This window comes from Rosa rugosa, chromosome 2, assembly GCF_958449725.1.
Source record: "Rosa rugosa chromosome 2, drRosRugo1.1, whole genome shotgun sequence".
In the NCBI taxonomy this organism is placed as follows: domain Eukaryota; kingdom Viridiplantae; phylum Streptophyta; class Magnoliopsida; order Rosales; family Rosaceae; genus Rosa; species Rosa rugosa.
Window position 1 is genome coordinate 61056456 of NC_084821.1, and position 69881 is coordinate 61126336.

General features: G+C 38.6%; 7 protein-coding genes and 1 long non-coding RNA gene across 12 annotated transcripts; 5 read left to right on the forward strand and 3 right to left on the reverse strand.

Annotated features, from left to right (window-relative positions):
- The first annotated feature begins 17263 nt into the window (after positions 1-17263).
- LOC133729042 (protein LSD1) lies at positions 17264-22444 on the forward strand. The gene is made up of 8 exons (XM_062156519.1): positions 17264-17326; positions 17412-17490; positions 19790-19903; positions 20625-20735; positions 21082-21194; positions 21701-21751; positions 21856-21927; positions 22034-22444. Exons 3-8 carry the CDS (start codon positions 19792-19794, stop codon positions 22073-22075), a joined length of 501 nt encoding a protein of 166 aa, XP_062012503.1. The 5' UTR covers positions 17264-17326; positions 17412-17490; positions 19790-19791; the 3' UTR covers positions 22076-22444.
- Positions 17409-19783, forward strand: LOC133729040 (protein ROOT PRIMORDIUM DEFECTIVE 1). Its single transcript, XM_062156517.1, has 2 exons — positions 17409-17490; positions 17706-19783. The coding sequence occupies exon 2, from the start codon at positions 17810-17812 to the stop codon at positions 19016-19018; it is 1209 nt and encodes a 402-aa protein (XP_062012501.1). The 5' UTR covers positions 17409-17490; positions 17706-17809; the 3' UTR covers positions 19019-19783.
- A 2007-nt stretch (positions 22445-24451) lies between the features above and the next one.
- Positions 24452-25540, forward strand: LOC133729041 (CASP-like protein 1B1). The gene is made up of 3 exons (XM_062156518.1): positions 24452-24717; positions 24826-24949; positions 25076-25540. Exons 1-3 carry the CDS (start codon positions 24491-24493, stop codon positions 25292-25294), a joined length of 570 nt encoding a protein of 189 aa, XP_062012502.1. The 5' UTR covers positions 24452-24490; the 3' UTR covers positions 25295-25540.
- A 798-nt stretch (positions 25541-26338) lies between these two features.
- Positions 26339-28758, forward strand: LOC133729044 (coatomer subunit epsilon-1). Its single transcript, XM_062156524.1, has 6 exons — positions 26339-26714; positions 26807-26961; positions 27532-27667; positions 27755-27910; positions 28227-28306; positions 28430-28758. The coding sequence occupies exons 1-6, from the start codon at positions 26451-26453 to the stop codon at positions 28521-28523; spliced, it is 885 nt and encodes a 294-aa protein (XP_062012508.1). The 5' UTR covers positions 26339-26450; the 3' UTR covers positions 28524-28758.
- Positions 28759-29254: 496 nt separating this feature from the next.
- LOC133729043 (UDP-arabinose 4-epimerase 1) lies at positions 29255-34991 on the reverse strand. Of its 4 annotated transcripts, XM_062156521.1 has the most exons (12): positions 34834-34979; positions 34513-34563; positions 33893-34028; positions 33462-33586; positions 32791-32904; positions 32558-32665; positions 32376-32467; positions 31602-31743; positions 31403-31497; positions 30368-30497; positions 29917-30061; positions 29255-29807 (listed from the first exon to the last, which is right to left on the reverse strand). In XM_062156521.1, the coding sequence occupies exons 3-12, from the start codon at positions 33951-33953 to the stop codon at positions 29566-29568; spliced, it is 1254 nt and encodes a 417-aa protein (XP_062012505.1). In that variant the 5' UTR covers positions 33954-34028; positions 34513-34563; positions 34834-34979; the 3' UTR covers positions 29255-29565. The 4 variants fall into 4 exon arrangements, with proteins under 4 accessions (XP_062012505.1, XP_062012504.1, XP_062012507.1 ...); XM_062156520.1 differs by lacking the exon at positions 34513-34563 and having other exon boundaries at positions 34834-34991; XM_062156523.1 differs by lacking the exon at positions 34513-34563 and having other exon boundaries at positions 34806-34977.
- A 4130-nt stretch (positions 34992-39121) lies between these two features.
- Positions 39122-43157, reverse strand: LOC133733206 (uncharacterized). Of its 2 annotated transcripts, none has more exons than XR_009857551.1 (3): positions 42789-43157; positions 41037-41126; positions 39122-40636 (listed from the first exon to the last, which is right to left on the reverse strand). It is a non-coding gene; the product is annotated as an uncharacterized LOC133733206 (long non-coding RNA). The 2 variants fall into 2 exon arrangements; XR_009857550.1 differs by having other exon boundaries at positions 39122-40640.
- A 1059-nt stretch (positions 43158-44216) lies between these two features.
- LOC133729045 (large ribosomal subunit protein uL2x) lies at positions 44217-45873 on the forward strand. The gene is made up of 2 exons (XM_062156525.1): positions 44217-44699; positions 45391-45873. Exons 1-2 carry the CDS (start codon positions 44260-44262, stop codon positions 45728-45730), a joined length of 780 nt encoding a protein of 259 aa, XP_062012509.1. The 5' UTR covers positions 44217-44259; the 3' UTR covers positions 45731-45873.
- Positions 45874-49426: 3553 nt separating this feature from the next.
- Positions 49427-55318, reverse strand: LOC133729046 (pentatricopeptide repeat-containing protein At1g30610, chloroplastic). The gene is made up of 9 exons (XM_062156526.1): positions 53958-55318; positions 53031-53222; positions 52643-52724; positions 52329-52520; positions 51690-51803; positions 51098-51188; positions 50865-51022; positions 50109-50540; positions 49427-49851 (listed from the first exon to the last, which is right to left on the reverse strand). The coding sequence occupies exons 1-9, from the start codon at positions 54953-54955 to the stop codon at positions 49456-49458; spliced, it is 2655 nt and encodes an 884-aa protein (XP_062012510.1). The 5' UTR covers positions 54956-55318; the 3' UTR covers positions 49427-49455.
- Between the last annotated feature and the right edge of the window lie 14563 nt (positions 55319-69881).

Consider the following 69881-nt stretch of genomic DNA (forward strand, 5'->3'; position numbering starts at 1 on the left):
TTCTAAGCATGTCTATCACTGCAAAAACACAAAACTTGTAAGGAAATTGAGCAAATAAGTAGAATAGCAAGCCCATATCTAAAATATTAGTTGTATATTACGATTACTATGCTTTCATTCGAATTTTGAATGACTTATTTGAATAATCAATTTAAGGATCAATGAGAGATGTCACATTCTCTAAGACTTCTTCTTCATAGCAGTTGCACAAAGATGGGGAACCTATTCTCTTTCATAGGGATAAACAAGCTCCACACGTACTCCACAAATAACACGAAGTTGTACCTATCTCTCTTCCACCCAACTAGGCAATACACAATTAAGGCTTAGCACTTAATATCAATTCAAGGATTAATTCCACATCCCCAACCTCAAGTTGATGAAAATGTGGGTATGTTAGTTTCTTCCAGTGTCTCGAATATACTAAACCAGCAAATATGAATCTAATAATAGCATAGACTCCAAGAATTCATCTCCCTCACTATCGATATGTAAATCCGTAACTAGCTTAAATTAGTTTTGCATGCCTCCAATTTCTATATTACATTTGATGAGTTTATACTTTATAGACACAAGTGGGGTTATAGAAAGGGGTTATGTGTATTGTTTCAACTGTCTCTTCATAAATGTTACAGTAGGATTGCATGATAAAATTTAAAGTTTGAAGGTGATGGTAGATCATGACTTATTGACCGAATTTTCGAGTTAATAGAATCTAAAGTATAAATTTTTCGTTTTACTAGCTGGAGTCGATCACCATACATGGTAAATGATCAGAACCACCACAGTGCCCCCGACATATAAGATAACATATGGATGAAAAAATTAGCATATATAATACGTGCGTAGATGAAATCATCAACTGGTCTAATAGAACTTGTAAGCATTTTAAGCCATTGATTTCATACATTCTAAAATTAAAATTGAATAGGTCACTAATTTTTTTTATTGGGGGCAATAATAGTCTCTGGCATCATATTCGGTGACTCATGAGATCTCTGACGATTTTTTGGGGGACATCCGGAAACTTCCGGTGAGGTTTCCGGCGAAATCCGGTGATCAGAGTCTCGCAACCGGTAGCTAAAGTCCGGCAACCTCCAGTTAAGTCTCCGATGACTTCTCTCTCTCTATGTGACAAATGGTCCCAAAAATAAATAAAAAACAACAAATTTATTTGGTTATTAGGAAACAAAATCATTTATCTTATGGGTAATTGGAAATCCATAAGTTGGGTTGAGCAAAAGTGGGAAAAAATTTCCCAAAATTTGAGTATTTGGACAATTTTGCAAGCTTGATACCCAACCATACATCTACCCATCAATTACCACCAAGTGTGCACTAATGTACTCTCTTAAATATTTCAATCATAATTTGTAATTAGTTTCCTCCTATAGTTTTTTTTTTTTTTCTTGAAGTAAGGGTTGGTGCGGCTGTCCTCAAGTTTTGATTAATGAAATGCAGAATACATGGGAGGGGACATGGTGCCTAAATCCCGGATTACAATAAGCATTAAGAGAACTTCTTGAGATAATAACAAGAGTCTTAACTAAAAAGTAATATATTCTAGCAAGCACCAACTAGCGAAAAATGTTCTACTGGCTACTCCATTCATTTTACAATTGAGGTGACATACTGGAAAGATTAACTCTATCACGAAGAAGCATCATGACAAATAGCACAGCTTTCCCACTATATTGCCACCGGAATATAAGTTCGATGACACATAGTTTCGCCTTGCCACTAAGAGGCTGCGACCATTTAACCAAGCAAGGAACTCGTTGCCTACATAGAGCAGACACATTACTGCCACTAGGAGATTGCAACCATTTGCAATTTCAAAGAACTCACCGCCTACCTAGAGCAAACAAGACACACTAAGTGCACAGATTGGGACGACCCCCATATCTCCAAACCATAAGGTGGTTGGGACTTATTGAAAACGATAAATAAGTTACATCTAAAATAGTAAAGTAAAAGAATACTAAAAACAGAGCAGCCCAGATTGGGTCAAATCCTGAACCCAAGCCCAAGATCCGTCCAAAAAAGAAGGTCACCCTAGGCCCAAAACCATTCTATCCTCATCCCCACCATCTCACCACCACCCACACCAGGCTACAGACGTCGTCGGTTCCTCATGATCACTGCCATCGCAGCACCACCAACAAACCCAAACCTCCTGTCTGAACTAAGCTGACGACAACGCCTGCAATCAACCAATCTACACATATCAAATCAACCACCCTGCCTGCAATCAACCAAGATCTGTCTCTGATCCCAATCTCACCCCACCTATCCCATGGCCGAGACCTCGAGCCCCCTCCCGCGCTGCTAAACCATCGATCCCGAAACTAGTCCTAGCCCACCGCACGACCTCCCTTCCCCATTCTTCAGACGGACTTCAGACACTAAGTCCCACCACAGTCCAATGGAGCAGCCAAGAGACACTGACAAACACGTCCCATCTGACGACGACACCACTAGGATGTGCCGCCAGACGGAAAAGAAAAATTCGGCTAAGGCTACAAGCGCGTGGATTTTTGATCCAGTTTTCTCCTATATCTAATTTGATTTAGTTTAACAAATATGGATCTAGAACAGTTCATCAATTCATCTCCTTCACCAAAACATGTATGGATTTAACTAAAACAATGCTGCAATCAAAAGCCATTAGTCTATCTTTTTGAATAGCTGATATCGAATTTTTAATGAGTTATGAACTTATGATTGCTTATTGCCCATACTAACTATATGCCCACACTTAATCACGCAGAGTATGCCAAGCCTCACACTAATTCTCACAGAACTGATATGAGGTTTGCATGGTTCGAATTTCTAACTAACATCTATGGCAATGTTCAATTTGGGTGATGTGTGCGTGGTATGGACCAATGAACATATATAGTGTGGATCATAAAAGGACGATGATTCATGGAATGCAAAATCACACTAAGAAAATGACCTCAAACTCTGAATGAGTTATATGTAAAATGACATCTATGAAAATAAAAAAAGTTGCACATCCTAACATTGCAACACTTGATTAAGCAAGTCGTAACTCGACCACTCGTAGAGACTTGGACGACAAAATTTAATTAGTTTATTAATCAATGGAACATATTAACAAGCTCAAATAAATAAAATCTATTATGAAAGTAAAGTTTTAACTGATAGCTATGTATAATTAAGTTGTATACCTAATTTTTATTAGCCGGGTGACAGTGGCATGAAGAAGTCATTGAAATGAAAACCTATTAAAGATTCCAAAGTTGGGGATATTGTGTGGAGGTGAAAAATTTTAAACGAGTCAAATGCAAAAATGATCCACTACTAATTAACAATAGGTGATATCATGTGGGATTCCAAAGTTAATTGTGTGGATGCGTGACAATTGTATAACATTAATTACTACTATAGCTATTTTACGATTGAGAGAATGATCGGGTTTCTAACTTTCTAAAGATTTTGACAACTCGCATTAGAAGTCAACTTAGCCAAGTGCTTCTCTAACTCCACATGATGTAGTGATTTTCACAAGTATTACAAACATTCTATTATTATGATAATAGCCTGATTTTCACAAGTTTTACAAACATTCTATTATTTCTACTAATTAGTAGAAATAAAAGGTGTAGCAATTGGTATGTTGATAATAAAGCCTCTCAACTTGATGTGTCAATAAATCGTAAGGCATATGATCAGTCTAACCTTGTTTGATTTTGAATGACTTCTTTGCATTCAAAACAATCTATATAGTTCTTAAGGTAGTAGTTTATTCCAATATCTCATATGATATTTTACTTTAATTGTAATCTAAATATCATAATTCTAATACGCAGAATGATTCATCTTCTTCACCGAAATGCATAATTTTATAGCTAACGAAATAAACAACTTTGCATTCCCTTGATTTCTTTAAGTGGTAGAAACCTATATGTTAGTGATGATACTAGCCTGTTGTCATTTCATCTGTATGTTTACAATTATTCATGCAGAGCATGACCCATAATAATTTTCACAAAGGCATTATGAACATACGAGCTTGTAGCTCGTATTGCCCATATTCGACGTACTAATCTAGATTTGATTTTGCAACCGTACTCAAATTGCAGGGGTACAATTTAGAGAAATATTTCACCACTAGTCGAACTCGATCAGATTGTAGAGGTCTGATTTCAGAAACAATACAACGCTTCAAGCAAACACCATTAGCCCGTCTTTAATTTTTAAATTGCTGAAATTGAACTAGTCCATGCATATCACACACGTACAGCATGCCCACCTCATACTAATTCTAACAGAAATGGAATGACATTTTTGCATGCTTCAAATTTCTAATGTGATGTTTTGTCAAAAAAAAAAAAATCTAATGTGATGTGAGTTCCGTGTAAGCCTGAAATAATTACATAAGGATCAGAAGAAGCATGTAGTGCCTTAATTAAACTTGAAGATGCATTCAACCCCTGCTTGTAGTATTAAATTTTAAATATGCAATGAAATGTGGGGTTAAAATTCATCTAACTTTTTTTAATTGGGGGAATCCACAAGCATACAGAAAAATCCCATCGGAAAACTTTCAATTATATGGGCTTGTTTCACTTGGCGAGATTTTTTTTTTTTTTTTTGAAGACGCGCGTTTGGAACCCAACTTAAGTGAGAGGCTCAGTCCCATGCTCGAATATTATTAATAATAGAAGGATGATTGTACGACAAGAGGAAAATATGAGAAAATCTCAGCAAGTCAAATCAATTATGATATATTAAACAAAATTTAACTCAATAAATCACATAGTTACGTAATTATGTGATTACATATTACATGTGCATTATTATTACCGTAACTACTTTAAGTACAACTAAGATAATATAAGTTCTATTTAAAAACTTCAATTTATCTAAAACTCTAACTCAATTCCACAACCGTCGTTGCATTTTTCAAGTGCCACAAACATATTATTATAGAAAAGGCATTGGAGTGTTGTTGTGCTGCATTTGACTAAGCGTGTCAATATGATGTGTCGTGATTCCGACTAAGTCAATAATAAAGTTTGTAATTTTGTATGATCATTTAACTTAAGTTGAATTGACCTAAATATCTTGCCAAATACAGTCATACAGTCATTAATTTGCAATCTAATAGTTTATTCCAATCTCTCATATAGAATTACTTCAATTAGAAATATGAATATGCCTATGCATAAAGTCCAACCGCTCATCTCTTACCAAATATGTATCATTTTTTCAATTAACAAGATAAACAACACTGCAATCCATTTTCTTGGATTTGACGGGATTTATGTTATGATTGCTAACTCATTGTCATTTTATTTGTATGTCGAACAATTTATCACGCAGAAGATGCCTCATACTAATTTACACCAAGCTGGTGTGAAGTCAGGGGCGGAGCCACATGGGGACCCAGTGGGTCCCGTGCCCCACTCAGTTTTATATATTTTTTAAATTTCTGTACATGAAAAAGATGATAAATAGCTTGGAGTTCATAATAAACCCTAGCCAGTCGACTTGGTGTGGTGGCAAAGCATGTATGGTTTTTGCAGACGGTCCCAGGTTCGAAACTTGCATGCTTGGAAGTTATGTTTTTTCAATTGTTTTCTTTTCTTTTTGAGAACATTAACACAGTTTAGTTAAGAATATATTATGTCTCTATAATGAAAAATTATCTAATATCTAAAGCTATAAATTTTATTCATAAAGTATATAATTTTAAGAAAAATATTAATCTTACCGTAATTTTATTTTAATTTATTATCTTTAATTAAAGTTTTGGTACTGTTTCTGGTGGCTTTCTCCGGGTACCTCACACAGAATGCTATACCGTCTGGGGTACCGATGCACCTCCTAAATCCTGTACCAAGAACACACGCTTAGAGGGGTAAACCGTACCGGACGGTTTACACCTCTCCGATGCCTGAGTGAGAAGCTAATATAGGTGTACAGTAAGTAAATAGTAGACAAAGGAGTTATTACCCGTAAAAGGTGGTTGTGCTAATGCCTTTATACTCGAGCATGTGAAGGAAGTCTCCCCCATCTTCGATGTGGGACACTAGTTGTTCTTCTGATGCCATATCAGTCCTGTGTGTAAATAATTGGGCTGTGCTGGCCTTGCCCAGGGTCCTGGGTGCCCGGGGTGGCATCCCCAATGAGCCCCGCCATGGTGGGTCGTGAACCCGGCCCATGGCATAGTACATAGGAGTACCGATGGGCCCAGCAGATAGTGCCAAACTTAGTTGAGACTTCCCTAGTATGTACAAGTCCCCCAAGTTCCCGTTCAAGATGTTTCTTGGGTGGGGACTTATTATTGTCTCGGAAGTTTGGCACTAGTGTGCCTATAGGGAGTCCCCCAAGTTCCCGTTCAAGGGATATCTTGAGCGGGTTACGTAGTAGGTAGCTAATCTACACGCTGCGATAGGGTGAGGGTTGGGCCTCCGGTACCCAATGGGGTAGAGAGGATTTGGCTCTGATACCCGATGGGGTAGAGGAAGTGAGACTCCGATACCCAATGGGGTAGAGGATGTGAGTCTCCGATACCCGATGGGGTACAGAGAGGACTTGGCTCTGATACCCGATGGGGTAGAGGAAGTGAGACTCCGATACCCAATGGGGTAGAGGAAGGGCTTGGCTCTGATACCCGATGGGGTAGAGGATGTGAGTCTTCGATACCCGATGGGGTACAGAGAGGACTTGGCTCTGATACCCGATGGGGTAGAGGAAGTGAGACTCCGGTACCCAATGGGGTAGAGGGAGTGAGACTTCGATACCCGATGGGGTACAGAGAGGACTTGGCTCTGATACCCGATGGGGTAGAGGAAGTGGCCTCGTTGTACCCGATGGGGTAGGCGGTGCATGTCAGCCACGTGGGGCAGACTGAGTGCAATAAATGCCCGTCCCCTCCACTGACGGTTTTCGAGACGTGGGACACGTGTAGTGATCTTGCGGTTGAGGTCCCTTTGTCTTCAACGGCCCTGATGCTTTGGAGATTGAATTTAAGAGGGAAACAGACTGTTTCCCTTCTCACTTTTTCCAAAATTCTGAGAATTTGCGAGTTTGCTTTTTCACCTTCCCTCTGTGTGCTTCTGTTGTTGTGAGGAGTGAAGACGAAAGCTTTGAGGTGCTATCACAGAGAAGGCCTTGGCCGGATTAGCGACTGCAGGAAAAGAGGTAAGAGAATGTGTTTTTCGTTTGGCATGATTTTTTTTGTTTTTCTTGGGTTGTTTTTTTTGTGCTGCGCTTCTGGGTTTTTTTTCTGGGTTTTAGTTTGTTTGCGTTTCTGGGTTTTTGTTTGTTTGCGTTTCTGGGTTTTTCAGAAAAGCAATATGTGTAAGTGGGTAGGGATTGCTACAGCCGATTGGGTGTTTATGGACTTTGCTTGAATTTCTGGGTTTTTCTGGGTTTTTCGTTTGAAGTGGGGAATTATCCGCGCTTCACCATGGTCTTAGATCTGGCTAGGCTAACCCTTGTGTTTCTGATTCCAGATACATCGAGTTTGAAGTCCCCGGTATCGTAGTTAGGATGGAATCAGAAACCAAGGGTGGGGATGCGGGATCGTCGTACCAGTCCTCCGCCAGGCAAGCTGAAGTGGACATCGATCGGTACTTAGCGCAAGTAAGTCAATTAGCAGAGAATACCGGATCCTCGACTGGGGTGTTCTCGGAGAGCAGTGAGGAGTCCGACGAGGGTGAGAGCGAGGGAGGGTCGGCTGAGGCCCCGGTAGTCACAGTGGCAATTCCCGAGGGCATACCGAAGCCTAGGTATACACTTGCGGACGGGACCGTATGCGACGAACCCCGGAGAAGCATGACGATGAAGGAGATCATCGCCATGCGACTGAAGTGGGGAATACCGGATACAGTGGAGCTTAGGCCTCTCAAGGATGGAGAGATGGCCGCAAATCCTGCCCCGGGGTGGGTGGCGCTGCACGAGAACCAGTTCCACCAAGGATTATCGCTACCTCTGCCCCGGTGCCTACAGTATCTGCTGCGGATGCTGAACCTGTCACCGGGGCAGTTGACCCCGAATGCTATTCGTCAAATATACAGTATGTTGGCCATGTGGGACTTGTGCCAACAAGGGTAGCCTTCCGTAAACGAATTCCGCGCGGTGCACAGGGTCCTGTACTCGAGGAAGCTGTCCTGTGCGGGTACGGTGACATTTGCTGCTAGGGACTACGAACCGCTAGTTACCGATATGCCTTCCTCGATGAGCAAAAGGTGGAGGAACAAAGTGTTTCTAGCCGGGGGCCGGTGGCAAATCAAAAATAAGAAGTGGCAGCTGACCGGTACCTTCCAAGCCATCGGGGACCAGGCCTACAGTTTGTCTGAGGTAGAAAGGAAGAGGATAGCCCGGGTATATGCCGTTTGGAGTGAGAAGGAGAGGAGCTCTTATAGATTCATCCGGCACTCTATACTTTATAGGCTAGGACTAGGATGGCTTCCCGGTGAGGCTGAAAGGTTTTTTTTTTGTGTTTTTTTTTTTTTTTTTGACACCCTATCCTTTTCCCTTGACTAACTTCGAACTGATTGCAGTGAAAGCACCGAAGAGGAAACCCCGGAAAGGCAAAGAGGAGGACAAGATGGATGATAATCAGCTGATGGATATGCTGATGGGGCAGGGAGAAGACGCCCTTCACATCGAAGTCGACCTAGGGTCGAAAACTACAGGTCGGTCCGTTGAAGAGACCCTGCTGGAGCTTACTGATGCGGGATACGGGGAACCTGATCCTAAAGCTCCCGCGACCCAATTCGTACAGCCGTCAGTTGCTGACGTCATTACAATTGCTGATACCGGAAAGGAGAAAGCGCCGGCCTCCGTATCTATTTCCTCCCGCTCCACTGGGAGTGATGAGGCCTTGCTTCCGGGTGAGAAGAAGAGATCTCACAAGCATCGGCACCGAAGTGAGAAGCACGAGGTGACGTACACCGGCCGGGACGTTAAGGGAGCCGGTGCCAAGAGACAGAAGAAGGATCACTCGGTACCCGAGTCGTCGCCTTCGCTTGCCCTGTTCGCTCCCGCTCTTCCGGTAATCCCCAAAAAGCCCATCAAGCAGCTGCTGAGTGAGTACGGGGTTGCTGATGAGAAGTTCGTGCGGGCCATGCTTAGTGACCTGAAGGATATTGATCTCGACCGGGTGCGGGCCAAAGACAATACTCCCAAAGAGAATCGCCGCATTGTCCGGGAATCCATGATGCGGGTACGAGTTTGCTTTACCCTTGTAGCCTTTTATTACCATATATATATTTTAATCGGTGCACTTGCAGGCACTGTTCAATGTGTACGCGGTGGATGCCAGCGAGGAAGATACTCAACTGAAGGAGGAGGTTAGCAATCTCTCCGGGCAGGTGAAGTTTCTTCATGGCGAGAAGGCCAAGCTGGAGAAGGAGCGGGACTCCTTGAAGAAGAAGGTTGAGTCTTTGACTCCCCTGGTTGCCGAGATGGACGCGGCCAAGCAGCGGATCGCGGAGCTTGAATCTGAAATCTCTGAGGCCCGGGAAGAGGTGAAAAGTGCCCGAGATTCCGAAAAAGAGGCTGCGGAGTCTGCCATATCCTGGAAGGAGAAAGCAGACTACCTGGAGGAGCGTCTTCCCGGTGAGAAGCACGAGGCTGTAGAGGAGTACAAGGCCTCCGAAGAGCTCATTGCCATGCTGGCTGCTGCCCAAGACAAAGCTGTTATCATGAAGTTCAAGGAATGGGTGGCGGCCGGGTACCTGGACGAGGCCAAATTCAGGCGGGGCCTTCTTGAGAAGAAGAAGAAAGACAAGGATGCCGCGGCCAGGTCTGGTGCCGGTGGATCCCAGAGTACCGGTGGGGGGCAGTAATACCTGGATACCCGTTTCTTTGTATATGTTTCTTTTTTTTTTTTTTTTTTTTTTTAGAAGTTACCCTTGCCTTGAACAATGGCGTAATTCCTGTGCTTGGTAGTCCAGGCTTTTGTGGATTAAAATTTTTTGAATTTGAATGGGAATTGGAAAGGAATTAAAATTTCTAGGATTTTGTACCTTAAGCACTTACTTGCATCACTTATTACCGGAATAGAGTAACTGACAATAGCTATGTCCGGGCATGGCCGGAGTAGGTAAAAAAAATGCTAGAAATGGTCTGAATAATTCATTTTTCCATTCAAATACCACATGGTGGTTAAATACAGAATGAGTACCCGATGGGTAGCTTGCCATAGCTGTATGGCCAAAAAGCAAAAGCTAGGACAAGATGCTCCCGGAGCTACTTGTAATAGTACCGCAGGCGTTGGGTATTCCATGGATGCCGAGATACGACTCCGTCCATGTCCCGGATGAAAAAGGTTGCGGGGCCTACCTCTTCAATGATCTCGTAAGGGCCTGTCCAGGATGGATCCAGTCCCCGGGGCTCTGGGTAGACCTGCTTCATGACCCAGTCCCCCAACTTCAGTGTGCGGGATTGTACCTTGGCATCGTAGTAGCGAGCTATCCTCCGCTTGTTAGCCAAGTTATGCATGTGTGCCACATCCCTTCGTTCCTCTAGTAAATCGGCATCGAGTTGTAGACCTTCCGAGTTGGTACCCGCGTCGAAGTATTCAATCCGGGGGCTCTGGACCTGTGTTTCAATAGGGAGTACCGCTTCTGTCCCGAAAGCCATGCAGAATGGGGTCTCTCCGGTGGCCTCTGTTGCCGTGGTCCTGATAGCCCACAACACCTCCGGGAGTTTAGCAGCCCAAAGTCCCTTGGCATCGTCGAGCTTCTTTTTCAGTATCTTTTTGATAATCTTGTTGACAGCCTCGACCTGACCGTTGGTCTGGGGGTGGGCCGGAGATGCATATAGAATCCTGGTGCCCAGGTTCTCTGTGTAAGCCCTCAACTCATCATTGTCAAACTGGGTACCATTGTCCGTGATTATGGTGTCCGGGACTCCAAACCTGCAGTAGATGTTCTTCCACAGGAAATTTTTTACCTTTTCCGTGGTGATGGCGACAAGAGGTTCTGCTTCAACCCACTTTGTTTGATAGTCCACAGCGACTATGGCGTATTTGAATTGTCCCACTGCAGTGGGAAGTTTACCAATCAAGTCCAAACCCCACTGACAGAACGGCCACGGTGCCAGGAGGATGGAGAGAGCAATGGGCGGTGCCCTTGGGATATTTGCATACATTTGGCACTTGTGGCAAGAACTGGATATTGTTTGGGCTAGGGCCGACATGGTTGGCCAGAAATATCCTGCCCTTAGGGTCTTGTGTGCAAGAGACCGGGCTCCGGCATGGTTACCGCATACACCAGCATGTATGTCCTTCATTATTTTGTGACCTTCCTCCGGTGTTACACACCTCAGACTGGGGAAGCAGTGGCCTCTCCGGTATAACTTGCCATTCATGATCGTGTATCGAGCTGACCTTAACTGCAGTCTTCTGGCCTCGACCTTATCATCCGGTGCCAGGCCGTCGATCATGTATTTCAAAATTGGGTCCATCCACGAAGCTGTGTGATCCACAGCGAATATTTCTGACACCGTTTTAGAGGTGCTAGGTCTCTCGAGTATTTCGACCTTAGTGGCTCCATAGGTAGGACTTGGGGAAGTTGATGCAAGCTTAGCAAGGGCGTCTGCCTTGTCGTTTTCTGCCCTCGGTATCTGGGTAAAGATGTAGGAGGTGAACCTCTGCACTAATGCCCGAGCCAGAGCCTGGTAAGAGGACATGTGGGGCTCTTTTGCCTCGAAGTTACCGCTGACCTGGTTTACGACCAACTGGGAATCACTGAAAATACTAAGGTGCTGCACGCCTAGTTCCCGGGCGATCTGCAGACCTGCTATGAGTGCCTCGTACTCTGCAGTGTTGTTGGATGCCTTGAAGGCAAATTTGAGGGCGTATTCGTACACTTGATCGTCCGGGCTAATGAGCAAGATACCGGCTCCACTTGTTTTCTTGTTGGATGCGCCATCAACATATAATCGCCAAGTGCTCGGTGGAGGCGGATCCGGGGCTGGAGGTTCAGATGATTCCCGGGAAGGGTTATGGGAGGGAATCGCCTCAGAAATAAAATCTGCCGCTGCCTGGCCCTTGATAGCTGTCCGGGGTTGGTACTTGATATCGAACTCTCCCAGCTCGATGGCCCACTTAATTAACCTGCCCGATGTCTCCGGTTTCTGCAAAACCTGCCTCAGCGGGTGATTAGTGAAAACTGTGATTGAATGTGCTTGGAAGTAATGCCTTAACTTCCGGGCCGATACCAGGAGGGCCAGTGCTATTTTTTCAATGTCCGGGTACCTGGATTCTGCACCAGTGTACCCCTTCCCAGCATAGTACACCGGGTACTCGCAATCGGAGTCCTTCCGAATCAAAGCTGAGCTTACAGCCGTCGAAGATGCCGCCAGATATATGTAGAGCATTTCTCCTGGAACAGGTTTGTAAAGTAGAGGTACCGCTGATAAGTACGCCTTCAAGCCAATAAAAGCAGTCTCGTGCTCAGCTGTCCAGGCTATTACCTCGACGTGTTGGGTTTTTAGCAGATTGAAGAAAGGAGTACACTTGTCCGTCAGCCTGGAGATGAACCTTGACAGGGCGGCCACCTTGCCTGTAAGAGATTGGACCTCGTTCCGGTAAGTTGGGGATACCATGTCTAATATAGCCTGCACCTTCTCCGGGTTGGCCTCGATTCCCCTGTGGCTAATGATGTACCCGAGAAACTTTCCTACCTCGACCCCGAAGATGCACTTCTGCGGGTTAAGCCGCATACCATTGCGTAATATGATGGTGAAAACGATTGACAAGTTGGTTACGTGGTCCTCCGGAGTTAAACTTTTTACCAGCATATCGTCCACGTAAACTTCCATGATAGTACCGATAACCTCTTCAAACATAGAGTTGACGAGTCGCTGATAAGTGGCACCTGCGTTCTTTAATCCGAAAGGCATGACCTGGTAACAATAGAGACCCTTGTCTGTGGTGAAGGCAGTGTGCTCCTCGTCTGCCGGGTTCATTCGAATTTGATTGTACCCGCTGAACGCATCCATGAAACTGAGTAACCGGTACCCAGCAGTGGAGTCGATTAATTGGTCAATCCGCGGGAGCGGGAAGCTATCCTTGGGGCATGCCCGGTTGAGGTTTGTGTAGTCCACACACATGCGCCATGATCCCTGAGATTTCTTTGGCACCATGACCACGTTGGCTAACCACCGGGGATACGTGACTTCCCTGACAAAGTTGATGGCCATCAACTTTTTTACTTCAGCCTGGATAGCCCGGTACTTATCGTGTGTGAAGGCCCTCCTCTTCTGTCTTACCGGTGTTGAATAAGGGACAATACTAAGATTGTGCGTGGCTATTTCCATTGGTATACCGGGCATGTCCTCATATGACCAGGCGAATGCAGATGAGTTTGAGCTGAGGAACGAGATCAACCTTTCTCTGATAACCGGAGAGAGCTTAGTACCTATCTTAACAGTCCTGTCCGGGAACTGCTCTGATAGCACCACCTCCTCAATGTCTTCTACGGCACCGGGCCGTTCTTCGTCTGAATCGGTATCGTCCCTGGGATCCTCGTACCGTTCCGACAGAGGGTTAGTAGCCACGGGCAACATCTCAGACTTTCCCTTACCGCGAGATACGGTTAATGAATAGCATTTCCTCGCTGCGGCCTGGTCACCCCGGATCGTAGCAATGCCGACCGGGGTTGGCACTTTCATCATCAGCATGTGACCTGCTATGAAGGTTTTCAGACGCCAAAGTGCCAGTCGGCCTAGGATAGCATTATAGGATGAGACGCAGTCCACCACGATGAACTCTGTTTGGATGGTTGAACAATTTGGGCTTTCGCCTACCGTGATCGATAGGTAATCTGATCCGAGTGGTTGAACGATATCCCCTGAAAAGCTAATAAGGGGCTCATTATCCTGTGACAGCTTGGCTCTCCCTCTGTTCAAAGCTTTGTACGCATCGCGGAATAATACGCTAACTGAGGCCCCGGTGTCCACGAGAACCCGGGACATTATATAATGGTCCATTTGGAGCGTGATTAAGAAGGGATCATCATGGGGCATTTTCAGATCGGCCTCCTCCTCTTGCAGGAATGTCACCGATGTCCATCCGGTACCCCCGTTCTGCCGCGGGGCCTTGTGGAAGTTGAAAACTTCCGGATGACCGAAACTAGAATTTCGCCTCTTCCTCTGGGGATGTAATTCCTTCGGGCCCCCACCGTGGATCGTGAAGATTTGGCCGTACACGTCCACCGCTCCTATCTCCTTAGCAGGCAGGTACCGCTGAAGCTTGCCCCTCTGGATAAGGGACTCGATAGTATTTTTTAAAGCAACACAGAGATTGGTATTGTGTCCAGCATCCTCGTGATAAGTGCAAAACTTTCCGGTATCTTGCTGGGTAAGTTTACTCTTCGGGAACTTCCTTGGGGGTGGGCCCGGTATCTCATCCTTACTTTCGTTCCAAATAGTCTCGTATGAAGCGTTAAGGATTGTGAACACCTCATACCGGGGGGGTGGTGGTGTTCGCGGGGCCTGCTGTACCCCTGGCTCCCGCTGATGGTGAGTGGTCCCATAACTGTTAGTCCTGGACGAGGACTCTTTGCTTCTTTTGCCCGAGGTATGGGGTGACCTGTCATGACTATGGGCCCACTCCCTCTTTCGTGGCTCATCCCTGACAGTTGAAGCCGGGGCTGGCACCCTTAGCTCTGGTCTGGGGGTGTCTCCGTAGGTTTCGAATTCGGCCTGGGCGTGTCTGATGGCAGTGGCCATCAGCTCGTCGTAGTTGGCTGGAGGATTATGGTTAATCCCATAGAGAAATTCTCCGCGCCTTAAGCCTCTCCTGAAAGCCAGCTCGGCCAGTTCCTTATTAAGGTCCCGGCACTTGGCGGTAGCCGCCTGCCACCGGTTTACAAAAGACTTCAAAGTCTCATTCTCTCCCTGCTGGACCTTTAACAGGCCCTTTGGTGTGTGTATCCCATCGGTGCGTAAGATGAATCGAGCCACAAACTTGTCAGCTAACTCCTTGAAGTTCCCTACAGAACCGACCGGCAGTTCGTAGAACCAACTCAAAGCTTCCCCTGACAAAGTTTCTTGGAACATATTACAACACACCTCATCCGTATATCCCTTGGCGCTTGTTTGCGAACGGAAGGCCTGTAGGTGCTGATAGGGGTCTCCAACCCCCGTGTAGTCAATCTTCAGTGGCTTCGACATATCCGCTCGAATGGCTCCTCTGACTTGTTGGGTGAAAGGACCCGGGCGGTCCTCGTAGGTGGCCAGGGCCCTCCATGTGTCTCTGTTTTCTGTGGCCTGCACCCTTGCCTGCAGAGCATGCAAAGAGTTGCTCATTTGCACAAGTAATGCCGTGTTTGCGTCGGTTACCGGGGGAATATTCGGTACTGGCTGTGGCAACGGTGGTGGTGGTAGATGCCTCAAGCTTTCCGGAAATAACTCTACCGGTACTTGGATTACCCGCTGGGCAGCGTTCCCGCCCGTTGCTGGTTGGGATGACCTAGCCAGAGCCTGGGTGAGCGCCTCGTTGTGCTGATGCCTACGGTCCAGTGCTCGGGCCAGCGCTATGTTTTCATCTTCCAGCTCCTGGATTTTCTGTTGCGTAAGGCGGTTTGTTTCCCTATCAGTACTCTGTTGTTCCCGATCGATCCTGGATTGTTCCCTGAAGGCTGCTATCTCCGCCCGCATGGACTCCAATTTCGATACCGGAGACACTTGGTCCGGGACATGCGGGTCCGAGGATCCGAGACCATGAATTTCTTCAACACCTGGTGCTTCTGCTGATGAAGTACCCGGAGAGAATATCAGTGCCCGGGCGACACTTCTATCCCCTCCTGCCGTTCCTTCCGGCTCAGTCATGATTTGACCCCTATCTGGCGCGCCAATGTTTCTGGTGGCTTTCTCCGGGTACCTCACACAGAATGCTATACCGTCTGGGGTACCGATGCACCTCCTAAATCCTGTACCAAGAACACACGCTTAGAGGGGTAAACCGTACCGGACGGTTTACACCTCTCCGATGCCTGAGTGAGAAGCTAATATAGGTGTACAGTAAGTAAATAGTAGACAAAGGAGTTATTACCCGTAAAAGGTGGTTGTGCTAATGCCTTTATACTCGAGCATGTGAAGGAAGTCTCCCCCATCTTCTATGTGGGACACTAGTTGTTCTTCTGATGCCATATCAGTCCTGTGTGTAAATAATTGGGCTGTGCTGGCCTTGCCCAGGGTCCTGGGTGCCCGGGGTGGCATCCCCAATGAGCCCCGCCATGGTGGGTCGTGAACCCGGCCCATGGCATAGTACATGGGAGTACCGATGGGCCCAGCAGATAGTGCCAAACTTAGTTGAGACTTCCCTAGTATGTACAGGTACATATTTTGAATTCAAATTTTAAAAAACAAAAAATTTCTAAGTGCCCCACTTGATATGAAATTCTGGCTCCGCCACTGTGTGAAGTTATGAACTAGTGGATTGTATATATTATACATGTCATCTATTAACACATAATTACTTTTGCATGTGCAAAATAAAAGTATTTTTTCTCAAATGAAACTTTCAACAAAAACTTACATAACTCATCAAGCTTAAATTTTTAATAAAAGGCTAAAAAAAATCCAAGTACAATTAATCCTAACAAAGAATCTATTTCATAATCATACAAAATGGCTTCAATAGTTTGTAACTCCTATAGTTCATGAATTACCATCGAATAGGTATTTTGCAATAGGTGAGTAACATGATCGTAGCAAAAAAAACAGAAGGAATAAAATTGGAAAGGGTAATTTAAAGACATACTTAACATCATTTGGTCTTTCCCGAGTTCAATTCACCATGAATAGTTGTTATATTATTTTCAGTTACATAATAAAATAAAAAAACATAGAGACATTAAAAAAAAAAAATGTCTGATATCTATAGGACATGAAAAAAAAAATCCCCTTTGGTATGGTATTATTCGCCTTAGCCAGAGACAGACTGGTCTCTTGTGCATGAGTTCGGAAACCCAATCCTAGTTCCTAGTCTGGTCTATAGCCTAATCGAGCTGTCTAGTTTACGACATATATACACCAACGAAAGGAAGGTTTTGTCCGTTGAAATTATCTCATCTCTCTCTGACTCTCTCTCTCTCTCTCTCTCTCCCATTATTCCCAAGTACAACACAACCCACAAAGAAACGAATTTCAACCCCTTCTTCCTCGTCAATTCCTTCCATTTCACGTTAATTGAAACAAGACCCATTTCTTTCCTTGACCTAATTCCGCGTTTTCGATCTTACCCAATTCCAAACCACCGCCCAAATTGAACATTTGGGTCCTAAAGGTCTCACCTTTACGCCCAGATATTCGTTTTTTTTTTTTGGCTCAGGTATTCGTTTCTTTTGATTCTATTGTTGGATTCATGGTCCCTATTTCGTGGACTTGGTCTAATTGAAGCCTTTGTTGTGTTGCAGAGGTTCGATTCTGCGTGGATTATAGGTCCAATTTGGGAGAGGGATCGTAAAGATTGAAACTTTTTGTGTGGGGAATTAGGTAATTCGTTGTTTGATTAAGCTTCTTGGTATTGTAATTGGGTTTTTAGGGATTTGCTTTTATGTTTGTGTGATCAAATCATTCATATCTGTTCTTATGGTTGTGGTTGTTCTGTGTATTTCTCTGGGCCTAGAGGCATTAGGTTTTGAGCTTTTTGCCTGTCTGGACTTATTTAGGTTTTGATCTTTTTATATAGAATGGGACTTTTTCTGCAGTTTGTTTCGATGAAGAGGTTGACAAGCTTCTGATTCAGTTTAAAGGGTAAATTATAGGAGTTAGATTGTCTCTGAAACATAGATATATAACTCTTTGAGTTTAGATGGGTACCCAAGTTATGAGATTGATAATGAAGCAGCCCCAGTATCGGTTATTGGGTGTTCGGTTGAAAACAACCTCATCACAGTATGTAGCATCAAGAGCCAGAGATCCCACATTTGAGAAATTAATGGATAAGTACAAGAACCTTGTCAAAGTCGTTGCAGTGCAAGATCTCATCCTGGCAAACCCCAGTGACCCTGCAGTTTCTGTTGATTTTCTCTCCAGGCTCTCCCAAAAGCTCCATCTCAACCGTGGTGCAGTCGCCTTCCTCCGCAAATACCCTCATATCTTCCACATATACCATGACCCAATAAAGGGACAGACGCGATGCACATTAACTGATACTGCTTTTCGAATTTCAGAAGAAGAAGCAGAGGCTATTAATGCCTCGTTGCCACTTGTTGTTGATCGATTGGTTCGGCTTCTGTCCATGTCGACTTCCAAGATGTTGCCACTGCGCGCCATTTTTAAAGTTTGCAGGGAACTTGGGCTTCCTGATGATTTTGAGGAGTCTGTAATATCTAAAAACTCCCAGCTTTTTCAACTTTGCGATGCTCATGAACCCAACACTCATAACTTGAAACTGGTTGGTGCAATTTCTGACAAGTTTGTTGCAGCTGTTGAGAATTGGAGGGTAGAGGAATATTGCAAAGAGGGTTGCAGTGTTGATAGGGCTGAACTTCAGTTTAGTTTTAAGCATGGATATCCTCCAGGGATGAGGTTAAGAAAGAATTTTAGAGCCAAGGTTAAAGAATGGCAGAAGTTGCCATACATCGGGCCATATGATGAGGTCACAGAGAAGAGGTTGTCTAAAGCTGGAATGATAGTTGGGGAGAAACGAGCAGTTGCAATAGTTCATGAGTTCTTGAATCTGACAGTTGAGAGGATGGTTGAAGTGGAGAAAATCAGTCATTTCAGAAAATGGTTTGGGTTTGATTTGAATATAAGGGATTTGTTCCTGGATCACCCTGGGATGTTTTATTTGTCTACCAAGGGAAAGAGACACACTGTTTTTCTGAGAGAAGCTTATGAGAGAGGGTGTTTGATTCACCCAAATCCGGTTTATAATGCAAGGAGAAAGCTACTGGATCTTGTTGTTTTGGGACGTCATGATATGTTTACTGGTGACACAAAGATGAGGAGTATTGCTAATAGCAAGGAGGCTGAGTTTCTGGAGCAGTACAATGGAGAAACCTCCGACTCTGATTAGTTACTAGAGTTTCTTTCCTTTTTGCAAACCTAATCAACTTAAAGATTTTAGTAGCCAGAGCTGTTTTGGTTTTGATCTTCTTATAGTGGGACCTTGGATGTCAATCTTTTGCTTGTACTAGACTGCAACATTGATGTGATTTAGTTATATTATGATGCTAGATTGAAGGAAATGCTAGGTCTTGTGCTGATACAAAAGGTTCTTACCTTGTGTTGTCCATTTTGGTTTGTGCTCTTCTGGAGTGATTGGTACAAGTTGTGTTTTTTTTTTTTTTCCTTTTACAAGGAAGAGCTACTTGTTAACTGAATCTTGGCTTTGATTTTTGGGGTTTGTCTTGTATACTCCTTGTTTAGTCAGTTGCACCTTTGATTAAGTTTCAGCTTTAGTTATGAAAAAGTGAAAAAGTTATGATCAGCTTACCATACAAACAAATAATAGTAGCAGACTGCAAGAGTCTTGGATTATTTCTATAGTTAAGATGTTTTTAAATAGTCAGGTTCTTCAGCCCTTTTATGAAGTTGCTTTCAGGCTTCTTTAACCTGTTTAAAAATTCATAATTCTATATGGGAATAATTTTTTCCAAGTATTCAGGTTCTTTTCCAAAAAAAAAAAAAAGCTTTCAGTTTCTTTAAAATGTGTAATGGAGTCGATGTACCTTGATGCTTAGCATATTGACGAAGTAGAAAAAACAAATGAACTCAATCAACATAACTGCCAATCATTTTTTGTTTGTTGTGCAAGCCTCATTCTTTGTGTGTTTCAATGTTGCAGCTATGCAGAGCCAGCTTGTGTGTAGTGGTTGTAGGAGCATTCTTCTATATCCTAGAGGAGCTTCAAATGTTTGTTGTGCATTATGCAATACAGTTACCCCAGTCCCTCCTCCTGGTAATACACTATTTCTTTTCTCTTATCCTTTCTTTTAATGGTTGCTGAGTTAGTAAGTGCTCTCCATTCATGATATATTTGGTAGCTAAAATGAATTGGCTTCTGCTTGGTATGAAGTATAGTATAAGGTTTTGTTATTCAAGGTAAACTTAAATGGAGGATAAACAGTAATTTGGTTTGTTAGAGTGTTGATGCATGTCCTATTGCTTCATAGTTTAATTAGATTGGCTTGTTAGTGTTATCCATGTCAAATAAAAAAAATTTGATGGTAGGAATTGTGTGGAAACCATGTAGCAGAAATCAAAAGAAAATTTATCAGTTAGGTGTAAGATGCATGGTTGAAATAAAATTTTAAAAGGGTAAAAGGAGAGTGAGATTACCTTGTAGCACAGTTCCTCAGAATGTGGAACATCCTGAGAGCAATCTTGTTGAGTTGCTGTGATTTTTATTCTCTTTAAATGACTTTTTTCTTATATTCATCCCTTGGTCTGCACCTAACCTGTGTAACACCTGTTTACTGGATTCCGTGAACAACCTTTTACTGGATTGTCCCCAATCTCAGTTATTGACATCGTGTGGATTGTCAGTCAATATGATTCTTTGAGGAGAGGCTTTATATACAGTGTAATATCAATATTGGACCAGACAATAATAAACTCTTATCTAACTTTAGAAGCATTTCATAGAGTCATCCGGTTTGATGATGCAACCAACCTTGCAGGTACGGAAATGGCTCAACTTATTTGTGGGGGCTGCAGGACATTGTTAATGCATACACGCGGGGCAACAAGTGTGAGATGCTCCTGCTGTCATACAGTCAATCTTGCTCCAGGTATTATATAAGCTCTTTTTTGTATTTCCTTATTCTTGTATGCAACATGGTGGAAGGTGAACATGCAGCCTTACTGTTTCACCACAATATTTTCTGACAATAACAGGCTTGAGACTTCTGTTCTTTTGAATACCTATTTCTTGGGATTTTCTTGGCTGATATTCAATAAAAATTTAAAAATTGATTGGTCTTGATCTGTTCTTCCTTGTTTTTTTAAACTAGTTTCACAATTGCAAAATAAGCTTAATTTTGTTCTATGTTGCATACTTAGAAAACTGTTTCACTACCCCAGCTTGCTTATTATTGACTTAACTTCTAAGGTGGGTTTTATTTTTGTGAAATACAGCAGCCAATCAGTTTGCCCACATCAACTGTGGGAACTGCCGGACAACGCTTATGTATCCATATGGGGCTCCTTCAGTTAAATGTGCAGTCTGTCAGTTTGTTACCAATGTTGGTGTAAGTTTGGCATATCATTTTCTCATACTCTATTACTAATCAGTTAATTTTTTTTAAATCATGTGTTAATTCCATTCATATGTGTTTCAAACTGTGACTTAGCTTCTATTATCTTCTACTTTGGTATTGTACTAAAAGAGAAAAAAAAGTTCAAACTTGTTACTTTTTCTTGCCTATCTTATCTCTTCCATGTGGATTTTGTGTGCTTAATGAGGTTGGCATTCTACATCTTATAAGGTATTTTTGGGTTCACATGTATGAGTAGTTTCCAAAACATGCAAATGCAGCAGTGGCCATATATGTTTGATTTCCGATAATTGTGTCAAAGCAACTGTAAAGTTTGTGTTAACAAATCAATTGGACTATTTATAGGAGGATACTTGAATAGGCACATATGTCGACTGTTGTATATCTTTCACCTGTCTATCATGCTGCAAGTCAGTCAGTCTCTCTCTCTCTATGTGTGTCGGCATGTATCTTAGGTGCATTTTTGTGTACTTTTGCAGATGGGCAATACGAGGGTTCCAATTCCAGTTCACAGACCCTCTACTTCAGCAGTAAGTTATTAACAGTATACCATCTATATTCCAGATGAGAGCATGTTTGTGGTAGTGACTTGTGATACTTACCATTGAATTTGTGTTTCCTGTATTTCTCCCAGTCAATGCCTCATTCTCAGAGCCAGACTGTTGTCGTTGAGAACCCTATGTCTGTTGATGAGAGTGGCAAATTGGTATGTCTGTTCAATCATGCAGCTTTCATCTGTTTTTGTCTTTACATTCCCTTTTCCTTATCAAGCAAACAAAGATCAGCTGATCATAATATTCTTAATCTCACAGGTGAGCAACGTCGTCGTTGGTGTCACGACAGGGAAAAAATAGTACACTCGGATTCTGGAAATCTACTGCGGCTACTTCTATTTTGAAGGAACCGGATCAAATCCTTATCACACATTACTTGGAAGATAGACATCAAAATTGGTTGTATATTTTGTTGGAGATGTTCATAATTTACAACATTTGTGCGAGAAACTATGTCCATGTGAGATGTCAGATAATGTATGATGCACTAAAAGCACCTCAAGTGGAGAGGATATTCGTATCATTTTTGTGATTGCTATATCACCATGTGTTGTAGTTGAGTGACGGCAGATAAAGTATATATGCTTCCGGATCTAATTGTCCAACATTTACTCTGTATTTAAACAATTTCTTTTGTTTGATATGAACAAACTGATGCTTCTCTTTTGAGATGATGGTGCTCGTCTATTCTATTTAGAGCTTGATTTTGCATCTCAAGCTCTCTAGTCCTGCATTCGCAAAAGTATTGTGGGTCTTGACAGCAAATTTGAGTCTTGTCTTGTGGTCTCATTTAGGTGTGAAATGGGTTAATGTGGTGTTCACCGGTCAGAACAAGAAGTAACAACCCCCATTGACTTGGCTTTGTAACAAACACGCTTTCTCTACCTACAATCTGTCACTAAACTATTACTTTAGAGGCCAAATAGGAACAAGAAAAGGAGGGTCCTGATCGAAACTTTGTGCAAGCATTTATGTAGTTATAGTCATTCCAATAAAGATTAGGAAGGGTCTTGCAAAAACCAGTTTATGAAACGGCAGTTTGTGAAGAGACTTTATTAACTTCTCAGTGAATTCTGAAATCTGGTATTTGTGTTAAAGCCAGGTCACGCAACAATGTCCAACTTACCAGCTACAGTCCAGAAACATAAAAACATTGCACCAAAACACGGTATACCGCATGAGAATCTGAGACCAAGTGTAGTTGAATATGAGCAAGTTTTGGTTATATTAATCCAGTTGGACTTGGAAAAAGACCCATAAGAATCTGAGACCAAGTGTGTCGATGCTAGCTGTAAATATAGTGTGTTGTTCTCCTTCTCTGCTTGTCTTCATTTTGATTAATTGTCTGCCCTGTATTTTCAAGTATTCTGCTTTCTTGGCAAAGTGATATAATCACCTCCGTATCAAGGTATGCCTTCTCTATCTTTATATCTTCGTAGTGACATTGCCTAAAAATGAAGTTCTATATGATTTTAGTTACTACAAAGACATGCATATCATACAATGTCGCTTTGCTTCAGCACTGAAGTTTGAAGTAGGAACATTTTGTCTCCAGATGACAGTTCACAATCATTTCTTCTCATACTAATTCTCGTTCTCTCTGTATCTGTCTCTCGCTCAAATTCCATATTTGTGTTACCAATGACATGTTGACTGTGAGAGAACCGGTTTCTAAAGGAAAAAGATGTTGGACATAATGAATGTGTGAATGCAGTCAGATCCTTATGGTGGTAAAATGAGTGATATTTTCAATTCAACAAGGCCATTTTTCGTCACAGAATTTGAATCCGGTATATGATTCAGTACTTTACTAGTACCTTGAATTGTCAAGGGAGTTATATGACAAAGTAATGGCTCCGGTTTGGGTCTTGGGAACAAAGAGAGGTCTTCAACCGCTTCCTAGGCCTTTGTTTTAGTTTTTCTTACAAATAAAGATCACTTTCATTTCTTGTACCAAGCCTTATTCTGGTAAAAGTTGGTACTTAATTTTGTACTGGAGCTTTGATGGAACCCTGCAATTTTGCATTGGTAAAAGTTTAATTTTTACGTGCTTGGAAAACTGTCTCTATTCAAGGCTACCAACTTTGTGTCTGTATTGGGGGATTTGTTCATTTGTCATGTAACCATCCACTGCAAGCTTTTCGGATAGGGTTCCTGGAATCCGATGCCCACTTCTTAGCTTTCAAGTTTTGGCATTCTAAATAGGGGATGTATAAGAACCAAAAAAAAGCGCTCAGTTTGGATTACCAAACTAATAGCATTATGCTTCTGCTTTCCCTTTACTCTTTGGAGTAGAGTTGAAAATGTTGTGGACTTAAAAAGTTTTGCACTCATGAACTAATTTAGTAGATAGAAGTTCGCAGTGGAGATTGTCAAAATTGCTGATGTGTTTCTGTAAAGAGCAATATAAAATAAGGTCTGTTGCCTTGTTGCATTTTGGACCATAAGCACTTGCTTAAGACAACCAAATGTTACCATCAAGGCATGGAGTTAAAAGAAGTCTTTCCAAACTACCTCTACCAACCTATATACCAAAAGTTGGGGGATAGTTGAGACTACTTAAACAAGTAGATATGTGCTTCACACTATTACACTCAACAACTGATGACTTCTTTTGATCCATTTCCCTTCCTCTAAGAGTCTAAGTTACTATATATACCCCTCTACCTCGAAAACAAAGCATTCACTTCCATCTGATCTCATTCTATTCTATCAATGGCGCTAGAAAACGGAGAGAAGTCAGGGTCTAGTTTTGTGGCAGTGAGAAAACCAAATGATTGTACCATTCTCTTGCTGAGAGTGGTTGCATTCTTGGCCACACTCGCCGCGACTCTAGTGATGGCACTCAACAAAGAAACCAAAACCTTGGTTGTTGCCACTATTGGGACTACTCCGATTAAAGCCACGCTCACAGCCAAGTTTCAACACACTCCAGCAAATGTGTAAGCACTAATCCTCACTACTGTCATTTTCTTTCTCCTCTCATGAACAATGAAAATCGTTATGAAACAGAATTCGAGTGCTGATTTTCGTGAATGATGATCATGCAGGTTCTTTGTTATAGCTAATGCAATGGCCAGCCTTCACAACTTGTTGATGATAATAGTGCAACTTTGCGGAGGCAAGTTCAAAGACAAGGGTCTTCGCCTTGTGATGATGGCCATTTTAGACATGGTAGATGAGCATTTTTGTTTATTTTTTGAGCTTTTCACTGTGTGCCAACATTACATGTCAGATAGTTGGCAAATTGACATTATGATCATGTCGACTAAATATTGTGTCATTTAATTGTTTATGCAGATGACTGTGGCCCTGCTATCTTCTGGCGATGGTGCAGCTACCTTCATGGCACATCTAGCGAAGAAAGGTAATTCACATGCAAGGTGGAACAAAATCTGTGACAAGTTTGGCAAGTTCTGCGACCATGGTGGTGGCGCTATCATTGCTTCTTATATTGGGCTCCTTCTCTTGGTGGTTATCACAGTGTTGTCCATCATCAAGCTACTCAAGGCGAAATAGAGCACTCCTATGCAATAGTCCCTTTTCATGTATACTTTGTTTGATTTGTGTGTTAATGCTTCATTTGTGTGTTTACTGTTTCTGGAGTCCTATCCACAGACCCACAATCACATAAGATGCTTTATTACATGTTACGGTCAAGGCATGACATGAACTTGTGTAACTGGTGAAAAAATTTAAATGCAATCGCTTATCTATTTTGTCTTCAGAACAATGAAAATCGTCTCAGTACTTGTATTGATCTCAGTGCTATATTAGTCCATGACAAAAGAAATCTTTTGAAAGGAATTAGAGGAAACCATTAAAGGGTTGGGCGTAGGGCTTTTTTGATGTATTTAAAGGGTTGGTTGACCCCTACGTCTTTGTTGATTCTCAACCCTAATTCTTATGGACAACACGAAAATGTGATATTAGAGAGAAAATCTACCGATTTTATTAATAATCGTCAACACATTCTTAAATAAATTGAGGGTTTGAAATGTACGAACACATTCTTAAATAAATTGAGGGTTTGAAATGTACGAGCACCATCACAAAAGAAAGGGGAAATTATATTTGAAATTGACGAATAATAAAAACAACATAATCTATTTGACAAGCTCAACTCCTCAACTAGTCATGACTTTTCTCAATATCATCGACCAAAGGCTTTCTTCGACTTCACTTGATCTTGCTGCCGGTCATGGATTCAGACTAACATGTTAACCAGTCGTGGCCCTTCGAACGATGTTTGATTAACCAATTGAAGATCATCTTTGTAATATATGAATCAAATTGAGGCAACACTTCACTTTATGGTCAACCCAACTGTATCAAAATAAATGTTTTTAACAACACTTGGTATCATCGAATTGTTTATTTATTTGTCATTCTAATTACAAAAGTGTAAAATAAAAATTATTGTCATCAAACGAATCAGTATGGATCGAAGAATTGTCTGATAAAAGAAAAAAGAAAAATATGTGTGTTGGGTTAGACATGGAAGTCTTTTTGGGTTGGGCCAAATGTTATAAGTTTTTGTGTTGCTTCAAAGAGAAATAAAACTCCAAATAGTAAAAGCCTTTCTTGTCCATAATTTCTCTCCCTCTCTCTCTTCAGATCTGCAACTCCAAAACTCGAAAATCGAAACCCAAACGAAGCAAAAAGGGCAACCGCCATGGCAGCACTAGCAGCAGGACCGGACCACCTCTTCAACCTCCGCAACAACTTCTACTTGGGGGCCTACCAGGCCGCCATTAACACCAGCGACCTCCCCAACCTCTCGCCGGACGAAGCCGTCGAGCGCGACTGCCTCGTTTTCCGATCCTACATAGCCCTCGGTAGCTACCAGCTCGTCATCAACGAGATCGACTCCTCCGCCGCCACGCCTCTCCAGGCCGTCAAGCTCCTCGCCCTCTACCTCTCCGGCCCCGATTACAAGGTCCGTCCTCGTTCTCGACGACTCCGCAATGCTCATTGTCCTAGATCTAGGGTTTTGAATTGTCGCATTTGGTTGGAATTGAAATTGTGCAGGAATCGGCGATCTCGAATCTAAAGGAGTTGCTGGCGGATCCGGCGATCGGGAACAACGCCACTCTGAGGATGATCGCCGGGACTGTATTTACGCATGAGCAGGACTACAATGAAGCTCTCAAGTACACCCATGCTTCTGGAGGCAATTTGGAACTGTACGTCTACTCTTTTTAACTTTTACCTTTTACTAGGGGCTATTCTGATTTCACTACTGAAGAAAAAGTTTACTCTTTAGATTTGCTTTCTGATTTAACATGTTGAAGTATCTCTACCTGGGAATCGTAATCGGATTTATCAGACTAGTCCTTTCAAATTACAATGCTTTACATTGCCATTATCTTTGATAAGGGATGCACCTGAAGTGCTCCGAAGTTTTATTTTCTCTAGCTGGATTATGTTTCAGATTTCCGTTTTCTTGAGCTACCTAGTGTGATTAGAGCAAGCAATTGACTTAGTTCAAAATGTGTACAAGATCATTCAAAAACCCCCATTACAAGTGGCAGGATACTCACATTCGAAACAAAATTTAAGGTCTAAAAAATGTGTACCGCTTGCCATCTGTTAGCTTTGTCTTTAATGATGCTAGTGATTAGGTATGCCTTGCCCAGTTCATACATTACCGCATAGTCACATGATATAAGTGTTGGAACAGCAAGCAGAATTATCAAATGCTGATGATCTTGTTATATTCTCAAGTCTGATGCATGCTGCTTATTCTTTTTCAGGGATGCACTGAATGTCCAAATATTCCTCAAAATGCATAGGTCTGATTATGCTGAAAGACGGCTGAAGGAAATGCAAAAGATTGACGAGGACCACACCCTAACTCAACTTGCAACAGCATGGCAAAATCTGGCAGTGGTAATTCATGAATTTTGTTTTCCCTTTATAGTTCCCTTACAGAGAAGTTATAGTCCATGTTTCTAATTACACTGTCATTGTATTCAGGGTGGTTCTAAGATACAGGAGGCATATCTCATCTTCCAAGATTTCTCTGAAAAGTCTCAGGTCACAAGCTTGATTTTGAATGGAAAGGCTGTTTGCTGCATACACATGGGAAACTTTGATGAAGCTGAAACACTGCTTCTTGAAGCACTGAACAAGGCAAGTCTCATTAATTAGTTGTAGCTTATTTAGAGATTTTGAAATGTCTACAGTTAGTAGTCAATCTGGACAAATGTAATATAAATATATAATCTGCACTATACAAAAGTACATGATTACAGTCTTATGGCTGAACTCAATTTGATTGGATAGATACACACTAGTATGTTGATTTGTGAGTTCGAATATTGTTGGGTGCATTGTTATGGATTTAGTAATATATGAACATCCTGATTTTCAACCAGAAAATGGCACTGAAAATGCGCTTGTTTTTTTATAATTTGAGTAATATGGAGTCATTTTGTGTTTCTCACAGGATGCAAAGGATCCAGAAACTCTAGCCAACCTGGTCGTATGCTGTCTTCACCTTGGAAAACCACCTTCTCGTTTTCTCAGGTAAAGTCTGTTGGTGAATAGAAGAGATATTTGTGGGGAATATGTTCACTTGGGGTAGTATAATTCAGGTATTAGCTACTGTATAACATAATGGTTAATGATTCCACTGTCACTGCTTTTCAGCCAATTAAGACTTGCACATCCAGACCACGTCCTCGTCAAACGTGCCTCAGCTGCAGAAGAGAGCTTTGACAGAGCTGTTCAATCAGTTGCTTGAAAACTCAGAGATGGATTTCACACAGGAGCTAATTAATGCTATTGTATACTCCTCACTTTTTGTGACGGCTCTTCTTTTGATTTTGTATGCTAAGAATATATAAAATTTAATTGAAAATGTGTATTTGGTGACACTGTTCAAAGTTTTATACTATTGGTTCCCAATCTCATTGTTGGATATGGTACTTCATGTATTAAATGTTTTCAGGAATTTGAATTATGGATTTTGGGCGTCACACTCTTGCTTTCTTTTTGACTAATTGCACCTGGTTTTGAAATTTTGAGTACGTGTAAATAATGGCACCTGCCTTCTGTCTTTGAATTTTGAATGATAAATTCTTAACTAGAGAGGTGTACCAGGAGCTATTTGCCTAAATCTTGTGTCTTGTAGTCTGCAGTGTTTACCTTGGATTTCACAAGTTTTTCCCCAATTCAAAACTCACAAGCCTCGTTCTTTGGAAATTTTACAAGGTTTCATCATTTCATTGTTACCCTATGAAGTGAATCCTAGGTTCACAAAGCCTCAAGGAGATTGGGGGAGAACGTCTGCAATACCCGTGTGTTGATCGTTCAGATTAGCTCTATGTACATCATGCTAATCCGCCTAATATATAGTCACCGTCAATACTTGTAAGTAGCCTTCAAAGGTTTTCCAAAGGCTTTGTTTCACTTTTTAATAGTAAGACTTCCAAGGGCCAAAACAACAATGATGGATGGGCACAACGATGAAGATTCCATAAAAGGTATACCGCTCCTGGGCATCATTTATTGATATCATCATTCAAATACATGTAACACATAGGCTGCTCCTTTTTCCGGCCACGGTATAAGCTGCTCTCTACTACTACTAAAGAATAATATAATATAATGACAAAAATTAACCCCCTAATCTTTTTCTTCAATGGGAATTCGGAAACCCCTTCTCCTATTGAGCTAAGGACGTGTGGCTCAAGTCAGCAGCACTGCAAAGGGATACAGCGGCAATCTCGGCAGGGTTTGCAACAGCTGCGACCCAATTAAAGAAGACATCAGAGGGGTATCATTCAAGAAGACACTACCATAGGGGTTCCGTATCCATCACGGTGCGACTTTTGCCATCCCCACGCAACCTGCAAACTCTCTTGAAGATTGGTGTGTTGTGCTGTCCAGTTCAGTTCACGCAAGATCTTAGATGGGTCACTGTACACTTCAGCATAGTCACCAGGCCGGCGGGGAAGGAAATCAACTTTGATGTTCACCCCAGTTGCCTTCTTACATGCCTCCACAAACTCCTTTACAGAACTACCTGGTAATAGACACCCACATACAAGCTTAAGACAACATTTGGAAAGCCTGACCAGAAAATCCCTTGGACTTCAAATTGCAATAAAACATATAGATTATATTAACTTTACCTTTTCCAGTGCCGACGTTGTAGATTCCCACTTTACCGGGTCTTGCGTGCTCAAGAGCTTTCACATGGGCATCAACCAGATCAGTGACATCAATGTAGTCCCTTATGCACGTGCCATCAGCTGTTTTATAGTCTGTTCCTCTAACCTGCAAAGCACTTTAAGCATTATAATTCCAACCACTTTGAAGATCACTGGGAAAAACTTCCCCAAACTTTACCAAACAGCACAGCACATCACTGCGATAGACCATAATGATGTAATTTTATTTATGTGCAAAACCAAAACTCGGTTTTGTTTACCCTCTCTGGCTGGTGACAAGTAATAACTTGTATGATTTTTTTTCTTCTTTTTCACATAACTTGTTTTGGCCATACATTAGATTTGGTGAGCTACTAGCAACTGTATCTCAACCTATTACTTACTGTATTATAGTTAATTATAAAAGCCATACCTTTAGCCCAGGAATAATACCACGAGCTGCATCAAAACAAGCTCCTGATATGCGTCCATGCTCACGAAGTTCAGCTCTGGGAGCTTCACCTAATCTGCCCTCTGGATCTGACCCAATCACATTGAAATATCTGAAAGATTCCAAAAGAAAAGTATGATGATATAATCAAAATAACCCATCAGTTAAAAAAATAAATAAATAAATAAAAGATAATAATAATAATAATCTTCATTTAATAGATGGTTTTGAGGCAAACATCTTGTTTGGTTGTTAACTTTCATGTCCAATGGCTGAAAACACTGTAACGCTTCATATATGTGACAGACTGTATGCAGGACCTATCAGATGATAGTACTACTATTACATCTTGTTTGGTTGTTAACTTTCATGTCCAATGGCTGAAAACACTATAACGCTTCATATATGTGACAGACTGTATGCAGGACCTATCAGATGATAGTACTACTATTCTATTTAGCAAAAAACGACCTTGCTGAGAGTCACCGACTATCAGATAGACTTGTCATTATTAAGGAAGTCAGTCAAGTTGCTGAACTACCTCAACCCAAAGAGTACAAAGAGAGAGAAAAAAGTTCAGCTGTGAAGAAAAATTGAAGGTGTTTATTCTGAACAGCATTAAGAATGAAAGAACTAGCTTATTAGCAAATAAATATAAGAATACTAGCTTCACATAGAGCCAATTTGGCACATAATAAAGCTATATGCCCATAACCCTCAAAACTAATGGAAAGGCTGTAAAGTTTTACAAGATCCCCCATCAAAATCCCAGCATCCATTCCCACCTAAGCTATGGCCCAGGGCACCAAGCTTTTAACCACCACTTGTGTTTAAAACAAAACCAGAAGTTAATGAGATGAAGAATTGAAGCCCACTAGTCACCAGAATTTCATGTGCTTTAGGTATCACTTGCAAATAAATTAAGTTGGGTTCCACCAATGAGAAATGATTACTAAACAATGTTCTAATGTCATTATTCCAGAACAAGTGAATTAGTGTTTCTAATAAAGCACCAACCTCAGGATCATGACTGCCATGTTTGAATTCTTAGAAAAATCCAGGATAATATCCTCTGCCATCTTCTTAGCTTTTCCATATGGATTAATTGGGACCTGAATTTATGAAATTATGTGAATTCACAACCGGAACATCAAAGTCAAAGACTAAAGAGTTTCTTTGTTCGAAGCAAAACAAAACCATGGTGTAGGATCCACACCTGTGTAGTTTCTTCAGTAATAGGCATCTTTTCTGGTTCTCCATATGTTGCACATGTGCTAGAATATATTAATGTCCTCACACGATGTTTGGCCATTGCCTCTACTACTACCAAGGTATTTGATGTAATATTGTGGTAATACCTGTGAAAAGGTCAAACATGTCATTAAAGGATCAATTGTAATCTTATAGCTCGCTTATAATTGACGAGAGACATAAAGTAAGCAATTTTACAAGATACAGTCTGATGTTCTGGATAGCCTTTAAGAATTCAAATGTACAAAAAAGTTGTCCAGGAACACTAAATTTTCATTGAATTTCCATGTAAAAAAAGATGTTGTAGCCCTTCAAGAGAGCAAGCACTTCTTCATAACCACAAAAATTCCAAGCAGATTAGCATTTAAAATTTTATACGCCCATCTTGCAGCTAGAATTATTAATTTTTTCAACTGCATTAAACTTCTAGGTCAACATCCACTATCCCCCTCCACTGCCATGTATTCTTATCTAAAACTTCTTGAAAACAAAAGGGCAATCTAGGGAGGATCCATTGACTTCCACAACCTAAGGGGTAATCAATTACAGTCCATACAAGCTAAACGAGAATGCCTTTCAGAAATTTAGTCTTTTCTGTCATTTGAAACTTTTGCAGACCGAAGAACTCACTTTGACTTCTACAACCGCAGGTGGTGCAAATCACACGTGTAAAACAAGCATATTTTGTATAATAGTAAATGGTCCTGAATCTCTGATCTAGCTTACATGCAGTACTTACTTAAGTGGATCAAGGGTGCTTTCCCCGACATATGCTACAGCTGCAAAATGCATCACAGCATCAAATGCATTCTCTGAAAATATTTTGTTAACCTGGAATGTTCAGTTAAGGCTACATTGACAATCCCTTTTTATTTGCATAGATATTTTCGACAGTAATTATAAAGGACATCATAAGGATACGGATTTTGGATCCCCCAAGTCAGCATAAATAAATTGCAGCCTCCCAGGCTCAGGAAATAATTGTTGGAGAACCTTGACTGCACCTAGGTTTCCCCGTGAGAGGTTATCCTGTCAAAAGGCAAAATTCATAAAGATCTAGAGTAATTACCAAACACATGTCTGCCAAAAAAAATTGCCAATCAGATGATCCAGATATGTAAAATAAGATCCAACAGAATCCAAAAGAAACCTACCACAATAGTTACACGGTATGAATCCTTTAGAAGTCGTAATGCAGCATGTGAACCAATATATCCAGCACCTCCTGTTACTAGGACATGAGTTACTCCTGATTCACGACGGGAGAACTGGACAGAAATCCATTGTTCACACAACAAAAGGTTAGATCTTTGAAATGTCATGAAACTTCACAATTAGTTTCGAACATATAAAAAAGAACAGATTCTTGAAAAACGTAAAAGCAGCAAGATTCTTGTATTCAAGTTCTCACATCTTATCTGTATTATCCACAATAATCCAAGCAGGAAAACTGGGGGGGGGAAATAAAGAACCACTCTGATTGAACATCAAGGAAACTACAGAAGATAATTCTCCGCAGATAAACATGAAATAAGCTACTGCAATGAATCAATTTTGATAATCACAACCAGAAGAAAGACCATAAGTGTTGTGATGATTTCATTGATAAAGGATGACCTAACTAACATCATGTTTTCATCACTGTCCTGGAAAAGGGTGATGTACTTTGACTCCTCTTCTTTGAGCAAGTGAAAAGGCAGCAAAAAGAGCTTTTGAAAATTATTTGATCAGGAAGGGTTGATAGTGCACTAAGAAAATGATTATTGAGCTGAGAATCAGGCTAGTATTATCATGTATTTTAGCATACAAAGGATCAAGGGATTACCGTGCTAGTAGGATTGAATGATGGGGATTGTTTCAGCATGATAATGCATAGCGCCGTAAGGGCAGCAGCCAAAATAATTTTTCCTACAAAATTGTTCTTCCTCTTGGGATCTGGGTAATCCATGCCTACAAGTAAAATTGGGTCAGGCAGAAATTCTTAATAGAAACCAATGCAATCAAAATTAGAAGAAAAAGCATATATAAACTTTGTATGACAAAGCCATACAAACTAATAAACACATTTCACTTATTTCAGCTCAAACTCCTCTCAATCTTGTTTTCTCAGAAAACTCGTTGATAAAACCAAGATTCATTCTTTGAGAATGGTGAAGCTGAAAGTGCTTAACCTATAAGCCAACCAGAAAATCCGATGCAAGATCGAATTAACTCGACAGAAGAGATAATAGATTTAACCAAAAAATGAAATCTCACCTCCAAGCGACAGGGGTCTGTTGGGCCGTGACTCTCGTCTGCCCCTGGCAAAATTTAGCATTTGGAGAGTATCTTCTATGCTAAAAACAGAGGACTACGATCCTATGCCTCAATGCCAATGAACAAGTTAAAGGACCTGCAATGAAAACCCAAAATCAATCAGTAAGATATTCAAAGTCTGTGGTAAAAATCATTAAAACACAAAAGTTGTCATATAACTGGGCCCTATCTAGAGAAAACAAACAAACAAAAAGGTTAAAAATTTCAAAAGAGAAATCAATTCACAACTGCAAGCCACACAGAACTCCTGCAAATTTCACACACAGCTTCAAATTTCAGAAGAATAGACAGATTCAGAATTTGAAGATCCAAAGTATTCAAATAAGCAAAAACAATGAGCAGGACCCAACATTCCCAAATCTACGGAGAACACATGCACATATTGTCAGAAACTGTCTCCCCATCCCCCAAAGAAAGAAAAAGCTTAAAGAAAAAGATGGACTTGAAAGGACCATTTTTCAGAACCCAGTATCAGGAATCTGAAATAGTTGAAGAAAAACAAACCCAACACAATACAGAGCCATAAAGTTTAAAAATTTCCAAGATCCAAACAAACCCACCTGAAATTTGATCCCCCACTCAAAATCAAAATCCACCGCTACCCCATTTTTCTGATCACAATGTTATAACCAAATTTCAAAACTTTAAGCAGAAACAGACTCAAGTACCTGAACCCAACAAATCAAAATCACCGATAACCAAGACCCCTATGCAGAGAAGCTATCAGAAGCAAAAACCAAGAGCACCCAGATGCGAAATCATGAGCAGAACAAGAAAAAGCTTGGAGCTTTAAAGAGGTGCATGAAAATAAACAAGTTGACCACAATTCAAAGCAAGAAAGAATGAAACGTACAGAGAGAAAAGGAAAGAGAGAAACGTACAAGAGGCAAAGGAGAAACAGAGATAGAGAGAGATACAGAGAGAGAAACAGAGAGAGGGGTCAAGCTTTGTGTTTTGTGTTGAGGATTTGAGAAATGGGGAGGAGAGAAAGAAGAGGAGAAGGAAAAGGAGGTTGTGATTCTAATAATAGACGAATTTCTCAGAGGAGAAGCTCTTGTTCTCAGTTTTTTTTTTTTTTTTTTTTTTTTGCAAGAAAAGGAAAGACAAGACCACCAAAAAATTTCTTTAATTTTTTTTTTCTTTAATTGGTTTTAGAGTTTGATTAGACCATGAAAATTAGTAAACAAACAGGAAAAACATGAAGCAATAAATTAAAGTCTCAGAATCTTTCTCCCTGTAATCCAATCATTTTTTTTTTTTTGTTTGCTATGAATGTGAATGTCTTTGTTGTTGGTTTTTTTTTTTTTTTTGAGAATCTTGTTGGGCGGAGAATGCGGGACTGGACTCCTATGCAGCAACCAATTGGACACCTCCATGTACATTCACCTCTTTGGGTCCATCCCTCTGTGGGACCCATGTCTTAAGACTGCTTTTGGAAATTTCTTTTTTCATGATTTTAGAATTTTTTTAAAATATCTTTACCAAGAAATTCTTTTTTATGTTTTGTTTGTACTGGGTGGAGTGATTGTTTTTGACAACCATCATTGAGTTCAAAGATGTGGAAACACTTAGAGACGCGTTGGTATGGTGATGAGTTTGAAAGTAACATGTTGTCTGTAGCAAAGAGAATTTGATTACGTTAGTGAATTAATGACACACCCACTTAGTATTTAAATTGAAGTTCACGAGAGTATCTAAATAAAACTAGACTAATTATCTGATCCTGAATGTCCCTCAAACCCGCTAGCTACAAATTAATGGGAGTTGAGACTCGAACGCTATACATGATGGTTTCATGTTAGGTCGCTCGACTAACCTTACTACATTAGGTGGTTATCACTTCTAAATATTCTATATGGTGTAAGAATAATTACAACCAACTTTTGGTCGTTATATGAGTTGTATATATAAGACATGACATGTATGATACATATTTGAAATAAATCAAATAATACATGAGACTCTAGCTTTGTAGTATCATCACACACGGTAATGACATGGTCTGGGATAATATTTCTCACAATCATCTTGTTTACCAACTTATTAGTTGAATTTTTAGGGTTGAGAATTATAAGGACGATACATTTTTAATTATGGATCTAAGTGGAGTTGAAACTTAATAGTGAAATCTTAGTTTGTAATTATACGAGATGATACGTCGAGTCATGTCATTTATTACTTAAGTTGCATTAATTTAGAGAAGTAAAATTCACACTTTCCATTTTACAATCCACACTCTATATTTCATTTTTGAGTATCTTAACATCATATTTTTTTCAATCCACACTACAAAAAGACAAAATTTAAGATACTAAAAAAGTAAAAACATAGTGTGGATTGTAAAATAAACCGTGCAGATTTCACTCCCCTTAATTTTGATATCCTCAAATTTCATCATGTCAAATCAACAATTGTCATAAAATAACTCTTACATAACGCTCCCACATACAACTAATGAAAATGTCAAATGCGACGGTACATTAAGAGAAATAAATGCAAAAGTTACACTAACGGTTGCAAGTCTCAAATCACCAAAAATCGAACACGATCCCTGTCAAATCCTTCAAAAAAAAAATAACATAACCAAAATCCTAAAATCTCTTGTAAATCTACTTATTTTCCTTTGAAATTATCCTATTTTCATCTCCATACTATCATCTCGTTTATTATATTTTAGGTATTTTTTAAAACATTTTCATCGATTAAGACTTTGAATATGGCAGCATATAACATACACATGAGCTCATATTCTGATATTACAAAAATATACAAATATATAATATATAATCTCCATGAAAATAACACTTTAATTACAAAATTGTCGTCAAAAATTAGTTCAACTGTCAAAGGGTTTTGCACTTTTGATGTCAATTGTACTTGATTCCCTTGGACCATGTATACTTGAAACTCAACTTAAATAGTAATTGAGAAGTCAAAAATTGGATATTGATCGTGATGGCCACAATCTCAAAGTGTTTGGCCACCCAAGTTTTCCAAACAAAATATCTAGCTAGCTAGTTCAAGGTGGAAGTTGACTCTGGAAGCTATCAGGCAATTACAAGAATATTGGACCAAAGAGATTCATGTTTGCTTATAATCTTGATGATGCCTAACTTTGGCCCGTGCGATTGTACTCTGGATTGGCTCATTATTTTGTTTAGCTTAGCTCAATTTTTCCATAAGATCTACATGTATATCAATACATTAAAAAAATGTTAAATTCTTCTTAACTCTAATATCGGAGAAGAAAATGTTCAAATTCAAAATTTTTTATATAGCACGTACAGACAATTTTAAGTCTGAATATCATTAGGTGATTCACGCGAAGTATATTTTGTGTGGTCAAACTTCAAACTACCACTATTGACCAAAAAAAAAACTTCAAACTACCACTCATCTTGAATAGTTGAGCTTGGTAAAGCCATCGATCGTTATTGGTCATTCATTCCTGTCAATTTGAATGAGAATATATATATATAGGATTTAGGTTCCAAACCCCTTTCAAAAAAAAAAAAAAAATATATATATATATAGGATTTAATACTATATAAGCTTATCATAATGTACTAGCTAGCTATCAAACAATGGTCTCGATCGCTATCAGAAATACACCTATGAATGAGTTAATTATGCATGCACTCACATGTGACTATGTGAGCATATGAAACGTAAGTAACTTTACACTTGTCAAGCTTATATATATATATGGCCTTCAGATTTGGAAAGAAATCGCATAAAGTTTCAAAATTCTCTGCATATATACACAACTTCCATCAAAGAAGATTGAAAACTGGGAAAGGTGCGAGTCTAGACTCTAGAGGAAGCACTTTCATCTCCGATCGCTCATTATCTCAAAAGTGCCTTCAACGGCGGAATACTCCATACGCAATGCTAGCTAGCTGCAACGTACATTCGACCATTCGTTGTTTATGGCTCAATATGTAAGTTATACATTTAGTTGGTGAAGTGAATTGAGTAGTTAGTAGAGTATTATTCTTTAATTGGTGTTTAACAGAATATATTGTTTTAATTGAGACTTTTGTTATTATCTTAGAAAGTCTCTTGATGCATATTGTAATATGAAGTTTAGATACCATATCTCCCCTCATATCTTATGCGGTTCATTAATCAAGGTTTGAGAATAGCTGCACTAACAAGGTTAGAGCGTTTGTAAAATTCATTGATTGTTTCAAATTACTTGATATGAAACTTCATTGCCCAAAAATAAGTCCATCAATTTTTTTCCTCATCCGGGCATAGATTTGGATATCCAATCCCATACACGTCAAATTATTAATTATGATTTGTATTGTTGTTGGAGTCGACTACACTTAAGTATGCTTTTACAATGTGGATAACATATATATATGTATTGAATATATTGGATGCAGTACGTGATGATTATTAGTGAAGCATCGATGATGTTTTGTCTTCATGCATTTATACGTATTAAAACTTTTAAATTGATTATTTTTATGACAGAAAAAATGAAGGTAAATCATCGAATCCAAAAAGTAAACTCTAAATTCAAGCAAAAAATAAAAAGTACTAAAAATCATCCTACCAAGTTGTCAAATAATTTCTACAGCTTAAGCTTTATAAAAAACATCATCAACTTAATTGAGAAAAATCGGATTATCCATTTTGGCGGCGATTGACTCGCTAATAAACGTACAGCCGATGGAGCTACACCGAATAGCTCCGATTGTTAAAACTTCCTATGCAACTAAACTCCCCCCACTCCTCTCAACGAAGTTTCAAGGTTTCATGTTCGATCTGATATAGTCAGACAGAGAGATCGAGCAGCACATAATGAACATGAAGGCTACATATAGCTACCAAGTCCACGGCATAGTCCTATCAATGTCAAACACGTACGATTCATACACAGGTAAGTTTCTGGTCCTTCGACTCCCTTACAGTGCTGGGTTGGTACGTATTTTAACGGGTTTCTGCACAGTTCACATGAAAGTCGGCACACGTGGCACGCCCATGAACGTACGTAGCATGCCAGAAAATCCAGGGCTGTAACTTGCCGACACTACCTAGGATCGATTGCTAATTTCGATGGTCTACTGTGTTAATCAATGAATTAGCAATTTAGGGTGAATAGTATTTTAACTAATAATTTGGTTAGGTGAGCTTGCGTAGTTTGGATGTTCAAGTGCTATCTTAACCCTTCCAAATTTGATGTTTACTTCTGGTCTGTACTTCTGGTCCACCGGTGACCTGATTAACTTAGGAAGGTATTATCTTTAATAGTAATCATAGTTAAAGCACAGTGATTAGAATCATTGAGGAGATCAACATGAGAAAGAGTACGTGGTTAAGAAGTTATTTGATTTAGATTTTTTATTTAGCAAGAATGACATAAATAATAAGCACACTCTCCTATAAAGAACGATCGATTAAGACAGGATTAGAAGAAGAAAAAATTAAGTGTTGGCATATACAATCTACATATTCTTACCAATGCTAGTTGTATGTTATTCCACTCTTTAATTTGCTATTACGCACTTTTGAATATCTAACAAATTAACTCAATTTAAATTTTTAGTCGAAAGGTTAAAAAGCTTGTTGGATTAGCATTGACCATTTGTATTATGATGGGATTTTTGAATAATTTTCCCACAATTAGGTGGGTAATATGGATATGGGAAATGGTAGGGATATGCTTTTAAATGAAGTATAAAGAAAAGGAGAAAAAGATATGGGATCGATCGTGCTGTTACAGAAGAGTTTGCTACCTTTCAACGTTTGCTTATCCTTAATCTCACATTACTTAATCTGCAAGTGTTTTATTTTATATATGCATGCACATTTGGCTATATACGTGATGATGCTGCACCCTTTAGCATGTGGCGCGGCCCTTTCTCTTTGGAAAATAAGAAGCCTAGTTGTAAACTGGGTTTCCAGCGCAAAGTAGCTAGCTACTGATCGAAGCATAATAATTAAGCTCTGACTTCGCTCCATCACTACTAATTAGCACTAATTTATATTACAATTGTGGTGACCGGGGACGATTAGCCTGCACCTTCATTATTAGCCTTAGATGAAGTTTACATTTTGAGGGTGTTTGTTACATGAGATTGGACATCCTTATCAACTTGTGTTACACTAATCCTATGTTTGGCAACAACCAGGACTGTTGAGACTTTAGAGTCTCAAATTCTCTCTAACACTATCTACCATAGAGACTCCAAAAACCATGGGATTATGGAAGCTCTCATTCTCACCTTCTACTGAAAATTCTCGTTATGCTCTCCTTCTCAACAACTTTCACCAATTCTGAGATTAAACACAAGCACACCTCATTTTCTATCCCCAATTGAACTCGGAACCACTGCCACAGAAGGTTGTAGCAAAAGTGGCCGAAGACCCAAAAATCAATTCTTCCAAAATGTTATCAAATTCAAAAACCATTTATACTAGCATGTAGAACACGAAGAGTAGATCAACTTTCATACCTCATGCACCTCAAAACATTGCCAGAGCCGCCGAAATTTGTACACAGAAGAACCCAAGATTTTCGAGGTCCAATTCTCTCTCCACACCCAGCAACCAGACCAGCCAAGGATAGAGAGACGTCGGCGATGACGAGATGGATCAAACCCAAATGGTGTGCCTGTCGGAGGTGGGGCTTCACGGGTCTTTAGGTCGATGGTGTTGGCTTTAGTTTTAGTCCTAACTGACCAAACATGAGTTAGGGAATAATATAGCATAATCCAGGCTTGAGGAGTCCAGGACTCTTACAGAAATTAAGGCGAGGTATGACAGACATGTACGTGAAACAAACATGCCCTTTGGGGACTGTATTAATCTACATTCTCTATTTTACAAACCACACTTTTATGTTTCATTTTTTAGTATATTAAGTTTTGTCGTTTTGTAGTTTGGATTATAAAAATATAATGTTCATATACTAATAAATGAAACATAGAATATAAATTGTAAAATAAAGAGTGTAAATTTTACTTTCTTATAATTTTTTTAGACAATTCTACGTATTTATATACTAAAGACCTGACATGTGCGCATAATTTTGGAAAGACTTCACCAGGTGTTACCGCTTACAAGTTACAACCTTTTCTTCGCACGCCAATGTAATGATGTATGGAAAGGTTCCTCCACCTTTGCTCTACCTTGAATTAAGTTTGATGACTTGATCAGCCTCCTATGAGCAGTTAAGAAAAGTCAGATCTAATTAGTTTAATGAATACAAGTAAGCACAACATTGTTACGTTTTTTAATTACAACACAATGAACTGAGGAAGGTATTGAAGTTAATTGGAAGTGTTCTAACTTCTAAGCACGAAGGTCATCAGTCATGATGGCCGATGAAGATGGAAAACAAAGAAATCGATCGGTTTTGAAACTGATTTTGCATTATTTTTATAAATGATCATATTGTTTAACACTTTAAATGATCAAGCAACACCGTTTAAATAGTCTTTGCATTTCAAATGAAGTTTCACGTTTAAATATAATCAAACCTTACAAATCCTCCAAAAAAGAAGGGTTAGATATGTCCTAAATTTCTAAGTAATGGTGAGTGGACATTCATCTATGGTTTTAGGTTCATAGAGAAGACTTTAATGGTTGAAAACTTTAAATGATGTAGAGATGGTATGTGAAGCCTAACCAGCATCGATCAATTAATAGATGAACAGTCATCGTGCTTAATAGATGATACATATAGGTACCAAATCAATTGACTAGTCTAGTGATACATGTACTTACTAGATTGATCAATCTTTGGTACATTTTCAACACCCCTCTAGTTTCTTGACTTTCTTCTATACTGGGACAGGTACAAATGGAATTCATTGAAATTTCTAAGATTGAGGGTCCTCTTTATAAGACTTCTAAGTTCAAATGTAATTAATGTATGGTTCAAACAATTGATCAAGTCCAATCTAATTAATAAAGATAACATTTTTATAATAAAAGCAGAGTAATATAAAATATTCGGCAAATAGTGTTATAGTCAACATAATTTTATATGCATTATGGATTATTGATTTTTATTTGTATTTGTTTTTGAAGACTACCGACACCTCCATTCGAGATAATTAATTTAGATAAATGCTATTTTATCTGATTTTAGAGTAGCGACTTACATTACATGTAAACCTGACATCCATTAGCCATCCACTGACAAACAACTTTGCATGCATTATTAAGTTTTATTTGTGTTTGTTTTAGAAGACTAACTATACATTTTTTCGAGATAATTAATTTTGATAAATGTTTTTTCTCTAGTTTTAGGGTAACGGTTTACATGTCGTGACATCCATTTAGCCATCTATTGACAAACAAGTTTGAGGTATTAGCATTGTTGTTGTTGTTGTTGTTTTTTTTTTTAACTAATTAATAGAGGACTGTTGATTTTTTCTACCATGTATGTTGACTATGTAAAGTTTCTATCTGAGCTCAATAGTACTCGTTCCAACTTCCAACAAAGATATCCCAGAGTTTACTAATTGTTTTGAGATTTCATCATGCAATGCTTTTTGTGAAGCTAATTTTGGAGCGAATGCTCTAGCTTGCAAATGTCACTTCTTATAATTGCTAGACATGTCACCATTCATGAAAGTAGAATTGTTCAGGGGTTTGATCATAAATGCCAGAAATCAAAAAAATTCCATTTCATATAATATTTTCCCCATCTCAGTGGTTTCAGAGAAAAATCACAATGACTAAACAGTATATCCAAACAACTCAATCCACTCCTATTATTGAACAAATCAATCTAAAATGCAGATCCCCAAATTCGAGGCCCAGATAAGAAGAATAAAATCAATCAAACAAATTGAAGAAGGATCACGAATCTCACACTGGAAATCGCCCAAACCAAGGCGCCGACGGTGAACTTAACTTGTTGCAGTTGAAAATCTAAACTGCAAGTTTTGGGTCGTGAGATCGAGTGAAGAACAATAGAATAGAGATAGAGGAGCTGTTGTCATGTCATCTCGTGGAGGGAAGAAGAAAATTGGAGACAGAAAGGGGCACAGCTAGGAAACCAGAAAAAAGGATCGAAAAGAAAAAGGTTGTCTGGAGGGACCATGCCTGTGTCAAGAAAGAGCCATATCTGGCTCTCAAGAACAGTGAATGAATGATTTAGACCCTTTTCGGGCAGGAAGAAAGTTTATACTTTTCTTATTTTGGTGAAAATTAATGGAATTTGTTGCTTTGGTCTTTTGGAAGCGATTTCTCATCATCATCACAGAATGGTAACTTTGGTGCAACTGATTGGTTTCAAAATATCAACTTTTGGTGTAGCCCCACCTTCCCACATCCCACCCCCCCCCTGACTTGTATTTTATCAGTGTATGTTACAAACTACAGAGAACAAAGATCTTGAAAAGGAGAGGCCATCCTTAATTATAAGTTACAATGACTTGGTAGAAGACTTGCTTTTGCAATTATTGATGTAGACTCGTCTTTGCTTATTTTCGATATTTGACGGACGAGACCTTTTATTTATTATTTATGTGTATACATATATCTCAATAAGAAAATATAAAGAGCAAAAATGATTGAAAATAGAGTAACATAATTTCACTCACGACCCTTAAAACAAATCAATTGCTCACATGCTTGAAGATATACAAATTAGATATTCTACTCCTATTGAACCAAAAAAGCTTAAACAATAGTTCAAAGATAACATGCAAGAGCTTCTAGGTGTGCACACTTAGAAAAGTTTTAAATCCTCCATTTAAATCCGGCATCGCCGTGTAACTCTAACCTTAGTGTATATCAGATAGAAAAGAAAAGGAAAAAAAAAAAGAACTTTTGTCACACTAACTGGCCCTACAATATGCTCAAGATCAAACCAAAGATTGCAAAGTTCACAAAAAATTGACCTATTGAGAATTGAACTTACAGCTTACTCCATAATCGTCTCACCAACAAAATTTCATGATCGTCTTATCAACAAAAATTCACTAGCGCTAGAGGACCGGTTCTTTTAACTTTGGAGCAAACCAATTATCAACCCACTAAAAGGCCCTTTAAAGGAGTTAATCTGTTTATTTTTGGACATGGGCAGAATATGCAAACATGAATAAAGATTATCCACTACAATTTATTGGGCCCTAAATCAAGCCCAAAAATTGAATCTCGAAATCCATAGATCCCCCAGCCCAATCTAAGTCCAGTCCATTATCATTTCCCCTTTTACATTTCGGTCCGCTAGGGTTTTGGAGGCAAAGCCATATCACTCCTATAAATAACATTTTAGGGTTTTCAGAACCCAGTCTCACAGCCGCAGAGAACACAGAGAGAGAGAGAGAGAGAGAGAGATGGGTCGCGTCATCAGAGCTCAGCGTAAGGGTGCCGGGTCGGTCTTCAAGTCCCACACCCACCACCGCAAGGGTCCGGCCCGCTTCCGCTCCCTCGACTTCGGCGAGCGCAACGGCTACCTCAAGGGCGTCGTCACCGACATCATCCACGACCCCGGCCGCGGTGCCCCCCTCGCTCGCGTCAGCTTCCGTCATCCTTTCCGCTACAAGAAGCAGAACGAGCTCTTCGTCGCCGCCGAGGGCCTTTACACCGGTCAGTTTATTTACTGCGGTAAGAAGGCCAATCTCGTCGTCGGCAACGTTCTGCCGGTCAGATCTATCCCCGAGGGAGCTGTGATCTGCAACGTCGAGCACCACGTCGGCGATCGTGGAACCCTAGCTAGGGCTTCTGGTGATTATGCTGTTGTTATCAGCCACAACCCTGATAACGATACCTCCAGGTGACTCAGTCGCTTCTCTTTTCGTTTCGGTTTCGGTTTTGATCGTATTGAGCTGTGTGAATTATAGAAGAGATAGGTTTGATTGGAATGGTTTCGGTTCTGTTCATATTGAGTTGTGAAATTGTAGAAGAGATTGGTTTCTGTAGCTGAAATACCATTTCTTTTATATGAAATTTTGATTTTAGGAGTAGCTGATAGTTTGATTAGCTTGGAATTGAGTACTGGTTCGTATTTTATTTGAAGAAAAAGTGATTGCTTTGCCTATATAGTGAATTAGGTAAACAAAAGTATGACTCTTCTGTGTGAAAATGATAGTAAAAAATTCGGTATTTATTCACTGATTTACTGTATTATTGTCATAGCTGATTAATTTGTTTGGCTGAGTTGTGTTGTTAGCAATTTGCGTGTCGTGTCCTTCAAATTCCTTCAAGTGCTAGTTTGCAAGATTACAAATTGATGGGTTCAGAGTTGAGATTGTGTTATTGTTAGATTCTTTTAATCGCTTAATTTTTGAAGTTTTGCTTGTTCTCTATATCAACCTGAATTGATTAACCCTGATGTTTGTAAATGTTTATATGTTAAGCATATGAGCGTGAAGATTGCTTTCCTATTGTCACTGAGTTTCTTAATTTCAATTTGAATTAGAGTTGTATTGTTTTGCTGAATGTGTGTGTTTGTGCTTGTTTATTAGGATCAAGCTTCCATCTGGTGCCAAGAAGATTGTTCCAAGTGGCTGCCGTGCTATGATTGGGCAGGTTGCAGGTGGTGGAAGAACAGAGAAGCCTATGCTCAAGGCCGGTAATGCCTACCACAAGTTCAGGGTGAAGAGAAACTGCTGGCCTAAGGTGCGTGGTGTGGCTATGAATCCAGTTGAGCATCCCCACGGAGGAGGTAACCACCAGCATATTGGACATGCTAGCACAGTCAGGCGTGATGCTCCCCCTGGGCAGAAGGTTGGTCTCATTGCTGCCAGGAGAACTGGTAGACTCAGAGGACAGGCTGCAGCTTTTGCTTCCAAGGATAAGGCTTAAGATTTATATGCTAAAGCTTTTAAGTGTCATTAGGAAGGAGACCACCGTTTCTTTTGATCTAAATTTACTGTTTTGGAAGAACCTCTTTATTTTTAATCAAGACTATCGAGTGCATTTTGTGGTATAAATTTTGTTTGGTTCTATCCTTTTATGCCTGTTTAGGAAGATATCTATTTAGATTTTAGAATCATATTTACTTTCTTAATGATATTATATTTGACATAATTATCCATATATCTTCAAACCAAGAAACAGCAGGGAAATCTCTTCCGCCTTCATACAAGACTTGGATTAATGTGTATCTTTTCTAAACAAATCATATTGATCATCTGTATTTTTGGGCAGAATATAGAGCTTCACCTTAGTTTATGTCACTAACACAATTAGTAGTTGCATGGATTAAAAAGTCATGGTAACACTTTTGTCAAAATCATGAAGAAAGATGAGGAAGCAATTAAGCTCTTTAGCCATGAGACTATTATGATTCATGAAGATGAGATTAAGTAAGAGGGAATATGGAGGGCGGATTTTTATAGGGGATGAAATGGCTGTTCATGTACTCAGTTTCTCAATGTTCTAAACTTGTGACTGATGATGACCCATGGCATGAACTAACGTTGACATTTTTAGACGCAAAATGTAATTACATGTGGGATGAAAATTGGAACGAAATCTAACTTCATGTTCTCGTTATTTTTGTTTTCTTGTTAAACAAACTTGCGGCTTTCAAATTGTTATATTGCAATGAGAGAAGAGAGAACCATATGTTTCCACTTAAATAGTGCATTGAAATATTGTAGGAAACTAAAATTTTTTAGTCTCAAGCTAATAAACAAACTTGTGGCTTTTAAATTGTTATATTGCAATGAGAGGAGAGATGGTTCCACTATGTTTCCACTTAGATATTGGACTAAAATATTGTAGGAAACTTAAAAATTAAAACTCAGCCTTAAGCTGTTGATTGCTCTGTAGTTCCATCATCATAATTGTTGTGTAATTTTGCTTCTTTAATCGAAAAAATTGTGAAGGAATTTTATTTAAGATTTTGTTCAAAGTTGCTGATGATGCTCCTAATCACTGATAAACCACAAAATCCTTCTGCAATTGCATTGTGGAACAAAAAAGTAAAATCATTTTCTGATTGTGTGTTACCCACCAGAACAATTCATGTCTATCCATAATAAGATTTTAATATATTTTATGTAACAATGAAATTGCATATGTAGTTTTACGCTCTACATCAAGTCAACGCTCTGCATCAAGTCAATGAATTCGAGTTGTACTCATAACACCACTATACTTTTCAATAAAATATTCTGTTTACGATTCAAAGTGACTAATTCACATATATTTTCGAATCAAAATCCATTTAATGTCACAATATTTCAAATTAAAAGGAAGAGATAAATGTTGAGACTCTGTGTCCAAAATATTGTACAAAAATATGAAAAAATTCTAGAACGTTGTACTGTTTATCATACATTCGCTTATAAATGTGACAACAAAATTTTTGTTAATTCAGTAACTTTGATTCAATGTACATGTAATTTTCATGTACAATGAACATATGCCATACATTTATGTACCACAACCACACCCACAATGTTGTTTGGTGTCACTTGGTCTCTGTGGACTTTGGTTGCTCTAATGGTGCTTTTCAGTCTAAATATTCTTAAATTTTATGCTTGTTGCTTGTGATATGACATCAAATTTCACCTCCAGTTTTAAGTAATTTTAGTAACATTCTTTCCAATTTCTTACTTTGGTGGAAAGTAACGGTGGTGTGTTCCGAACTTCCGATATTAATTTCCTGTATGGTGATAATGGCATGGAATGGGAATTTTCACGTGCACCCCATTTCAATTTCTGTAATCTGCCGCCATGATTGATCATACAGCCAGTTTTCGTTATGGCCGTTTTAAGAATCATCATAAATCCTTGTTAGCGTATGTATTGCTCCCATGCTTCGTGTAAGTCGAGCAACCCTGAGGCCAAGCCAAGAGCAATTTTATATCTCACATCTCAAACAAACAAGCTTTTCTTTGGACAAATGAGATCTAAGCTGCAATTGGGCATGAACTTGTAGAGACTAGTACGAGTTTTTTCTCATGGCACCAACCAATGAGTTATACCAGATTCCGTTGCCTAAGTGGACTGATGATCTTTACTTGTTCAGCATACTCCTTCAGCCCTTGTTTTGATCCGCTTGATATCTTCTTAACCGCTACGCGCGTACGAGTTCAAGCCTTTCATGTAGCCTCTGTAAACCCCATCAATCCCTCCCCCTCCAAGCTTCCCTCCCTCATCAAAATATCGTTAATTGGTCGCTCCAGCTAACTCTTGGTAAGAAAACTTCCTTGGGCCAGTCCCCTTCTCAAATTCATCATGAATCGAATCATTAATTAAGAACCATATATAGGATCTTGGTCATCACTTGTTGTGTTCTCTTCTTCCCATAGATGAAGCAAACGAAAGCCAACATAGCCACCAAGGTAACACTTGCACCAACACCCAACCCAACCGCTAGACCTATTATATATCTTCTCCTAGTTGACTTGGGAATATTAACCAAAGAAGTTGAAGTAAAATTCCATGAGATGATGGTATGCGGAGCAGCAGAGTTACCGGTTGAAGCCGACAGGCCAGCAATGACCAAATCAGGTAAGTGCTGCGTCAGGTTTACACGGTAAGAAAGAAAGACAAGTCATCACCACGTCTCTCGGGTAGTACCATTTTCAGACCTAGTAGTAGTGAACTCCACAGTGAGGTTTTTTGAGCTGGAATTATAGCTAACCACAACACTACCTGTTTTCTCTTCCTACCTAATGCCTCCATTCCAAGGCGCCGTGATCAGAGACCTGACAGAGTTGACGTCTATACCAATGTTAGTGTAAGCAGGATCCTCGACTGTTATCCTTGGATTCTGGTTGATATCAAACTCCACTACAACAAATGGATACTGTACCCACGTCAAGCTGACGCTTGCCTCCACGGTGAGGCCTACACTGCATCCATATCCGAGTGAGCTGTTGAATAAGGACCTGCTTGGTGCTAGGAAGAAGGCTAACTGTCGCCAAACTTGGTGTTGTTTTCCGAGTCAATGATGAAGCTGAAATGTGCGGTGAAATCCGCTACTTTCCGGTCACACTGTCCCAAATGATCGAGGAAGGGTTCACGGTAAGGTGCTCGGCGAACACTGTCATTCTTGGGCTGGTCTTGGGTGCCTTATGTGAGCATCTCCCTCTAGGAATATGGTGTTGGTATTGGTGTTGAACCTCTCCTTCTACGAACATGATGCATCCGTTGTAGATTTGAAGAATACCAATGCTAGTTTTGAAGACGCAATGGTCTTTCTCCAATGCTAGTTTTGAAGAATCCTCCAAGATTAATTTTCTGCCGGTTGGCAATAGTAATATGATTACCGAAAGAAGATTACCGTACTCTGATCATATTCTTCTCTCAAAAAAATCATCCTCAGTGGCAAAAACACTTATGCATACCAATATTTATGATATCTCTAACGAGTTATGTCTAACTGGAATGTATCTCTCTGGGCAGTTTTTCTAGATATTAGTGAAGTACTAATAGCAAATTCATTCTAATTGGAACATATGTGCATTCTTAGAATTATTACTTTGTAGGGTTGGCATCTTGGAATCGCCTATTACGGTGGAAACATTTTGACGAGAAAAGTAATTACTTGTAAATTTGAATACATTCATCTATTAATAAGCTGGTTCAGTTTGAACAGTACATACACTTTCATTTGGTTTAAAGTCACCTGTCCTCACACCAGTTCTATCAAGTTCTCTACAACACGTCATAAGGTTTTCAAATACAGGGTTCGCCACATCACTTTTGGCAGTAAGAATGCTAACCTCACGAACTAACTGCAGAAGAGTGTCTTTCTGAAACCTTTCTGCATTTTCCTGGAACAAATTCAACCATGCTGTCTTTGAGAATGCCTGCAGATCATCGGGATTTGTTCTGGCAATGCAGGAGATAGCAACAGAATAGTTATCTTCCTCCAGCTTTTTGCAAAACCTTTCCTTGATGAGAGCAGGGGGTGGAATTCGGTCTGCCTCGGTCAAGTGCACCCAGGTTATATCCAGTAGCTCACCCTGAAAAGCATGCATGGGTTCACTAGTGAAACAAACATTCTGGGGTAAAAAAGAAGAGAAATGAACACCGTAACATGCATCGGGCAAAACATTATGACAACTAAAACATGGCTGCCAGATCTGTTTGGTACTTGCAATCCATAATAGCAGGGTTCCATTTTGAAAAACACTTTTGTGCATGCAAAGCACGTGCGCACTTATCTTCCTATACATTTCCCCCATGAGGTGACATAGAAATATTGATAAGAAAATGTTACCTTTCCTGCTTTGCAAGCATCCAATATCATCCGAAGATGTCGTTTAATATTGAAGTTATATCCACTTTGCAGCATCCTTTTGTAGAAAGACTCAAAATCATCCCACCTTTTCTCTATGATGCATGCTTCTAACAAAGTGTTGAATGTATAGATATCCGGTGTCACCCGCAGCTCATAACCAGATTTGCTGCTGATATTGTACCTATCTTCCAACATCTTTTGGAACAGCTGTTTTGCTTCTTCATACATCCCATGGTCCAAGTAGCCTTTCAGCATTATGTTGCAAGTGACCAGATTTGGGGAACAGAAGTTCTCCATTTGGTTGAAGACATATGCCCCATTTTCAATGCTTCCAGCATCCAAACAAGCTTGAATTAAACCAGTGTAAGTCACTACTAAAGGCTTATTTGCAACCTTACATATCTTCTCAATCTGTGAAAAGAAAAAAAATGACATAATATGTCATCCAACCATGAACCCTGAATTTTCTGCCATATGAATCGTTAAGTAAACTTTAAAAGGTAATCCCATCAATGGAGTTATTAGAACAATTGGATTGGCCAGATCTGTCCTTGCAGCAGAAAAATCTTTTGTTGTATCAATATAGTGCATGCTCAAGTGCCAAGCCAAAAAAAGAGAGAAAAGGATAAAGAAGAAAACAGTAATGGGTAAAATATGTTTCATTGATACAAGTGAAAAAATGACCAACACTACAAAGACATCTGGACACCGGCACGAGTGTCAAGTAGTAATTACCTGCATTAGTGCTTCTTGACACCTTCCAGCACTACAAAGACATCGAGCGAAGTCATAATAAAGAGCTGCAGAACCTACTATTCCTCGTCTTTCCATATTGTGAACAGTCTGTACAGCCTCGTCTATTTTATCTTCTCTCCAAAGAGTATTCACAATAACTGTATTTACAAGGAATCATCAACATTATCAATCTAAAATAAAATCCCAGGTGAAATCAGTAGCCAGCAAAATACCTCTGTAAGTTAAAGCATTTGGTATAGAAGATTTCTGCATCTTCTTAAAAAACTCGTGAACCAAATTGTACTTGCCACATGCAAACATCACCTGATTCAGCGAAAAAAAGTTTAAGGTATCTGAAATTCAGAAGAGATCCAGGGTTACCTAGCACTCTAGCAGGCCTGGTACGAAAATGACCCTTGCATCATTCTGGCCAAAACAAAACAAAATTCTTGTTGCATTGTATTGTACATGCTAAATGCAGTGATAAGCATAAAGAAAGAAAGATCAAAGAATTTTGATCAAGGTGGAGAAGCTAGGCATGAATAATTTTTTATTTTATTTTATTTATTTATTTTTATATAGATTTTAATCAAATCAGGGAAACAATAAGCTATTCATTTTTAAGAATAGATTACACTTTAGGCTGGCAAGGAAATAGTTTAAGAAAACCAGAAGACCAAATGAACAACTATAAAACCTTGCATGGATACTCTTCATGACAGACAATATTCCTTGAGAACCAATTAATTTACTTTTTGTAACGGTAATATCTATCTCCAACGAAGTACAATGGATCATAGTAAACAAAAGAGGGGCAGGTACTACCTCCATGACAAGTCCATATGTTGTAGTGGCAGGCTGCACACCTTGTTTCTTTAACTGCTCCAAAACCCAAAATGCTCCTTCCCATTGTTTCCGCTGAACACAAGCATTTAGTACCTGCTTATACATATAAAACATTACACAAGTGTACATGCTTTCTGATTGCCCATGAAATATATAGAAACTACCAATTTTACATCAATTCCCAAGATTTAAAGCATTCAAATCAACAAGCAGATAAGAACTTCTTCTTCAGAAATCTAACATAAACTGGCTGGTTATTTGTTTCATCAAAAACAGTCATTCCTTTTAGCTTAGGAGCTGTCATCCTATAGATAGCTCTTTATAAGCATATACGAACAATGCCCCAAACTTGCAATCTATAATACTAAAGAGATTGAGGGTTCAACTGAGTGTAGGAAACTAGTTCGCATAAGTGTCAACACAAAGAAATTATTCTATGGAAGTATTTTATAACTCATAGCGATTTAATCATTATGATCTTACATGTTGAAAGAGTCTCTAGATTAAAATATTAGTCAAACGATTAATGGTCACTTGGGTGGGTCCTAAATAACAAAGCAATGCAATAGTTAGAGATGATAATCTCCCAAACCTAAATGATCCCTAAGTACCACTTACTGCATTGTAGACAATGACATCTGGTTCCAACCGAGGATCCCACTTCCCAAGTGCTCCAGTCTTGAACTTCTTCTTGGGAGGAGACTGCATAGTATCAATCACATCAAATAGTTCTTTCATATGGCCCGCTTGTCCAAGAGTAATGGCAATGGAATGATAAGCTACCAAGTCAGGATATGATGATAGTTGTTGCTGGAAAGAAGAACGACAAAAGATGTCATTGGTAGCCCAAAATATTACTTCTTTCTTTTGACTAAAAGTGTATTTTATGAGCAACAAACACAAAGTAGATAATGACAATTTAAGTCAATTACCAGCATTGCATGAAATACATTTAGTGCCTCCACAGGTCTCCTTGCCTTTCCAAGTACATCGAGAGCAGTTGTATATATGTATCTGAATTTTGAATAGGAAAATGCTTCAAATTTTTCATACATATAATAATTAATGACAACATTTTATCTAGTATAATGAGATATTTTAGTGTCACGTGAAATCCAAGAAAATAGAAAAGAGAGTAGTAACAAAAATCAGCTGTATATAACATATACCAGATCTCAAATCATTTGCTGGAAAGTGAAATTCCAAGCAGTATAGTCAATAATCCACAAAAGAGTCCATGAAAACTGTTATACTTAAATAAGCTGTGAGCACAGGCCAATCTTTGTATCTAGTGCTCCAATATTCTGACAGGCAAATTACCTGAGCTTGTGAGATTTGAAGCGCTCACGCATTTGAAGCCACTCAATGACTTGTAACACTCGTCTCCAGTTTCCGAATTTTCCTAATATCTGAATAACTCTAAGTATTGAATGATCTGTGAATCTGATTTGTGCACTTCGCATCATCTTTGAAAACATCCACTCAGGCATGTCGATGTTTGCACCATTCAGCCTGTTAAATTAAACTACTTTAACATCAATGAGAAATCCTAACTAAATTAAATCAATACTTGATATGAGCACGTTTGGTGAATGAAAAAAAGGAAAATAAAGAAAGATCCAGATGATCAGCAAAGTTCTGATCAAGATGTCAAAAATACTAGTTTTTAGCACAGTGACCCCTCTATTTGTAGTTCTAATCGGAATTATTACTATATATTTTCTCAATGATCATTTCAAAACCCAGAACCATTATGGCAGATAATTTGTGATAATCATTCCTTAAAAAAGTCAGAATAAAAAGTGGTATTTATCCCCCAAACAATTAAGGCTTGAACCTTGTATAGATAATATAGTAGACAACATTGGAATCTTCTTGATGAGTTTTACTGAGTCATTCATCAACTAAGAGATAGTAGAAAATGAGAGATTATAGATAACTTGGGACCACAAAACAAATGCCTGAAAGTGTCTGACTTAGCTTCACTTGCATGCTATTCTGCAGTCAACCAAAATGATAATATAGTGCAACAGCAGGACATACTGAAAAACTCACTCATGAACTGTACATGTAATTAGATGAGCTTAAATATACAAAACAGATACACAAATATTAAGAATACCAAATTTCTCTTATGATTTATAGTACATTGTGATTAGCAAAGTTTAAGCTAACATCATCAGTGGAGAAATTAATTCCCATAAAAGATAGAAGAAGAAAAACTCGAAAGAAGAATAGAGTACATACGATTTTGCTAGCTTCTGGATTCTCTCCTCCATTTGCATTTGTGAAACTCGTGGCTTGTCCATAATATCACTGAATTCATCATAATTCTTAAATGCAGCTCTTTCATCATAGTCTCTCCTAGGGAAATCTCTTCCGTTCTTGGTTGAATTTCCACTTCTAGGAGAGAAAGCTCTATTATCAGTGGCTTTCTCAGCACTGATGCGGTACCTCTCAAATCCATCTTCACTTCTAACATCACTTTTCCTTCTCTCAAAGTCTTGACCAGTTGACTTGTAATCTCTTGGGCTTTCTTTAGCATTTCGTGCCAATGCACCCTTACCCGAGTTGAAGTCCAATTCTTGTTCTGGTCTACCAGTATATCTCGACCATTTTCCATTACTTGTATCTCCCCTTATCTTCATCTTTTCCTTTTCATCCATGTCACTCTGCCTGCTATCATATTCATCCTTATATCCTCTAACTCGTAGCCTTTTGCTTTGTTCCGTGGTTCCATTAGCATTTTCATATAGTTTCGCAACTTTTGACACATTCCCTCGATCCAATTGCCTTTCAGACTCCCCCGATTTTACACGCTCTTCATTTGCCTCAGACAACTGTCTTCTGGAAACATTTCTATTCCTCATATTATGCTTTGGATTATCTTCTTTTGGCCGGCTGCTCTTATCTTTGTCACTTCTAAGCTTAACAGACCCCATAACCTTCAAGCATTGATCAAACGATGGCTTAAATTCAAAATCTTTCTCCAGAATTTCACTACCAACTGATCGGTTATCAGTCCCTTCCTTCGCCAAAGCACTAATTACAGTTCCACGGTTCAATGGTCTAATACCAGAAACCCGACTCTTCTTCACATTCTTCTCCTCTAAGCCAATGCCGAAAATGGTTCTCCCACAAATCAAAAACCCAGATAAAGGAAATGGCTTTGGGCTACAATTCGTAGCCAAAATCCCATTTCTTTGAAAATTAGAGAACCCCACTTGCCCATTTGACAATTCCATGTTCAACTTAACTATGGATTAAACTATACTGGGCACTACAGAGTGATACAATTGTATACTCATACATAGAACAAATTTAACAAAAATTAAAGCTGAATTGAACTATGAACTTCAAGTTTAAGTAGCAGAAGAGTTCTGAGAGGAAATGATTACCAGGACTCTGCTCTCCTCAAAGCCAGAGGACCCAAGTAGCTGGCGGATGGAAAGATGAGAGATAAAGACTGGAACTTTAATTTGATTATGATGTAAAGATTGAAAATTGACGGGAAGATAAGCAATGAATATTGGTACAAGTGGTAGAGAATCTGCTGAAACTGTGAAAGGGGTTTAGGGTTCTTCTGGGTAGAGATAATGTAAGTTCACAGCATTGGGAATTTGGGATAAAATTGTCAAATTTGGGTTTATTGGTTTTTTTTTTTTTTTTTTGGTGACAGGGGAACTCCAAAGGCTTCCTAGGCCTAAGGATATACCCCCTTCAGCTCATGTGAAATGCTCAAACTGTGCATTTCAGCAATTTCTTGGTCGTTTCTTGAATAAGTGCTCATGTTGATGTTATCTTGGAAAAACTCTGCTTGATTGCTCTGTCTCATGCATCATTGTCTTTTATTTTATTTTTATGCTACAAGCAGCAGGTTATCCGGATTCTGATAATAGACACTATTCTTGTTGATCCTGTGAAATTTGTCATGATATACTTTTATTTGAGAGTGTTTGAAGGTTCAATTCTATTGCAGGATCATTTTGGTATTTGATTCTTAACCCCCTGATTCATGTTTGTTTCCGCTACTACCAATACATGGGTATTGAACTTAGGGGGAGTGAAATCTTATGCACAATCTGCTTTGGTCCCTTTGTCATTTCTAGGCAAAAAGGGGGAGAAATTGGAAGTTTGATGTTTCATATGCTTATGCTTAGACTACTTCAACCATACATGCTCTTCACGGGTGTTATGTTTCTTGTGTGCATATTACAACTTGGAAGTTCATATTTATTTGGTCATGGTAGTATAGGAGAAAACTATTGTATATGGTTAAATGTATATGTTGTTTTGCCTAGGAAATGCCAAAGGGAGAGATTGTTAGTGCAATGTTTATTTGATTGGTATTTCCTAAGCGCAACAACCAAGAGTCATGTATTCCTGTAATATGCTAATAGCTTTCTACTCTTGGATCCCTAGAAGAATGGAATGCTTCAGGCTTCATGCACAACTCATATCGATCAGGTATGTCTTGCATACATGTATGCAAATGTTTATGTTTGTCAAGTGTTTAGGACTGAATCTGTCTTTAAATCCTATTGTAGGATGCGAACATGTTTTCAATCCTATTGTGCTAATTGTGCGAATCTTAATAAGATTTTATCCAAAGAATTTAGGCTTTCTTAAATTGATTTTTGGGCTTTTATTTTTAAACGTCTGATTTTAATCTATGGATATAAACCTTGTTTAAAAAAGCCTTTTAGCAGCAGAAACCCTAGCTAGAATAGAGAATATATCACTGTTGCATTTTATAAAGAGCTTCTGATCTTTCATCCTCAAAAAATATATATTGAGCCAAAATTGTTGTTGAGAATTCTTCATGAGCTGTTCCAAGTTTAGCTCTTGAAGGATTATCAAATCCCAAACTTTTTATGTTAAAAAGTTTTTTTGGTTAGTTCATGCATGATTTGTGCTTTGAGGTGATTGACAATCAAGGTGAGAGTTGTGCCATCTCAGGATTGACAAAGGAGAACAAATTCGCTGATCTAAAAGTAGCAAAGATGAGGAGACACCGCTGCTCACTAGATTGGTTCTAGTAGATGAGTTGTGTAAGATCTTTATGTACTTTCCTATTCATATAGTGGATTGTTCACCAACATAGTGCTCGTAGTTGTTTATCTCGTTGGAGGGTTTTACTGCGTCAACAGATCTTGCGTTATGTGTGATGATTTTACTTTGAATGGTTTGACAAATTGAATATATCATAATATCGTCAGAGATTTGTAGTTTCGATTAGGATTAAAGTTATATTGCAATCCTGTATTCGGATGCGAAAAAGCCTGTACTCCTAAAATTGATTCCAAAGTTATTGATATATTGACTCGGTTCCATTAGCTGGGAAATATATACATATATATATCCTGTAATTACAAAGGTTAATTATATGCAAGAGCTGTTGGTATTTAAGAAGACTGCAATCTATCATATTTTTTTGACCGTTAGATTAGAAATTAAGCAATTATATATGAGTTTTTATCATGGGTAGGGTCTGAACTTTTTTGAACCGACTCGATAATACCCAGACTTTAAAAGTGATCAATTAGGTAAGTCAGGTCATTGAGAGTGTTAGAATTTCGTCAAATCTCTGTTAAATGGAAACATTTGCCACACATGTGACTTGATTATTAGGGGTAAAAGTGATTTTTGGCTCCATCTCTTCCTTTTTCACATATTTGGTCGAGAAACATACTTTTCTGGGTTGAATTCATGAACTTCTGAACTCATCATCCTACTGACTTCACTTATCACTCGGAGACGAACGACAATAATAATAATTAGAATAACTTTATCACAATCCTCAACACCACAACAAAAACATGATTTTGTATCCCATCATTGTTCCCTAATTTAGCAGAAAATCCACCCAAATTAATCTAGTACGTCAAGCCATTTATGTTTCAGAAAAACTGAGTTTTAATATGCAATAGGGCCAACAAGGAGTTCCATCAGAATGTTATCGCCGAACTCGACCCAAGATTCATGTTTTAGTTTGAAAGGCGGGTCTGAATTTAGTTCTGATGAGGCAACATCAAGTACTTCACACATCCAAAGGCAACATCAGACATCCCCCGCCTTCACATGCTAATTAAATATCAATACGCCGTCGACTAACTCAGAGATCCATGTGGGTTTTCTTTCATACGATTCTTGGTTTGGAGGTTTCATTGAAGCTCACAGTTTCATCCTAGCAATTGTTCACTTTAAGATAATATGGCCGGCATTATCTTTCACCAAAGTCTGATTCCAAATTCATGTGCGGTTAAACAAATTCATGGCTTCAGTTACCTTTTTTTTTTTTTTTTTTCCTCATACTACAATTCATGTTCTAATTCTCATATTCCCCTTCTTACAGATTGACCAAAGATTTTGAAGCTCCAGAATGGGTGTGCTCATTCGATAGCAAGACCAACGTTCTCTTTCAATCTCAGATTTCCGGAGTATGATTCATATATAGTTTTCTAATGGGGTAGTCTAAATTTAACTCCATGGGTCTTTTGAATTTTACTTGGGACAAAATTATAGAACTTCTGGGTTTGTAGGCATAAGCAGAAAAGAGCTAGAGGAACTACCTTCATGTTTAAGTATTGCAGGCCATAGCGATGACGAGCGTCTCGGTAATGTGATTCGGTAATGTTTTGATCTCTCATGATGTTTCTTTGCTCAAGGATTAGATTTGAACTCCATGGTTTAACTTGAAACGTCCTTGTTGTTCTTTGAGGGGTTTGAATTTCTAAGTTTTAGCTTATACTCATGCATAGTGGTGTTGGGTGTTGTTAAGGCTTAAAAGTGATTTTTATATGAATGATAGGTTCCCGTGGCCAGCAGATTTGAGGGACTTGGGTTAGTTAAAACACCCAATGGTTCGTGCGTCTGCGGTGCAGTGATTAGTCTGGCTATGCTGGGATACACTGCATGGGTGTGTGTGTTGGTTCTATTGACGTCTTCCACTCAAAAAAAAAAAAAAATATGAATGATAGGTGAAAAGTCTTGTTTGCCCTTATAGTTAACGGAGATTGAATGGAATTTTAAGGGCAACTGATACGCTCAAAGCAAGCGCATAATTTAACCCTGAAAACATCGTTAGTAGTATAAGCAAATAGGGATCGTTCTATTCCGGGGATTGAGGGTACACCTGTCATTGTCAAAAACAAATAAAGAATTAAAATAATAAAGTAAAAAGTATTATGTACAAAAATAAAATAAAGAATAAAAATATATACAAGTTAATATAAAAAGGGGGGTTTTGAGATTATAGAATTGGAATTAAAATTAAATGAAATAAAGAAAGTGTAAAAACACATATACAAGGGTGGAACACAAGAAACAAAGATCAAAACTACAATCATATGAATGAAATCCAATTACAATTCCTATAGTTGATTATCTATGTCATGAGAAATAAGTTGACCATGTGAAACATTCGAAGCAAATGATTTCCCATATTTTACTTTCCTTGAATATTTAATCTAAGTGAAAGCACCTAAATTAAACCTATTGAACATGCAATCATAGTCTAGAAAGCTAGCTAATCAAGAACACATTCAATGCATGAAGAACAAAGAAAGGATGTCAACCAAAGTGCACAACCTAGTATGAAAAAGTCCATCTATTTGCAATCCTCCTTAATTGATTTCGACTTTTGTCCAAAGCCTTTACTACTTAAATCTAGCACCAATTACATGCATATATCCTAAGTTGGCCATCAAAGAACACATACATATAAAAGTTTTCCATAATCCAAAATCAATTAAGCAATCTCACATAAGCAACATAAAAATCAACATAAAGAAATCACAATTTTTTATTCAAACATAGAAATTGGGCTTAAACTTTGCCCTTAATGTTATTGTTAACTAGAAACAAATTCCTACGAAATTAAATAAGGAAAAAGAATGAATTACACCATGAGTTGGAGATGGAGATGGAGTGCTTGAAACGTTGAAATCTTGAATCTTGGAAGCAAGCCTTCAAGGTGGACGATGGAGGATATGATATTCCCGGCTCCTTCTTCTTCTTCTTCTTCTTACTTGAAAACGCAGAATTTTGCAACTAGAGAATGGAGAGAAAAATGGAATGGAAATGGAGAGACAAAGAAGATGAAATGGATGAAGGAATGTTTTTTTTTAGAGTGAGAGGAGAATGTGTTTATATAGGGAAGAAAAAGAAGAGTGAAATGATAAATGGAAGAAAAATAATGAAAGTGGTTTGTAAAATATGGAAAAGATGGAGTAATGATGAAATGAAAGCAAGGCATGAAGGTGTAGAAGTATGGAAGTGATGATGATCTATTGGAGCAGAAAAATATATCCAAGGAAAAAGAGAAAAAGCATCTAGCTTTCTTCATGTGGGTAGGAAACTTGAACATGTGGTGTTGAGCTGTTTTTAGATCAGTTTCTGCCCCTTTATTCCTTCAATTATTTCTCCAACAAGCATTCCCAATTTCACTATGACCTCTTCATAAAAAATGTTCCATTATGAGTGTAAATCACCCTGGTAAAATTTCAGATTTTTATTCCATGTGGTTGGGCCGAAAATGCTGCTGGACCACTTACAGGTCCAGTTTTCCAGTTTTGCTTCTGTAGAAAATTGGGCTGATTGTTTGAAGGCCTTCCACTTCTATCTGGATCTTGCACTCTTCATATGAAATGTTCCTTTGGGTGTCTAGAATGGATCTGGAAAGTTTCAGCTCATTTGAAGTTCATTTGGTCCGGCGGCCGCTCCTTCTTCCTTGCTTGGCTTGGTTTCTCCTAGCCGGAGTAGGAAAATGTGTAAAATTGACCTTTTAGTACATTTCCATTTTTCTCCATCATTTATAGGTAATTATGGACCTAATGCTCATTTCATCATCATCTACTCCAATGTACCTAAAAAAATAGAAATTAAGTTAAAAATCGATTCGTTAAGGAATTAACTAAGCAAAATGTGAGGAATTAACTATTAAAATACCACATTAAAATGCTGCTATCAAATTCCCCCACACTTAGCTTTTGCTAGTCCCTTAGCAAAATCAAAAACTAACAAACCAAAAAGACTATGACACACAACAAAGAAACCAACGAAAAAAATGACTAAGTATGGAAACAAAAACACAAAGACTCAAAGAAACCAAAAACGTAAAACACAAAGCAAAACACAAAGAAAAAAAAAAATGTCACACATAAAAGAGTAAATTCAAAGACAAAGACCAAGATATTGACATCACAAAGACCTCTATTGCCCTTTAACATATTGTCTCAGAAATCTCATACTTTCACAACACCAAGATTAGCACTCAATCAAGAATCAATGTTAAGCATTCGAGAGTTAATTAAAACATATGATCCACACATACACAAGTAGGACTTGGTTGTAATAATGGTGATTGGGGTTTAGCTTAGCATGATTCAGACAAGTATGATTCATATCCTCACAAGGTATATCCACTCTTTCTTCTCTCAGATCATGGCAATGCTTAAAAGCTTATTCACTCAAGTATATGTGAAAGATAAACAAAGTGTATCACATATATATAAACGAAAGCACATATATTTTTCTTTTAAGATCTCATGAAGGATACCAACTACTTGCACGAATGGACTGCCATAGGTTCAACTCTTGTAACTCATCTCCACATCAAAGGCTGTCCCATCTTAAGGATCAAGAAGGTCCTCTCAAAGGTTGTAATGGGGCTAAGGCTCAAGGTTTAAAGAAATGAAAGGTAAGGATTATCAAAGTGTCCTAAAAACCTAGTAGAGCTCATATGAATGTAGAGATCTCGAAATATTTCACCAAGGCATTGCAAAAACGTCACTTCTCCATAGAGGTAATATAAGAGGGCCAAATGTCTTCATGTTGGGCCCAATCTTCAATATAAACTTCCCTTGAACTCTAGTGAAATGGACAAAGGCCAAATTTTTCTGTAGTGGGCCTTCAATTCAAAGCAAACTCCAAAATCACTAAGTATGGGGGATGAAAGTCCATAAACATATATTTTTTTTTCTTTTTTTCTTTTTAGCCGTACACAATTTTTCTCTTTTCTTTTCATTTTTCACGGCTTCAACATATCTTTTTCTTTATGGACAAGTCTATCCCCACACTTGAACTTTCACCTCTTCTCAATCTTCATCCTTAGCACCAAACCCATGTAGTATGTCTCAAAAGATAGCTCCACTAAGTCCTTAGAACAAAGGGTAGGGTTGTAACTATACTAAGCTTCATGGTTAAGGATTTTAAGGGTGATGAACGAAAAGGCTTAATGTAGGCTCAAAGGGGCTTATCTAAGGGGGTCCCACGACGGGCACAAATGGGGACACAAGTTTATTTGGCAATGGTGGTAATTCCTAGAGAACCTCTATCCCTTCCAGAATCAGGGCCATGTATTGATATCACGTCTCAACAAGCACAAGAGCGAATTCTAGCATTCTCTAGTCCATTAAACTTAATCTATGGCAAGCAGTCAATCAAGATGAAAGAATAATGAGATCATCAAAACATCGCCAAGAAATTAAGAATATATTTTTCATTTCACTCCAAGAAAAAGGGACATGGTTCAATTATCTCACATGGCTTTATGAATCACAACTCATCTTAACATGCTCATATTCTGTACCAAGGTCATGCAATCCATATCCACTACAAGGCACACATTTTTCATATATCTCAATTAACCAAAGAATACCATGTTTAAAATCATCTCAATGTTGTGATCCTCTTTTAGTCATGATTTCAGAGATATAGAATCATCCCAGACAGTTGAAAGGCATCCTAAGACTCAAAACAAAAACAAAAGCAACGAAATTTTTTATATTTCTGACATTTTTCGATTTTTTTGTTTTGTTTTCTTTTTATGACAAAAACTAACTACAAGCATTAATCCTTCCCCCCACACTTAAATCATACATTGTCCTCAATGTTAAACAAGTTAGAGCATGCAATGAACAATTATCATGTGAATGGAATGATTAACTCAAGAAAACCTAAAAACAAAAACTAAAAAAGCAAATAACAAAGATACAATCAGAAAATAGTAATAGAGGAGATAGAGTTTAAGAGAGCAAATCTGCGTTGATGGCTCCTCCACAGCTACGGTTGAAATGGGTTGCCTCCCATGCAGCGCTTAATGTTTAAAGTCTTTCAGCCTAGACTTGTACCTCCATTTACTCCTTTGGAGGAGCGGTATGCGGGCGAGTGGCAGCCTTCTTGCTGGTTTCAGCCTTCGGAGGAGGGTTCTGATGGAGTGACATAAATAAAAAAAAACGGGGGAGGCAAGGTTCGAAACCTTAACCTGCTACACGAAACCTTTGTCCCCAACCACTGGAGCACAAGCTGTGCTTAATATAATGTGTACAAATTTTATACTTATTATGTCATAAACGAACATAATAAAAATAAACGAGAGGCGAGGTTCGAACCTCAGACCTCTTGTACACGAACTTTACACTCAACCACTCGAGCACGGCTGCTCACGTTATTATCCATACCAATCCTTTTATTTAAACCAACTGTTTCAACTGTTTCAACAATTCGGCACAAAACATCCAAGACTGTTGCAGAAACCCAGCCCAACTCATCCAAAACTGTTTCAGAAACTCGGCCCATCATGTCCAAAACTGTTTCTGAAACTCGGCCCATCAGGCCTCCACCCACAGCTACAGTGATGCCTTGATCCGAGACAGGCCCAAGTACGGCCCACTTGTGTCACGGCTTATCCCTTCCGTGATTTACGGCAGTCAAATCTGCTTTCGGCTACAGCTGTCTGCCACAGCGCCTCGAGATTCCCTCGGTCCCCTTACACGCTCTCCACGCGCCAACAACTTTTCCGGGTTTCAGGGCGACTTTAATCCAACGCGTAGAATGAATCACAGGAATCGTCCATCCAACGGTGGAGATCTGCTCACCTCGCTCTATAAATAGGTGCATTCTGAGGGCGCAACTGTTCACTCCAAAGGAACGAAAATCTCTCCTGAGTTCCAGCCCCTTTCTCCCAACTCTTCAGCTTTCCTCTTCTTTCAAAACTCAAAATATTTCTTCTTCGATTCAATCCTTCTCTTCTGATCTTCTCTCCCATCTAGTTGATTCAATCCCATCTTTCCTCTGAACTTTCAGATCTCCAACACACCATCATCATCCTTAATCCCTTTAACAACAACTCCTTCAAACACTCGACAACTTTACTCTTCGATCTTCACATCCCCTCAACCCATCACCATGGAACCACGAACTCTGCAACTGATGGAGCTACAAACCCAGCAACAAATCGAGGATGGAGGAAACAACCAAGCAGCCGGGAGTAGTGCCAACACAGATTTCTGGCGAAGCCGTGCCAGGTGGGTTCCTACTCCAGATCAAATAAGGATCCTCAAGGATCTTTACTACGACAAGGGAGTTACGTGCCCAACTACAGAGCATATTCACGAGATCTGTCTCCAGCTGAACCAGTATGGACATGTTGAGGGCAAGAACATTTATTTTTGGTTCCAGAATGTCAGGGCTCGAGAGAAGCAGATGAAGAGGTGCAATCAGGCTGCTCAAGTGCCCATGGGAACTAGTTCTCCTGGTACTGGTGGATCCATTGATCTCAATTTTGGGCCAGCTGGTTCTACTGGTGCTGGTGGATCCATCGACATCAATTTTGGGCCAGCTGGTGGATCCATTGACATCAATTTTGGGTCCACTAGTTCTACTGATGATGGTAGATCCATTAATCTCAACTTTGGTTCCACCGATTCTACTGGTAATGAAGGATTTCTTGATTTAAATTTTGTTTCATATTCTTCCTCACACTTCAACACTAATACCAGTACAACTCTTTTGGCACAACAGGAGGACAAACATCCCTGCAACAACGAGGAGGAGATTACCAGGAGATTGAAACCCTTCCATTGTTCCCCATGCATGGTGAGGACATCTTGGGCATCATGAAGACTACTTCCGAGAGAGGTAGCGGTTATGGCGGTGGCTCTCACATTTCCCTTGAGCTCAGCCTCAACTCCTACAGAGATGCAGACATGGCTTAGTATAGAGTATTATTATTATTATTATTATTATTATTATTATTATTATTATTTTTTTTTTTTTTTTTTTTGGTAAATAGCTGAATTTAATAAGACTGAATGAATGCATATTTTTTTTATTTATTTATTTATTTATTTATTTATTTATTTATTTTTTTATTATTATTATTATTTTTATTTTTATTTTTTATTTTTTATTTTATTATTATTATTATTATTTTTTAAAAATATAGGACTCAAAAATATTTATAGGACTCAAAATGAAAGACAAAAATATTTATAGGATTCAAAATGAAAGACAAAAATATAAATCCCTTCCCCCACACTTAAATATTACATTATCCTCAATGTAATCAATTAAAAGCATGCAATGAAATAAGTAAGCATATAGGGATGGAATTTACGAAAATAACTACTACAACAAAAAGAAAATGGAGGAGTAAAAGGGGAAGAGAAAGCAAATCTGATTATATTCTGAATTGGGTTGCCTCCCAAGCAGCGCTTGTATTTTACGTCTTGCAGCCAGACGGTACCTACATTAAATAAAGTTAGTAACTTAATATTAACAAAGAAATACAAAAAAAATAAACAAGTAACTATGAATTACAAACTACAAGTATAATTAACAAGTATTTTGTACATAAGACACAAGTTAAGTACACAAGTGAGTATAAAACGTAAAAAGTATTTTTACAAGTATAAAGTGTGAAACAACAAAATAATTTACACGTAAAGAGTATGCACAAGTATTTCTTTTGTTATAAACATTATTGATATCAAATCTAATTCCAAGCGGTAAATCAAGTGGACGTGCGGCCCAAGTATAGTCGTCTAGACACAAAGTCCCTCCTACATCCGTTGGGCAACCTTACTGAAATGGCCAGGTAGGGGAGGGTGAACACGAGAGGAAAAATCCATTTTGGCATGAGCTAAGCCCATTTATATGCACTTCTGGATTCAAAAACCCGTCATGAACGTTATCCCCTTCCTAGACACCATCTCACATAGGATATTCTTACTAGGATGTAAAAGGTTCTAAGTGTGTTAGACAGTTCAATGAATGTTAATAAAAGCCGCCCTCAACCTTAAGGGACCTGAACTAGGTACCAATAAGGGGTTTAGGCCAATATTAATAAACACGACTTCACCTATTCCTTCTTTAATTTACAACTCACAATTAAACTCGTATTCAACAATAAAAAAAAAAAAAAAAAAAAACAACCTAGTTAATTTAAACTAAGTATCAAACAGTTTATATACAACAATTATAAACAAAAACAAGTGATTTTTCAATTCCCCGGCAACAGCGCCAAAAATTGATACGCTCAAAGCAAGCGCATAATTTAACCCTGAAAACATCGTTAGTAGTATAAGCAAATAGGGATCGTTCTATTCCGGGGATTGAGGGTACACCTGTCATTGTCAAAAACAAATAAAGAATTAAAATAATAAAGTAAAAAGTATTATGTACAAAAATAAAATAAAGAATAAAAATATATACAAGTTAATATAAAAAGGGGGGTTTTGAGATTATAGAATTGGAATTAAAATTAAATGAAATAAAGAAAGTGTAAAAACACATATACAAGGGTGGAACACAAGAAACAAAGATCAAAACTACAATCATATGAATGAAATCCAATTACAATTCCTATAGTTGATTATCTATGTCATGAGAAATAAGTTGACCATGTGAAACATTCGAAGCAAATGATTTCCCATATTTTACTTTCCTTGAATATTTAATCTAAGTGAAAGCACCTAAATTAAACCTATTGAACATGCAATCATAGTCTAGAAAGCTAGCTAATCAAGAACACATTCAATGCATGAAGAACAAAGAAAGGATGTCAACCAAAGTGCACAACCTAGTATGAAAAAGTCCATCTATTTGCAATCCTCCTTAATTGATTTCGACTTTTGTCCAAAGCCTTTACTACTTAAATCTAGCACCAATTACATGCATATATCCTAAGTTGGCCATCAAAGAACACATACATATAAAAGTTTTCCATAATCCAAAATCAATTAAGCAATCTCACATAAGCAACATAAAAATCAACATAAAGAAATCACAATTTTTATTCAAACATAGAAATTGGGCTTAAACTTTGCCCTTAATGTTATTGTTAACTAGAAACAAATTCCTACGAAATTAAATAAGGAAAAAGAATGAATTACACCGTGAGTTGGAGATGGAGATGGAGTGCTTGAAACGTTGAAATCTTGAATCTTGGAAGCAAGCCTTCAAGGTGGACGATGGAGGATATGATATTCCCGGCTCCTTCTTCTTCTTCTTCTTCTTACTTGAAAACGCAGAATTTTGCAACTAGAGAATGGAGAGAAAAATGGAATGGAAATGGAGAGACAAAGAAGATGAAATGGATGAAGGAATGTTTTTTTTTAGAGTGAGAGGAGAAGGTGTTTATATAGGGAAGAAAAAGAAGAGTGAAATGATAAATGGAAGAAAAATAATGAAAGTGGTTTGTAAAATATGGAAAAGATGGAGTAATGATGAAATGAAAGCAAGGCATGAAGGTGTAGAAGTATGGAAGTGATGATGATCTATTGGAGCAGAAAAATATATCCAAGGAAAAAGAGAAAAAGCATCTAGCTTTCTTCATGTGGGTAGGAAACTTGAACATGTGGTGTTGAGCTGTTTTTAGATCAGTTTCTGCCCCTTTATTCCTTCAATTATTTCTCCAACAAGCATTCCCAATTTCACTATGACCTCTTCATAAAAAATGTTTCATTATGAGTGTAGATCACCCTGGTAAAATTTCAGATTTTTATTCCATGTGGTTGGGCCGAAAATGCTGCTGGACCACTTACAGGTCCAGTTTTCCAGTTTTGCTTCTGTAGAAAATTGGGCTGATTGTTTGAAGGCCTTCCACTTCTATCTGGATCTTGCACTCTTCATATGAAATGTTCCTTTGGGTGTCTAGAATGGATCTGGAAAGTTTCAGCTCATTTGAAGTTCATTTGGTCCGGCGGCCGCTCCTTCTTCCTTGCTTGGCTTGGTTTCTCCTAGCCGGAGTAGGAAAATGTGTAAAATTGACCTTTTAGTACATTTCCATTTTTCTCCATCATTTATAGGTAATTATGGACCTAATGCTCATTTCTTTTTGTTTTAGTAGTTATTTTCGTAAATTCCATCCCTATATGCTTACTTATTTCATTGCATGCTTTTAATTGATTACATTGAGGATAATGCAATATTTAAGTGTGGGGGAAGGGATTTATATTTTTGTCTTTCATTTTGAATCCTATAAATATTTTTGTCTTTCATTTTGAGTCCTATAAATATTTTTGAGTCCTATATTTTAAAAAAAAAAAAAAAAAAAAAAATAATAATAAATAATAAAAAAAATAAAATAAAATAAAATGCATTCATTCAGTCTTATTAAATTCAGCTTTTTACAAAAAAAAAAATAAATAAAAAAAAAAAATAAAAAAAAAATAATAATAATAATAATAAAAAAAAAAAAAAAATGCATTCATTCAGTCTTATTAAATTCAGCTTTTTACAAAAAAAAAAATATATATATAATAATAATAATAATAAAATAATAATAATAATAATAATAATAATAATAATAATAATAATAATACTCTATACTAAGCCATGTCTGCATCTCTGTAGGAGTTGAGCCTGAGCTCAAGGGAAATGTGGCTGCCACTCTCCCGCATACCGCTCCTCCAAAGGAGTAAATGGAGGTACAAGTCTAGGCTGAAAGACTTTAAACATTAAGCGCTGCATGGGAGGCAACCCATTTCAACTGTAGCTGTGGAGGAGACATCAAACGCAGATTTGCTTTCTTGAACTCTTCCTTCTATTTTATTTTCATGAATTTTAAGTTGTTTTAGGTTTCGTTGTGTTAACTTTCTCTTCTATGCTTGATTTATGCTTTGCATGATTTATATTTGTTTATACATTGAGGACAATGCATGAATTAAGTATGGGGGAAGGATTATTGCTTTATTGTGTTTTTAGTAGTTAGTATATAAAAAAAAAAAAAAAAAAAAATGAAAAATAGTTGATGTTGGATTGTGTTTTTATTGTGTTTTTAATTGATGTTGTGATACACTAAGGTATATTGGATTAAACATAGTCTTGAAAAAGGGTAGCTGTTTCAGTCCCATTGCACATCGAGACTCCCTGTTCCCGTACCTAAGTGTTGAAATTAAATTAAATTGTAAAAAAAAAAAAAAAAAAAAATGTTGGTTTTAGAGTGTTTTTGTGTGTTTGAGTCTTAGGATGCCTTTCAACTGTCTGGGATGATTCTATATCTTTGAAATCATGACTAAAAGAGGATCACAACATTGAGATGATTTTAAACATGGTATTCTTTGGTTAATTGAGATATATGAAAAATGTGTGCCTTGTAGTGGATATGGATTGCATGACCTTGGTACAGAATATGAGCATGTTAAGATGAGTTGTGATTCATAAAGCCCATGTGAGATAATTGAACCATGTCCCTTTTTCTTGGAGTGAAATGAAAAATATATTCTTAATTTCTTGGCGATGTTTTGATGATCTCATTATTCTTTCATCTTGATTGACTGCTTGCCATAGATTAAGTTTAATGGACTAGAGAATGCTAGAATTCGCTCTTGTGCTTGTTGAGACGTGATATCAATACATGGCCCTGATTCTGGAAGGGATAGAGGTTCTCTAGGAATTACCACCATTGCCAAATAAGTCTGTGTCCCTATTTGTGCCCGTCGTGGGACCCCCTTAGATAAACCCCTTTGAGCCTACATTAAGCCTTTTCTTTCATCACCCTAAAAATCCTTAACCCCTGAACCTTAGTATAGTGATAATCCTACCATTTGTTCTAAAAACTTAGTGGAGCTATCTTTTGAGACATACTACATGGGTTTGGTGCTAAGGATGAAGATTGAGAAGAGGTGAAAGTTCAAGTGTGGGGATAGACTTGTCCATAAAGAAAAAAAAAAAATTGTGAAAGCCGAAAAAAAAAAATGAAAAAGAAAAAAAAATGTGTACGGCTAAAAAAAAAAAAAAAAAAAAAAAAAAAATTATGGATTTTAGTCCCCCATACTTAGTGATTTTGGAGTTTGCTTTGAATTGAAGGCCCACTACAGAAAAATTTGACCTTTGTCCATTTCACTAGAGTTCAAAGGAAGTTTAGAAGGAAGGTTGGGCCCAACA

What these genes read in the sequence shown, in the direction of transcription:
- LOC133729040 (XM_062156517.1), top strand. Translation starts at nt 17,810, where the DNA reads ATGGGTACCCAAGTTATGAGATTGATAATGAAGCAGCCCCAGTATCGG.
- LOC133729041 (XM_062156518.1), top strand. Translation starts at nt 24,491, where the DNA reads ATGGCGCTAGAAAACGGAGAGAAGTCAGGGTCTAGTTTTGTGGCAGTG. An exon ending in CAACACACTCCAGCAAATGT is followed by an intron (nt 24,718 to 24,825) that starts GTAAGCACTAAT and finishes ATGATCATGCAG; the next exon opens with GTTCTTTGTTATAGCTAATG. An exon ending in TGATGGCCATTTTAGACATG is followed by an intron (nt 24,950 to 25,075) that starts GTAGATGAGCAT and finishes TTGTTTATGCAG; the next exon opens with ATGACTGTGGCCCTGCTATC.
- LOC133729045 (XM_062156525.1), top strand. Translation starts at nt 44,260, where the DNA reads ATGGGTCGCGTCATCAGAGCTCAGCGTAAGGGTGCCGGGTCGGTCTTC. An exon ending in CCTGATAACGATACCTCCAG is followed by an intron (nt 44,700 to 45,390) that starts GTGACTCAGTCG and finishes CTTGTTTATTAG; the next exon opens with GATCAAGCTTCCATCTGGTG.
- LOC133729044 (XM_062156524.1), top strand. Translation starts at nt 26,451, where the DNA reads ATGGCAGCACTAGCAGCAGGACCGGACCACCTCTTCAACCTCCGCAAC. An exon ending in TCTCCGGCCCCGATTACAAG is followed by an intron (nt 26,715 to 26,806) that starts GTCCGTCCTCGT and finishes GAAATTGTGCAG; the next exon opens with GAATCGGCGATCTCGAATCT. An exon ending in CATGGCAAAATCTGGCAGTG is followed by an intron (nt 27,668 to 27,754) that starts GTAATTCATGAA and finishes CATTGTATTCAG; the next exon opens with GGTGGTTCTAAGATACAGGA.
- LOC133729042 (XM_062156519.1), top strand. Translation starts at nt 19,792, where the DNA reads ATGCAGAGCCAGCTTGTGTGTAGTGGTTGTAGGAGCATTCTTCTATAT. An exon ending in TACAGTCAATCTTGCTCCAG is followed by an intron (nt 20,736 to 21,081) that starts GTATTATATAAG and finishes TGTGAAATACAG; the next exon opens with CAGCCAATCAGTTTGCCCAC. An exon ending in TTGATGAGAGTGGCAAATTG is followed by an intron (nt 21,928 to 22,033) that starts GTATGTCTGTTC and finishes TTAATCTCACAG; the next exon opens with GTGAGCAACGTCGTCGTTGG.
- LOC133729043 (XM_062156520.1), bottom strand. Translation starts at nt 33,953, where the DNA reads ATGCTAAATTTTGCCAGGGGCAGACGAGAGTCACGGCCCAACAGACCC. An exon ending in CATTCAATCCTACTAGCACG is followed by an intron (nt 32,905 to 33,461) that starts GTAATCCCTTGA and finishes ATTTCTGTCCAG; the next exon opens with TTCTCCCGTCGTGAATCAGG. An exon ending in ATGGCAGTCATGATCCTGAG is followed by an intron (nt 30,498 to 31,402) that starts GTTGGTGCTTTA and finishes GGAATCTTTCAG; the next exon opens with ATATTTCAATGTGATTGGGT.
- LOC133729046 (XM_062156526.1), bottom strand. Translation starts at nt 54,955, where the DNA reads ATGGAATTGTCAAATGGGCAAGTGGGGTTCTCTAATTTTCAAAGAAAT. An exon ending in TTCAAATCTCACAAGCTCAG is followed by an intron (nt 52,725 to 53,030) that starts GTAATTTGCCTG and finishes TTCAAAATTCAG; the next exon opens with ATACATATATACAACTGCTC. An exon ending in GTCAAGAAGCACTAATGCAG is followed by an intron (nt 50,541 to 50,864) that starts GTAATTACTACT and finishes TTCTTTTCACAG; the next exon opens with ATTGAGAAGATATGTAAGGT.